This window comes from Eretmochelys imbricata, chromosome 10 (assembly GCF_965152235.1).
Source record: "Eretmochelys imbricata isolate rEreImb1 chromosome 10, rEreImb1.hap1, whole genome shotgun sequence".
Classification (NCBI taxonomy): domain Eukaryota; kingdom Metazoa; phylum Chordata; order Testudines; family Cheloniidae; genus Eretmochelys; species Eretmochelys imbricata.
The window spans coordinates 54,728,892-54,800,980 of record NC_135581.1 but is presented as its reverse complement, the minus strand read 5'-3'; the positions used below and the strand labels follow the sequence as shown (position 1 = coordinate 54,800,980).

At 42.6% G+C, this 72,089-nt stretch overlaps 1 protein-coding gene across 2 annotated transcripts; it reads left to right on the top strand.

The window, feature by feature from the left end:
• Positions 1 to 29,182: 29,182 nt before the first annotated feature.
• On the top strand, positions 29,183 to 71,118 carry KLF13 (KLF transcription factor 13). Of its 2 annotated transcripts, XM_077828626.1 has the most exons (3): positions 29,183 to 30,239; positions 37,104 to 37,146; positions 37,920 to 39,424. In XM_077828626.1, exons 1-3 carry the CDS (start codon positions 29,699 to 29,701, stop codon positions 38,035 to 38,037), a joined length of 702 nt encoding a protein of 233 aa, XP_077684752.1. In that variant the 5' UTR covers positions 29,183 to 29,698; the 3' UTR covers positions 38,038 to 39,424. The 2 variants fall into 2 exon arrangements, with proteins under 2 accessions (XP_077684752.1, XP_077684750.1); XM_077828624.1 differs by lacking the exons at positions 37,104 to 37,146; positions 37,920 to 39,424 and adding an exon at positions 67,040 to 71,118.
• Positions 71,119 to 72,089: the final 971 nt, after the last annotated feature.

Here is a 72,089-nt window from a genome sequence, read left to right as displayed (position 1 = left end):
TCCCATGTCCAGGAGGCGCATGTGGTCCCAAAGTAAGAGTCTGAGGCAGCCATCAGCCATATTTTAATGCTTCAGCATCTGGCCTTGACCAGAATGTGAGAAAGGGGAAGAAGCCTGTGCCATGGTGCCACTTGGCACCATCCCACAGTCTCAACATCTTTTAGAGGTTTGGGGTTTGACCAATAGCAGCCTTCCTAACCATGCAGGGCTGCCATAGGTTGACAGGCATTGCAGTACCACTTCGAAGGTTTGACTCACTCTTCTGGCCCCAGTGATTGCGTGCCAGCTGGGATGACTGGCGCATCTCCCACTGAGTATTAGCTAAACCAGTGACCTTAAAATAAGATCCAAATAATTATGTGTTAAGGGAGTGTACTCAAGATGCTCTTGCTTTGGTCTTTCTGGGGAACATTACACAATAGGATTTCACACAGAATTTCACAATGTCTTAATTTAAGTGGAGAGGGGGAAGAATGCAAATATTTGATGTGATGAACTCAGTGTGGCCCAGATTCACAGAGCCATGCCCCAGTGCATCTGATTCAATTAGGAAATGCAAACATTCCCAGTTAGAGAGGCTTTAATTTGTCACACACTTGTTCTTTTGCAGGAAGGAAGAACAACATACCGTGCTAATACCAAAGGCACGCCTCCCCCCTCAGAGCTCTCTCTTTCTTCCTAAACGGATTTGCCTGTCACCTCTGAATTAACTCCGCCTCCTCCTGACACACACACACACTCTCTATTTCTTTTTTCACAATTCCTCTCTTATTTTTCCCTATATTATGCCTTCCCCCCCAAAAAAATCCTGCACAGTAGCAGCCTGCCCTTGGATGCAGCTCTATAGCAAAGTCCATCACTGCCACTGGATATGTTTGCCCGAGGCTGCATTACAGAATTAAGTAAATTGTCTTCAAGGGCTAAGCACATTGTGGGTGAGGTTCATCCAAGTGCAGAACTGCCTTTGAAGCCCTCTGGACCATTTAAGCACAGCTCTAAGAGCTTTGATGACACTTAATGAGGTGAAGAGCCTTACACATACCCTCTAGACTGGGATAACTTCCAGTCCTCACCAGCTTAGACTCTCATTTTCCTTTCCGCTCTCACCTATCCAGTCTGCTTACCTATTGAGCTTAATTAAGTATTATTTTCCCTTGCTTTCAACAAGCAAATAAATACATCCATTTTGCAATGTACTCATGAACCTAGGGGATAATAATTGTATTCTGATGTTGCTGTTTCTCTAAACTTTACAAATCCTAGAGAGCACAGTTTCCCCTCACTTTAAAAATCCCTAGATGCAAAGGTTGAACACATTTTTTTTATTAGAAACGAGTTGCTTATGTTTACTAGTATAAATTGGTGGAGTAGCCCCCACAGCCCATAGGATACTGACCAAACCATCAACTCATTGCTGAGAATTTCCTTTAGTATGAAACACAAAAAGCTGAGCCTGAACTCCTTCCTCATCACAGAGCTTCTCATCACCCCCCACCCATCCCCCAAGCCAGGCTTCCTGTTCCTTCTGTAGATAGCCACTCAGCTTTTTATATCCCTGAACTGGGGTCTGGCTGCCAAGGTGAGTCAGCAAAATAGCTCTGCAGCATCCTATAGGGTTATAAAGTCTGATATGCCAGTCACAGTTTATAAAATTGTTAATTTACCACAAAACACAGACCCATCCTTCTTATTAGAGTTAGTGAGGTGGAGGGGAGGGAATGAAATCAGAAAAAGTTTTGTGGAAACATTCCCATCTGCCTCAAGCTTTATTTTGATGGAAATTGTCTGGACAGCTCTACTTATTATACAAATGCTTATTTGTCTCTATAGTATTGGAAAGAGATCCTTGTACATTCTTTTATAATTGCAGCACAAAAAATAAATGCACATATCTATATACAACCATTTAAAGCCAAGACATGGACAGAAGAAATTCTGAAAAATTCAAGTGTCTTTTGGAAACACTGTTTCAAAGCCCACAGGAGAGCAGATACAGTATGTTGCTATCCACTATCCCTGTTCCAAGTACCATCAGCAATGCCAGATATAAAGCTCATTTTCTGGACATTACTCCTTAAATAAGGCAGTACGTCCTGCAGTTACACTGTGGCATCATAAGTACAAGCTACTGGTTGCTCGGTCTATGATGGCACACAGTATTTAATCAACCTGCCAGAAAAGAGAGGGAAAAAAAAGGGGGTTAGATTGTGTGTCTCAGGCACAGACTCCAATAATGGGCACCACAAAGAATTCTGCCTTTGACAGATAGACTAGGTTCCTCAAGGAGGCTTTCTATGTAGGGAGCATTGCTGCGCTTGCTACAACATTCCTTTTGGACAAGTGCAATGGAAGGAGTAGAGTAAGAAGGGGTCGTAGCCTTGCTTCCTCCTGGCCACTTATGGGTGCTGTGCATGCTTGGAGCAATTCTTGTTTTCAAGTGCAGGACTTCTGTTGGACCCTTACATGGACTGCATCAGACTGACTGTGTCCTGCCCATACCAGGCAAAGATGAGGTGGAACCTGGCCTGGTACTCTTTCTGTTTACCGCATGAGTCTCTGCATACAGAGAGATGACTCATTTTCAAAACATTATCTTAGGAGAACCCCTGTCTTGGTGTAGAGCCCAATTGTCTTCACCAGGATCCTCTCACTTGCATCACATTGCAGGATCAAGGCCTTAACTTGTATATCAAATGTGTCAAAGTACAATATGTACAGTACTAAGTAAAGATTAAAAGGAATGACCATTATGCTGGTATAGTAATAACGGATTTTTAAAATAGAAGGTAGAAAAATGAGGTTTGAGGGGATACTTGTGCCTGTTTAGCATGTGTGCAATTCTAAATATGTTCATGGGGAGGGGAAGTGCCCCTTTAGTAGGATCTCCAGTGTCATATAAAGTAAATATTTATCCTGAAATAATGCTGGGATTGGTGATATTGAAATGAACCTCCTTCGCTGTTCAGCCTCTCTATATCCACCTCACACTCTCCTAATTGACGCAGCTCCCTATAACATTTTAATCTCACCCCTGTTGTCATGTGCCTCTCTGTATCTGGAGTCAAAGCCTGCATTCCTTGTTCACTGGGAGGTTTGGGTGCACAAGGCATGCAGAATTGGGTACTAGTTCATTTCGTTTAACTAGGGTAAAATTTTCTAAAGCACCCAAGTGACTTGAGTGCCTGGTCCCATTGTCAAAAGTGATGTAGACATTTAGGATCTTAAGTCTCATTGAAAGTTAATAAAATAACTAATAAAAGTTTCACTTTTGAAAAATTTTACCATTCTCCTAGCTGTGTTTTAACAATGGTTATGGAGGAATTACACATTGTTATTGCACTTCTCTTCCCTGTTAGTACGGAGAAGACATTCTTTTACAGAAAAAAAAAACACTCCTCATAGTACAGTATCCTTTGCCATGAAATTATTTTACTCTGATTTATACAGATCTCTTTTTCTGCTACAGAAATCACACAACTAAATCAGGGCTTAATTAAGCCTCCTCAAAACCAGAGCTCTACTAGTATGCAGAAACTCATATGGTAAACAGAAAGGGAAGCTGGCCAGGTTCCACCTCATCCTTACCTGGTGTGGGCGGGACATGTGTCCCATGCAGCCCATGTAAGGATCCACCAGAAGTCCAGTTCCCACACTTGAAGACAAGAACTGCTCCTTTCCTATTGCTTCAAGCATGCACAGCACCCATAAGTGACAGGAAGGAAGGAAGCAATGTGGTGTCTACTCTCACATCCATCTTGTGACAGAAGTAGCAAGTGTATAGGGCTTGGAAACCAGCATAAAGTATGAACCCAGAGAAGGCAGACTTCTTGTCCCAACCCCCGTGGACTGGATTTTTTTCTATGTTTTAACAGTTATTTTCCAAAAGCTTTACGGTAGATGTGCCAAGCAGCCTAGTTTTCCATCATTCAGTGGGATGACTGCCTTAGCTTCTGCTCAGTGATTGGCTAGCCAGCTGTATTAGGAAGAGTCTGATCCTTCCACGACAATGAAAAGTTCAGCAAAACAAGGACAGCCCTTCACCTTCCCTGAGCCACAGTCCTCTACCCATGGCCAGTCATCTTCCTCCTTAGATGGGGAAGTGAAGGACTGGGTGGATTTCCTCCCACCCTTTCTGGAAGCCCCAGCCCTAGACAATGAGAAGGGGCCCAAGTCCAGGTCTCAAGCCCATAATACTTCTTTTGTCTCAAGCCATTTCTTTCTCTTACCTTTACTGCAAGTCCAAATACTTCACCCTTCCATAAAATTCCTTATTTCAGATTTATAGTCCTTTACCAACTTACCAAGCTTACCCCTCCTCAGGGTTCTTCAGTCTCCTGCCTGCCTTGGGGCCTCCTCTCTGGCCCTCCACAGGCTTCTTCCTTGGATGGTACTTAGCGGGTGACCCACTGTATATCCTGCTCATTTCAGAGAGCAGCCCCTATACCAGGTGTTGCCTCTTCCCCACTTTCTCTCTTACTTAGCAAAAATGGAGCTCTTTTAGAGCTCAACCCCTTTCCCAGCATGCATTGTGACCCAACCGACAGTTCCCATTGTTTCTCTGGGAACTACGTCACACAGATCTGGTCGAGCTGTCACTGCTGAATGCTCACCAGACTGGTCTCAAGGGATCCAAACACCCTTAGCTTGCTGGGCAGAGTTTAGACACCGTCCCTGGCTTTGGGCCTTTAGGCATGCACTCTGGGTATGGACCTTGTGTCCAGCACCCCTCTTGGCATGGTGGACCTCACGGTCCAATTGCCTATGCCCTGAAACTAGTGCGGTCTCTCCTAAGCCTCCCCAGCTGCTCTTGCGTATTCCCCAGAATCCTACTGAAGGTATGAGCCTGTTGGTTTATACTTTAACACTTCAGGGGCATGTGACAGTGAAAGCCAACAGAGAGATTTTACTCGTTACTTAGCATGGGAAGTACCCAGATGTAGACACACCTATATGCCTTTTGCTACCTCAATTCTCTCACCACTGTGGGGAGTTCTCTGGGTATAGGCCAGAGTCCTCTAAAGAGTCCAGGATCCTTCCTCTCCTTTCTGTGCACAGCTTTGCATCCAGAACGTGGAACGTCTGGGCCAGCTGGCTGCTGAGGGCCTCTCTATATGCTCCAGCTCCCTTTGTCAGAGGACTTCCTGATTAGCCTCATCAGGTGATCAAAATCCCCTACCAGTTGCATAGTTACCAGCCCGCCTGGGAAGACTGGTTCATCTGCATTGGAGCCAGTCTGTTGTCTAGGGTGGTTCCATTTCAGTGGGAGAACACTTACATTCGTGACTATTTTTTAGCCCTGTGATGCTACCCCTTGGCATTCCAGTCCAATACAGAGGTAAAAGGACACAGAGAAGGCAAACCAACCCCACATTCAAAATGGAGTCTGCGATCTTACAGATAAATATGAGCCCCTGAAATCAAACAGAATTAATAAGCGGTACATTGACAGAATCCCAAGACTGTCATGCTACAAATGTGCTAACTGATTGCAGCAAGAGGAAAAAAAGAAGAGTAAATACTAGAAATCTCCTTGAAAGCAATAAAACACCTGAAGGCATCTAACAGCATTATTTAAATGAGCTCAGAAAAGCTTAAATAGCGGTGAAGCATTAACTCCCCAAAAATGCTGTCAAGTGTCATCAACGTTGCCAAGATTTAGAGAGACCAAAAATACTTGCCATAGCAGAAGAAACAAGACAAACTCTTTACGAGAATTACACAGCCCCTCACCCCCCTTTAGTAATCTCAGGATTATGTTATTATTATAGACTAGGGTCTCCCCATCTTGGTCAGAATAACAAACAGTCTGAGCCATATTTTGCTAATGATCTGCTTGTGGAACACCTATTGATACAATAGAAGATTAAGGCCATATTCTGCTAAGTGGTGAGTTCCTTTCACACCCACTGACCCAAAGGTACTCAGCACAGGCTGTTGTTTTATTGCATCTACCCTACCAGCGCTATCCCAAAATACCTGACAGGATTAAGAAAAAAAAAAAAATCGGAGACATAAGGAGAGGTACGGAGCTGAACTATGAAATAAGATGAAAAACCAAAGAAGCAGAGATATATAGAAAGTCTGTTCCAGATCTGATAAAGCGTGGAGATTGTGGGGAAGGACAGAGAGATAGCTACTGATATCAGCGGGGGTTCTGTGTATGGACTAGTGGGAGGATATTTAATGAGCCTTTCATACGAGAGACACTTCCGTTTACTTATTCAATGCAAAATTATAACATCTCCCCATTCCAAGCACTATATATTGTATGTACAGGAAATGTCAGTCCATCATAAATTGCAATATTTGCTAATGTAAATTTTACAGTCAAGCCTTCATGGTTTTTCCTTCCTCCCCCATCAAAGTATTTCATTTACAACATGGAAAATGCTAATTAACATTGAAATATTTTATTGCTTGGAAAGATTTTATTAAACAGAATACAGTTTTCCCCAGACTTGTGTAAGAAACCCAATGCTCCCCTTTCATATGTTTTCTGTGGGCATCACCTGTAATTGCATCATTTACTTACTACAGTGCATTACATCCGTCGAACTACACAGGAATATTGTGCATTTGTGCATGGAACAATGGAGGTATTGCTAATAGTTGGGATATGCAGTGTGTTCTGGGATCAGGGATCATCAGAACCCTATGTCCTGCCCCATGGTTCACACCAGCCACTGAAAAATGTTGAGAATGGCTTTTTTTTTTTTTTTTAATTGTTTCATTCACTGCTTGTGACAGACATTCCAGTCATCTCTGTGGATGGAATGAGACCAGTTCAGTCAGAGGTGGGCTGTTTCAATAGCCCTCCATGGGGCAAATGATGGAAAATTTTGGGAAACTCAAACCTCAGAGCCTAAATAGAAGGATTCTCCGAAATCAAAATAGGGCTTGACTGAACAGTTCAAGGTGAATAAATTTTCCTTGACAACTTTAGCCTGTTTTTTTGCAATATCCTCATATTTGTTATCTGAACTTACTTTGTTAAAATTTGTTTTCTTGAACATTTTTATTCTATGGATTGCTCACTATCAGTTCATTGTGAATTCCGACACACTGTATTTGAGATCAATTCCTCAGTTGTGACTGGTCGCCTGACTCTCATGCTATTGTTTCTGTTCCCTGATTGGCTGAGTCACTCTTACAGGTCCTGATTCAGAAAAATAACTTAAGTCTAATTTAAGTTAAGTGCTCTTAAGCATGTGCAAAACTTAAGCTTGTTGAATATGGATGCTTTCCTGAATTGGGACAATAATAAGGAGGGCTTGAAGAAACCACTGGGTTCTTGTTAAACCCTGGATTTGTGCTGGAAATGGCCCAACTTGATTATCATACACATTGTAAGGAGAAAGAAAAGGAGTACTTGTGGCACCTTAGAGACTAACCAATTCATTTGAGCATAAGCTTTCGTGAGCTTCACGAAAGCTTATGCTCAAATGAATTGGTTAGTCTTTAAGTGCCACAAGTACTCCTTTTCTTTTTGCGAATACAGACTAACACGGCTGTTACTCTGAACACATGCGGGAGAGGGAGCAGGAGAAGAAGATTTGGGGAAATAGTACATTTCATACCTAACACCTAGTAAAAGACATAGTAGGGAATGAGGACAGAGAAGAAGTGCACATTTGTGTGTTTTGCTGAAGTGTAGCTCCTTTGCCAAGTGGTAGCAGATGTGGGGGCCTTGTAAAGCTGTATACTGCTGGAAGAAAAATCGGTGACAGTCAGGGTATTTTGTTAGAGTAATTTATTTATAGAACGAATAAACTGTTTTTTTTAGTCAGAGGCAGTCACAGTGACCCAGATCCTCAAATGTATTTAGGCGCCTACCTCCCATTGAGAGACAGACTTGATATCTTTGTGGATTTGGGCCAGACTGCATACAAGGAACAGCTCTCTTTCGCAGAAACACAAAGCCAAAGCACACCTGCCCTTTCACCATTAGGCAGCTGTATGCTTTCTGGAATATCTCTGTTTAAACACACTGTTCCCTATCCCTTCCTAATCCCCAGGGCTTTTTATGTAGGAAGTCCCCTAGCCCAAACCTGCCCACCTAGGAACACAAGCCCTTGAAAGGTGAGTTTGAGACTAGGACTCAGCCCTCCTTTTTGTGCAGTTGCTTTGCAATACAAAGGAACCTTCCAGGAGGTTTGACTGCCCAAACAAAGGCTACTTTACCTCACACAATCCCCTTCATGACAATGTGGGTGCAGTGAGAGTTTCATCCTGAGTGTCTATATATTGACTCATAACATTAGCTCCTTTCCCTAAAACTGCCTTCATGTCATATTTGATTTTTTGCCCATGTAATCAATAAAACATTTCCATATATCATTAAACGTTACTGGGTTCTCATGTGAACTGCCCATATATGCTTACCTCAGAGAGTTACTGCAGGTTACAACGTATAATATAAAATCTATCAAATTTCAGCCTACTTATAAAAGGAGGGTTCAAAAAGCACAAACTGACAGACTTCTGCTGTAACTACAGTATGCTAATGAGTGCCACAAGAAGCAATGAAACTTGCCTTCTCATTTCTCCAACACAAGATTCTTATTATAAAACATTCAGCCCTCAGATCTGATCCATGCAGTTCACAGACTAGACAAATTTATGGGAGGGGACTGTCAACACTAGGAATTACTGAATCTCTTTTATGTTATTTTTTTTTTAATTGAAAACCACTGTGATTTTTCTTATTTTGAAACATCGGAGCAAATACTGTACCTCGGCATAACTGTGTTGAAATCAGGAAGGTTGTATACTTGTAATTGGGGGTTGTAGATTATGGCCCATATATTTTCTCAAAAAGCATCCCACTCCCCGAAAAGATTTATGATCATTTTCTTTATGCAAGATTCTTTGGAAAATGCATTACATCACGTCACTCATTTACTGTGCTTTGTTCAGCATTTGTGCAGCACAAAATTGTGAAAAATGGCTAAACAGCCAGCAATGCCTTGTGGCATTTTACTGTCACTATGTAAGAACAAATACACCATTGTCTTAGATTGTTGTTGACCAGTCACGGTTCAGATGAACTTTCATGATCTGCCTCTGCTGGATAGTAAGACCACATAGCAGCTGTGAAATGAACACATGCAATTAGCCAGCACCTGCCACACAGAGCACCATCAGCTACTTATTCATGGTCAATGAGCATTTCACATTAAGCTATACTCTGAAAAATGAAAAGGGTTCCAGGAGACAGATTAACCATGCCAAATATAAGAGCATTCACAAAGTGTTAGAAAACCAGACAGGTAAATGTTTAACTGTCTAAGGATTAGCCAGTGTAATGAAAAGCAGAATTGGAATATAAATATTACAGAGAGACAAATCCTACCTATTCTTCCTCACTGTCACAGAGGGACATGACCATGGAGACACTGTGGAGTTCCTCTCTGCAGGGTATTTGTGGCTGGGAGGAGAGCCGGACAAACCGCAGCACTTTGCCTTAGCACAGAGGTGACTGTCATTACGTCGAAAGACAAGCTGGGTGAGGTAATGTCTTTTATTGGACCAACTTCTGGTGACAGAGACAAGCTTGGTCCAATAAAAGATATTACCTCACCCACCTCATCTCTCTAATATCCTGGGACCAACATGGCTACAACTATACTGTATGTCACTATGTAGCGCCATTAAGCCACCTCCAGCAGTGATCCTGAGCTCCTTGTCTGGTTGTGCTTTGCAAACAGGATTTGGATCTAAAGGCAGATGAATACCAAAGTGTTATACGTTCTCTGCTGAATGGCATTGAAGTTTTCCAATTACTGATGCAAACATTTTTAAAAAAAAACACCACCAAAGGAAAACCAGGCTCATCAGACAATGCATATTCCCTTAATAGAGCATATTCAGCCATTCAAATCCAACTGCAAAAGTACACAAATCCACTGTCTAAACTGAATTAACCAGATCCTGTCAATATATTTTATCCTTGAACTATCCATGTCACGTTTTATTTATGGGCACAAAAGTCAAAGGCCAGTTTCTTCACTCAAACTGACAATCTGATCAGATGATAGATCAGCTGATGCATTTTGAAAACTAGAGTTATTTGTTCAAATTTTAAATAAATCCATGTAGATTGTATTTAATCTCTTTTATGTTGGCTTTCCATGAATAGTCTATTGAACAAGCCTTACTATCATGATTAGCAAATGCTGTGAAAAGAAAATTTTAAAAACCTCAAAGGTTAGAACGTGCACTGAAAGCAAATTTTAAACTGCCTAATCTGCAACAGTGAACTGCAAAATTTAAAATCCATATTGCTGCTGGTGAATTACATCAGTTTTTCATCAGGAAACAGAAATTCTTCCATGCAAATTAGGTAATTAATAGCCTGAGTTACAGATTTTGAATATTCACAGTCAAGTGCTCATGAATGATCTACAGACCAAGAATTAATTGGTAAGAGCATTTGTAAATAGTTCAAAATAATGAGTAAAAATAAGAAGTTTGCAATTTATTCATGGGGAGTTCGTGAATGAAGAAAGAGCTGGAGCAGCGCAAAAGGGACTTAGGAGAGACAGGGATGAGTCTCTGAATATTTAAAAAAAAGTTTTGTTTTGTTTTGTTTTTTTTAAAGTGTGTTAATGGGTCAATTCCTCTTCCTTCTGCCCAGGCTCCATACTTATTTTTTGCACATGCACACACGTGTCTTTTTGTATTCAGCGTGATTCCTAAAGTCAGTACTAAGCACCAGGCAAGAGAATATTGACTTTTGAATGAGAGACTCATGTAGCACAACTTTTGGTCAAACTATAGAAAAATTCAACACACTTTGAGGGCCCAGTGCTGCTCCCATTGAAATCAGTGGCGAAGACCCATTTTCAGCAAAGCTCTTTAGCACATGCCTAACTGTAAGTATGTGAAGAAGTCCATCCCTACTCAGTAGCGCTCTTAAATACATGCTTAAATATAAATACATTAATAGTCCCATTGACTTCAAGGTGCTTAAAGTTATGTGTTTTGCCCATGGGCAGCGGGTAAACCGCTGGCTTGGGGAGGCTAGTCCCCAAATCCCACCCCTTCTGCCCGAGGCCCCGCCCCATCTGTGCCCACAAGAGACCAGAGGCCCCCCACTGTGGCCCCTAGCCCATGCCCCAGGCTAGCACCCCCAGCCCCTGCCTGCCATCCCTGGAGTGCTGGGAGGCTGGGCAGCACGGCCCCAGCTGTGGCCATGATGGCACAGGGGAAGAACTGCCTGCAGAGCAGGAAGCAGGAAAGGACTGGGGGTGGAGCCACACCTGGCTGTTTGGGGAGGCTCAGCCTCCCCCAGCCTATGATACCTGCCGCCCATGGTGTTGCCGAATTGGGACCAAATTGCCATGGATATCAATGGGATGAGGGACATGATTGTGCTCAGAGAGGAAAAGTAAAGGGCAAAAGAATCTGAATATCACCCCCAGTAACCATTTCAGGGAAGAAGGCAGGGGCCTGAGCATCTCATTCATGCTGCTCACTTTCACTTGCAATATCACTTTTAAAAGCCAGAATTTAGTCTACACCAGTAGTTCTCAAGCTTATTTGATTGCACCGCCTTCTTTATGGCTGTAGTCATTTATGCCCCATCGCCCCACAAGTACACGTACCACCGCCCAGCTCTGAAGGCAGAGCAGAGGCTGCTGGCCGGGCACCCAGCTCTGAAGGCAATGCCACACCAGCAGCAGTGCAGAAGTAAGGGTGGCAACGTGAAAAGTGATATTCGTCAATATCACTTTTCACAGCAGACTTAGCACCCCATTGCCACCCTTACCTCTGTGCTGCTGCTGCCTCTCTGGGGCTGACAACCAGAGCCCCACCCCCACCTGAGATTTGGAGGCGGTTGAAGGAAATCGCGAGCCAGGGCTGCCTCCTGGTGAGGCATTTGGGGGGTGGGAGGAGAGGCCAAGACTGGGCAGCAGCCAGGGCTCCGCCTGTTCCTTTTATCCTCTCCCCCTGCCTCCCATGTGGGCATAGCCCTTTTGCAAGAGCCCCAGCTCCCTGGGGCTGACAGCCGGAGCTTTTATTTATTTATTTTAAGGAAAAAGCACACAGTTCACACCTCCCTTAACACATTCCTGCACCTCATATTTGTGAACCGCTGGTCTATACTTCATCCATAGAGATGGGTCATACTCCTCAAAGGTGAGATGATCAGAATCAAATGACAAGTGTCAGACATATCAGAGGTAACCTAGGACAACCCTGGCCCCACCCCTGTGTTTGGAAAGCCCTCTCCCCTGTTCTATTATTGTTCCCCGTTTCTGGGAAAACCTAATTAAGTGTGAGCTGTTGAGATAAGAGCTGCTCTGATAATAGCTTTCTCAAGGGTATTTTGTGTTGCAATATATGGACTAGCAGGTGAACTGCAATAATTTAGAGGGAAATAACTCTACCAAGAAATGTATTCCAGCAAGAGAGAAATTAGAATGATTTATGAAGGTCACCAGAGCCCTGAGATGGAATTCATTCCATTTAAATTACAGTGTCCCATGTGCCTTTTTCATAATAAGTGAATCCAACATTGTTTTGAGGAAATAACTGACCACTGTCAGGTTACACGAAGCATGGGTAAGATTTTCAAAAATGTGTGCCTAAGGTCAGCCTCCTCCGAAGGTCCTAAATAAGTGATTGGTTTTTCAAAAGCGCTGAGAACACAACTGCTCCTACAGATTCACAGAGCTGATAAAGCTGAAAGTTACTGGAAATAAAAAGGCTCCCAGAACCTCATTTTAAGGGTCAGGAAACAACTTGGGGAGCAAGGTGGAAACTTCTGTTGCTTTTGATTATGTTATGTCAACCATTCTGCCATGAGAAAAGGAGGAGAGCTCTTCTTTTTTGGTTTGTCTGTATGTAAATTACACTAATTCATAAAATACAAGTTACATGTGTAACATCTGCTCCATTTAACACTATATGTAAATGCACAACACGTAATTTATGAAGTGATTGGAATTTATATATTTTCAATGCATGTTGCTCCTATCTTTGACATATGAAATGATGGCAGCTAATTAATATAATAATTTCTGGCCTCCCAGAAGTTGGCTGGGCATGCTACAAGAACAAGTAAAGACACAGCCCAGCTCCTAGCTTAGCATGCTTGGTACATCTCAGTGCAGGGGTGTTGTAGCCCTGATCCTGAAGCTATAGTGGTGGTTGGTTGGGCCCCAGGGTAAATGAGGGCAATTTCTCTGATTTATACCAGCTATCCAAGGGACTCTTTGGGCAACTGGGGACAGCCAGGGTGTAAGTAGTCCTATTTAAGTCAAATTAATCTTATTTTTAAACATTTGCAGGATTGGTCTCTAAATTCAGTCATGACACCTCAAGTGAGAGCAATAAACTGCAAAGAAAAAGAGGAAAGATAGGATAGGTGGGTTCTATGTGGCTTTTCTTGAGCAAGAGTAAATGCTTGCATGGAAAATATGATACATAGCATTTACAAGCAATATGAATTAGAATGCAAAGCAGTGATGATCTAGACATGTATACAAGAGTGAGAAAGTAGCTTTAGTTTTCCGCTCACTGTTTCAGGGAGTTGGCTCGTATGTTGGTAAATCTCCTCTGGGGAAGTTACAATAAAAGTTCTTGGTTGCAGAAGTGGAGGGCAATGTCAGGGAAAAACCACATGCAAGTCAGGCAAATCTCCTGTGGCGGCTGAAAAAGCCGTGGGAGTCCAAGGGACAGGGAAGCCAGAGGCTGCAGCAGCTAAAATGAGTTACAAGGAGAGTGCCCAGGTGGAGGAAGATGATGATCAGAAGAAGAGTCAGAATGGGGTCTCAAGGGTCCAGGAGCTGCATGGATCAGATACCCACCCATTTACTCAATCACAGAGGGTTTTGTAATTTACTGAGCCCTATCTGCCACCCACCACTTTGTGTGCTGCCTCCTTGCTGCAGCTAGTAACCCAACTCAAGTGAGAGGAGTCTCAGAGGCTTAGATGCTTTGTTTTGCTTCTCACTGGATATTTTGCAAATGTGCCCAGAGGCTGAACAACTACATATGCAGCTGCTTTTATCCTTTTAGTTAATATTTACATAGCAAACAAGGAGTTTTTACAAATTGGTTTATACACAAGTATATATGGGACAGGGGGTATGATGTAAAACCTAACGAAGGATAGGAATGGAAGAAGGAAAGAAGATTAATTTTTCAGAGCTATCTGAGACAGGCATCAAGATCTGCCTCTGTAAAACACTACATTTATGGCACCAATGTAAATATTTGGAGTAATAAATATTAAATAATTTCATGTACTCAGTGTGAACACTCTTCTCTTTTGAATTGATTCACAAAGGGGCCTGATTTTCAGAACTGACCTGTTTTAGTAAGATATATTAGCAGTTAGACATCTGACTCTGAGTGTGCACTCCGAACTCAGTTGGATATGTGGCTACTAGTATATGCACCTGCAATTCATCGCAGATTCAGATGACACAATTATATGTGGGCATAACCCTAATATTATTTAATAAAAAAGCTACTTGAGCAGTTTGCTCATCTAAGAACTGGCTAGTTATTCTTGTCTGTATTTTTTCCCCATAGTTTTGAATGACATGAAGTTTAGCAAAGGTGGTGACATGTAATATTTATGCCCTGGGAAAAAAATCCCATGTGTAGAAGATTATAGGTTATAAATGGATAAATAACTGTGGGCCACAAACATCATCAAAATGAAGTAAGCAAAACCCAAAAGAATGATTATGTAGATCAAATCCAGTACAAGTGAATATTCTTAATGCATTGTCTCTACTTTAATCACTTGCACTAATGAACAAGAGGATTCAGGTTTGATAGTTAGCAAATTCTGCCCCAAGTCCCAGTCTCCTCATGCAGAGACTGAAAATAGACAAATCCATCATATTTATGGTTTTTTCTTCCCATATTTGTGCCTAACCTAATCACTCTCCTCCTCTCTGGCTTTAAACGTTACTCAGATTGCAATGATGCTTAAAAGAAGTTGTTTTCAGTTTTTGACCGGATTCCATGCAAATCTGCACCAGATGGAGAACTGCCTTTCATCATTCCAAGTTTTTTGAATATTTTATGGCAGGAAAGTTACATTTCCCTAATATTCTTGAGTTTTTATATCAACAATTAAAAAGCGCTTCCCTGCAACTACTGCCTATTTGTTAGGATTAGACATCTCAGCACTACCGGTCACAACATACGATGAATAAACTTCCAAGTGAGCTAATAGTATGTTATGGTTACCTTCTGGACCATTGACCTGTAGCTTTGCTCACATTGAATTGTTCTGTTGTAATGTGTGCTGGAGAGTAACCTACTGAAAATTACAAGTTGGGAGAGAGAAGGGTGAAAGAGGTAATTAAAAGCAAAAGGTGTTTACTTGTGGGTTGCCAGCCCAGAGGTTTGACCATAGCAAAAAGGAGGCCTGTACTTGGCATGCAATCAAGGCACTCTCATTCCTGGGCTTGTGGAGCTTATACACTATGAGGATGACCTGTTTTCGGTGTTTGACAAGGTTGTTAGCTACGTTCTCTTTCAGGACTCCCAGTTGATCACTATTCCAGGAAGCAGCACTAACATCTCAGGACCTGCCTCCGGAGGAAAGAAACCATAGAAATAGCCCATGGCAGCCTTAGGTCCATGTCACATCTGAGGCCACAACTTTTCCGGGGGCTCTGCTTAAATAGCCAGCCCACATGTGCACCATCCTCAACTCTGCCTTGTTGTCTTATTTGACTCTCTGGTGCCAGCAGACTGTGGCAGAAACTGAATTTCTTACTTGTTCTCTCCCACTTCCTGCTTGGAAAGATATGCAGGAGCTCTGTCTTTTGCCTTCCCAGTCCATAGAAGGGAGTCACCAGATACCACAGAATCTCACAAATGTGTTAGCACATGCCGAGAGAGTTGCAGGCAGCCGCTAGGCAGCTAGCTGGGTGTTGGTGGGATCAGTGGCATCATGGGGATGCAGAGGTGGGGAGTAAGCAGGATGGGCCCACACACACACGCTGCTTTGCATAGGGCTGATCTTATATTACATACACCAGTCCTGTACTGTGTACAAAGGAGGGCTAACAAAAGGAAAATTAATGAAACATTGCCACTTGAATATGAAAGCCCTGCATTTCAGAGTATCTTGCTGCTGTGTAAACATTGCTGTGAACTAGTGGCTGACAGGCAACCCCACTCACTTGCAAACGACTCCCGCCAAGAAAATGACGAACATAAATCAATTAAAAAAAGGATTGTAATTAATAATTTCCCTACACAAGATGTAGTGGCTTCCCCTCCCCACCCCAAATACCCATAAACCCAGATGTTTAGACTTGTCTAGGCATATCCACAGTCACTATGTGTGCAAATTATGCCGGCAGCCTCAGTAACGGCACACACAAGTGATCAATTAGACACAGAACCGACCATTTGTGAATATTAAGTACACATAGATCTAAAAATCTAGGCCATTATTTCAAGCTGTTATACAGGAAATGAATGAGTACTGAGCAACAAAGCTGATTGCCTTTGCTTTTCCAGCCTTTCTTACTTTCCAGAAAAAAAAAAAACCCACCCAAACCAAAAATCATACATAGTAATGCTTTTACCATGCATATCAATGGGGATGCAGATTCAGGGCCTGATTCTCCACTGCCTTGCACTATATGCAGTGCAATATGGGGGTAGAACACTACCATTCTGATAGGCCATATTTTACTCCGACTTTCCACTATCACTTTGCCTTTCACTGGTGTAAATGACAGCACAAGGTGCAGAACAACAGCGAACGAGGTGTGTCCATTTTCAAAATCTAAATGTTCTATAATTAATATTTGCATTCATTCTTTTGTTCCTGCCAATAACCACTCAAGCTATCTTGTCTCCAATCTAAAGTTAGAAGAATCACCTCTCTCCCATGAGCACTGCTGAAAGCAAAACTCAAAAAGTTTGGAAACTGTTCCCAGAAGCATCCAAACTCGTGTAACCCCTTGGGGTTTAAAGAGCATGGCCCCTTTAAATCTTTTTCCTACTGGGGAGGGGGAGCAGTGGGAGAAAGGAGGGAAACTTGGGGGTGTGGCTCTGGAGCAGGGGGAGAGAAGGGCTGCAGCAGGGAGGCCCTGGACAAAGTGAAGGAGAGAGAACCTGCCTGAAGCCTGGGAAGGACAGGGCGGCGGACCAGGGAAACCCCAGTACAGGAGCCAGGAGGAGCATTGTGCCAGGGAGGAATTGCCCAAGAAGGACAGGCCGGAGCTGGACCCAGCATCACTGCTGCCCAGAGCTGCATAGCGCTGTGAGTACTGGGGCTTGTGACTCTGAATTGGGAATAAGGAGGGAGGCTGCTAGTTAGTTAAGTGGGGAGGTTGTTGCCCTGTGTGGCTTTGCAGAGAGCGGCAGAAGAGGGCACCGGAGCGGTTGTTGGGGAAAGTTCACTGGTGCCGAAGATGACCAAGAGCACCCAAGATTCACCACTGGACTGGAACTTTGCTCAGGACTCCTGAACTCTGTGTGCAGACACGTTGCTCAGTGGCTGCCCTTTCAGACTGTGCTACCACTGGGCCTTTGGGGCCTTGGTTTGAATGCAACCCTGTTCTATGGCTCCCCCTACATTTCCCCTGTTGTTTTTTTCTCCTCTCATCCCTTTGTAAATACATATCTCCCTTTGTTATATCCACTGTACTTTTCCTGTGGGTGTGTGTGTTCACTCTGGGGGGTTTGGAACAGGTGCCCCTGGGGTGGAAGGAATTTTTCCTGCTGCATTCCTGCGTGCCATGCACTGTCTCTTGGCCAGAGCTGCCTGCAGAGCAGACTCCATCGTGGCCACGAGGGCGCTAAAGTTACACTTGACTGAAAATGAGGTGGGAAATCTTCCCGAAACAGAGTCTCATGAAATTTCCAGTGCTGCTTGGATTCAGCTGGGCTAGAAATGCTGCAGAAATAGTCTAATGTGAACTATTTTGGCATTTTTATGTTCCGTCCTAGCCAATACTAGGAAGCGTGGATATACACAGCATTTTTTTTAATTACTGTACTTACTTGGATTCAGCTCAAGGGATTAATGAAGGGACACGCTTATTACTTTATCAGAACCTGTTAACCAATCCCAAATCAACACCAATCCCCGTTCACAAGTCAGCCAGCAGACCAAATATCAAAAAAATATAGACCACAGCCCCTGCCCCTAAAGCTGAAAGTGACACTGAAGCAGTACATACAGCTTTGGCTTCTCTAATGGACTGAGAATTTTCTTTTCTTAAAAGTTAATACTGTCCCACTCAAAGGGCTGCCTGACCTTTGCTCTATTTGTTTAATGAAAAGAGGAATTCAGTCTAGACCTGTGCTGAACATCCGCTTTTTAAGAGAGATGTCTTGGAACTCTTTTGAACTAGTCACTTAAGTTCTGATTTACAAAAGGTTGGAAATTGTGCACAGATACTTTTGTACATTCCTGACGTGTGCATACAACTACTAGTTTCTTGCACAAAAATCCTGATTTACACAGTACAGGTTGTATGTACACTCAACTTTCTCTCTGAAGGAGCTTTGAGCCTGGTTCTCTCTTGCCATCACTATGCTGCTTTACTAGTATGAGCTGCTGCAAATGTTTCCTAACACTGAAAAAAAAAAAAATCTGCCATGAAGTGAGTTGTAGCTCATGAAAGCTTATGCTCAAATAAATTGGTTAGTCTCTAAGGTGCCACAAGTACTCCTTTTCTTTTTGCGAATACAGACTAACACGGCTGCTACTCTGAAACCTGCTCCAGCTTAGTGTCCTTGTATGACTGAAGAATTGTAGGACCTGTTTTAGATTATGTCATCATATATATACACACCCCAGCACAGGGCAGGGGTTTAGATGCTATCCCTATGCTTTAAGAAGAAAACTACTTCCACCAAACAGCCATTAATTTGCCATGCATGAAAGCCAGTGTCTCAAAAGCCTAGGCAGACCAGAGCTGGATGCTGCAGGGAGCAATAAGAGACTATCTATAAAAAGAAGGATGGTTTCCTCATTTTTCGTTGTTAGAGTTTTTGCCTCTGCCCTGTGAAAAAGGAACCAAGGAAAGGGACACTTGTCCAATTTAAGCCTTTCTTAAAAGGTTTCACAACAACACATTCCTTTAAACTCTTCAAGGGTTGGCATTACATTGTTTGTTGTGTTGACATGAATCTAGGCAAGTATCTGACATCTCCAGCTGACTTGTCCCAAGAGTGCCAGGAGCTAGGATATTAAAAGGAATGGAGGAGTTTCTGAAACTGGCTCTTCATCATGTCATCAGGAGAGTCAGAGGTAGCTAGAACATCAAACAAACATTTCATGGAGAGTGTGACTGTGTCTCCCACTGTATTATGAGGAACGTGATATCAGCAAAAGAGAATTATGAAAGAATGATTGTCTTTGTGTGTATTGTCTTTGTTTCATCTGCCATGTGTGAGGTCAGTAGTGGAGTTTCACAGCAAACTAGTATGCTTGAGTGGTATGGACATGGAGTTGTAGCTGGATTCTTGTGCAGCAAAAACAGCAACAAAGTAAAATAACTGACTTCTTTTGTGTCTTCTGATCACAAAGGGGAAGTCATCAGTGCAGAAATGGCCTACTGCTGCAAACCTTACTCACGTGAGTAGCTCTGCTAGCAGCAATAGGACAGCTTCCCTGAGAAAGAGCTACAGGATCGGGCCCTATGCTCACACTCTCCTTTCCATGGGTGTCCAGTGTCTGAAAACAGCAGCACTGGTGTGGTGCTGCAGCAGGTGGCATGGACCACAGAGAGCCCATGGCACTCAGTGTCCCCTTGCAGGGCATGGAGCTGTGCTTTGCAGCTCAGAAATAGCCAGAGGGAAGCACGGGAAAAGACAAGTATTGCATAGAAATAGAGGCCTGTGAATTCAGTTATCGCAGGAATCCAAACACACACAGATGTTTGCATTTGCTTTTTTCATTTATTTGTCAGGAAACCATTTAGGGGGCCAAAATACAATGAGATCTGCTCTTTTCATGTGATAGCCATCTCCAGGCACTAAAACAAGAAGAGACCACATCAGCCATTTTCTTTCAAGCCCATGAAAATCTTCCTGAGGCACTGGAAAAAAGCACATGGAAAACAAATGCAAATAGTACCCCTAGAACCCAGACACAGCCCTCCAAAAATCAAAACAGAAATATTTGCTCCAACGTACACCCACGACAAACGCCTCTGCTGGTGTAAATCTGCGTAACTCCACCGAAGTCCATGGAGCTATGTGACTGACACCAGTTGAGGATCTGGCCTACTGAGTCTTTGGCTATATCTACCTTTGGAGCTAGGGGTGCGATTCACAGCTTGCGTAGACATATGAGTTCTTATGGAGCTAACACTAAAAACAGTAGTGTAGCGGTGGTAGCAAGGGCAGCAGCAGCATGGGCTAGCTGTCCCAAGGACAAACTCACCTAGAGCCCGTGGGTATGTACTTGGGATGGCTAATCTGGGCTGCTGCTCGCCACTGCCCATCCCATACTATTTTTTAGGGCTTGTCTACATGACTGGTTAGTATGCAGCAAGGTGGGGTGGCAATGTACGGTGCACTAGTGTGCTGCCATTAAAAGTTCCATAGTGCACAGTACATCAAAGCACACTATAGAACTTATAGTGTGCAGTTGCAGAGTCCACACAGTCAGTCAGTGTGCAGCAGGCTAGTTTACTGTGCATTCACACCCTGGCTTGCAGCCCACGACCTAGTCCTTTATTTTAAAATCACCATCACGTATTGTAGATAAAGAAGTAAACTGGCCTAATATTTTTAGTTTATTTATATGTATGGGTTCTTCTATTCATAATGCATAGCTTAGGCTTCTCTTTGAGTAGATAGAAGAACATCAACAGAACATAGAAAGGAGCTCTCACTTCAGTATGTGGCCTAAATTCCTCTAATCTAAGAGCATTGCAAAAACATAGCCCAATAGCATGAGAAAATTAAAAAAGGGAAGTAGGATTAATTTCAGTAAAACACTTTTGGGATCTCAATTTCATGATTCAGCCTGTCTGTTGAAAATACAAGTAAACACTTGCAATATGCTTAATACAGGCCAATTTTGGATCTAGTGCAGCCCTGCAAAAATTCTACTTGTCCACTTGTGCAGGGTGAATAATTTTTTGATAAGAACAAAAAAACATCATCTGTCATCACAACAAAGGGTAGTTGAGTAGATATTGTGTCTAGTCTGGTAAATTTTCGTGATGGTTTTGAGTCTGATTTAATGAGCGAAAGATGAGTGGTATGAAGACAGCCCAACACCACTAAGATAACATTTTGCATAGAGTCTGAATGTTACTGCTATTTCTTACAGAAGTAAATAGTTAAGGTTTGCTATTTCAGACTGATTGCTATAGAATCTTCCATTAAACAGTTGGAAGTTTGTGTCTGGATGATAAATATGCTGTATTATAGTCTGCTGTGCTACACATTAAAAAAAGAAGACAGTGCTCCTTTCATGAACACAATGTAACAAAAATGTCTTGAAATCTCGGATTCCTAAGCAGATGTTGGCAAAGCCCCCAATGTCTTCATTTTTACAGTCAGGTGGTAACGACAGAGTAAAGCACCACTGTCACGCCAACTTTCTTCTATGACAAAGGACATAACTCTCCCCCTCCCTACCCCTGCAAGCATACACCTGCCTCAGCCATGTGATAAAAGCACATAGCAGAGCATAGCATAGAATTTTCTGGTATCTTCTTAGGCAAACCTGCTAAATGGCCCTTCTCACATCTTCCAGGGACATCCCTTTGTTCCTCTTCTGGGAGGCCTACCTTAGGAGAGTGAAGTCTCCTTCATTTCCTCTTTGGGATGGGTGAACTGAATAAATTCCTAAACAGCAGCAGGCTGTATTCAGCATTCTCTTTGGAAAGGCCTTTCCACCTGAAGGTAACACTCACAACATTGTTACTCCACCCTTTTATTACCCAAACCCCCAAGGACAACCCCCCAGTTCTCTGAAACAAATCAGCCTTTAGAAACCTTCAAAACAAAGTTAATGATATTAAAAACAAAAAACCACCCCCTAAACCAACACGCCCCAGCCAATCCCTACTCCAAGCAGGGAGAAATTCCAGACTTGCTAGGGACTTCACTATTGATTTTACATGGAAGGCACTCAGATATCATGGTGATAGGTGGCAGTACAGAACCCTAAAATAGATTATCAGTTGATATATAGCCATTAAAGTTTCTGGTGATGGTCATCCATCCTCTCGTTCTGCTATGATCAGGCAGGCCAACCAAGCATTCCTAGCTGGACATTCTTCCTTTCCTCAAGCCTCCAAGAGGATGGGGAGAGGAAAGTCCCACCTTTCCACCTCACAGCTCCCTTCCCCAGGCAATGGCCTTAGCTTTTTAGGGTGGACCTGAAAAACAATACCCCTGTTGCGTAATGTACCCACAAGTCCACATGACTGCACCATGATCCACAGAGCCAACCTGAGGACTTTGGGGAGGGTCAGTGAAATGATTCCTTGGAGTTTGCGCCAAAGTTAATGGACTCATTTTATATCCAGTGTGCTTGCTGGGAGGAGAGGGGCAAGTGCGAGGAAGTGACATCACGTTTCTTGCTGCAGGAGAAATGGAACACGGCTACTTGTGCTGGGTGGTGCTGCCAGATTTTAAAGTGTTGCAAAGGACAATTGTTCCAATAAACCGGTGTTGTGTGGGCTGCTAAACTCCCCCCCCCCCCGTCCATATGGGTTGTTGTGTTCATTCTTGTGATATTTCTGTCACACTTTACAATCATTAGGGATAATACCCTATGTGGGAGGTGAGTGGTGGTTATTAGCCTCATTTTTTGATGAGGAAACAAAGACAGAAGGGTTAAGTGACTTGACTAACGTCACAGAGGTTAGTTTCAGAGCTTGGATTAGAAAGTATTAGTCCTTGTTAATCAATCCAGTGTCTAGTCCACGCTGCTTTGCACATCACTGGGCTACCCTCCTTGTAGCTACGGGTCCTGTAAGGGAACACTAGGGGCAGCCAGCCTCAGGGACAATAAGAATTGTGTTATTGCTTTTGAGTTACCAACCAGGAAGGAAGGATGGATGGATGCTAAACTCAGAAGACCTGCTAAGCCTATGAGGTTCCCTCCCATGTCAATATAAAAATTGTCCAAGCCTTCTAGGGTTGGCAGGCAAGCCACTCAGTCTACATGGAAACCCCTGTTCGATTGGCTACCTTTCCCTATTCCCCCTACTTCCTGGGCCAAAGGAGCCAGTCAGTATGTTGACGAGCAGCTTGTACCCCCAAAAAGAAGGATTCTGGGTGGACTCCTCCTGAAGGTCGAAACAACAGACTGGACTTCTACATAGAGTGCTTCCGCCGATGTGCACTGGCTGAAATTGTGGAAAAGTAGCATCACTTGCCCCATAACCTCAGCCATGCAGAACACAATGCCATCCACAGCCTCAGAAACAACTCTGACATCATAATCAAAAAGGCTGACAAAGGAGGTGCTGTCGTCATGAATAGGTCGGAATATGAACAAGAGGCTGCTAGGCAGCTCTCCAACACCACTTTCTACAAGCCATTACCCTCTGATGCCACTGAGGGTTACCAAAAGAAACTACACCATCTGCTCAAGAAACTCCCTGAAAAAGCAGAAGAACAAATCCGCACAGACACACCCCTGGAACCGCGACCTGGGGTATTCTATCTGCTACCCAAGATCCATAAACCTGGAAATCCTGGATGCCCCATCATCTCAGGCATTGGCACCCTGACAGCAGGATTGTCTGGCTATGTAGACTCCCTCCTCAGGCCCTACACTACCAGCACTCCCAGCTATCTTCGAGACACCACTGACTTCCTGAGGAAACTACAATCCATCGGTGATCTTCCTGAAAACACCATCCTGGCCACTATGGATGAAGAAGCCCTCTGCACCAACATTCCACACAAAGATGGACTACAAGCTGTCAGGAACAGTATCCCCAATAACGTCACAGCAAACCTGGTGGCTGAACTTTGTGACTTTGCCCCAAATGTGAAATAGTTATGGGGGAGGACAATGTATACCTTCAAATCAGCGGCACTGCTATGGGTACCTGCATGGCCCCACAGTATGCCAACATTTTTATGGCTGACTTAGAACAATGCTTCCTCAGCTCTCTAATGCCCCTACTCTACTTGCGCTACACTGATGACATCTTCATCATCTGGACCCATGGAAAAGAAGCCCTTGAGGAATTCCACCATGATTTCAAGAATTTCCATCCCACCATTAACCTCAGCCTCTCCACACAAGAGATCCACTTCCTGGACACTACGGTGCTAATAAGCGATGGTCACATAACCACCACCCTATATCGGAAACCTACTGACCGCTATTCCTACCTACATGCCTCCAGCTTTCATCCAGACCACACCACACGATCTATTGTCTACAGCCAAGCTCTACGATACAACCGCATTTGCTCCAGCCCCTCAGACAGAGACAAACCCCTACAAGATCTCTATCAAGCATTCTTACAACTACAGTACCCACCTGCTGACATGAAGAAACAGATTGACAGAGCCCGAAGAGTACCCAGAAGTCACCTACTACAGGACAGGCCCAACAAAGAAAATAACAGAACACCACTAGCCATCACCTTCAGCCTCCAACTAAAATCTCTCCAACGCATCATCAAGGATCTACAACCTATCCTGAAGGACGACCCATCACTCTCACAGATCTTGGGACACAGGCCAGTCCTTGCTTACAGACAGCCCCCTCAACCTGAAGCAAATACTCACCAGCAACCACACACCACATAATAGAACCACTAACCCAGGAACCTATCCTTGCAAAAAGCCCATTGCCAACTGTGTCCACATATCTATTCAAGGGACACCATCATAGGGGCCTAATCACATCAGCCACACTATCAGAGGCTCGTTCACCTGCACATCTACCAATGTGATAGATGCCATCATGTGCCAGCAATGCCCCTCTGCCATGTACATTGGCCAAACTGGACAGTCTCTATGTAAAAGAATAAATGGACACAAATCAGACATCAAGAATTATAACATTCAAAAACCAGTCGGAGAACACTTCAATGTCTTTGGTCACTCGATTACAGACCTAAAAGTGGCAATTCTTCAACAAAAAAACTTCAAAAACAGACTCCAAGGAGAGACTGCTGAATTGGAATTAATTTGCAAACTGGATACAATTAACTTAGGCCTTGAATAAAGACTGGGACTGGATGGGCCATTACACAAAGTAAAACTATTCCCCCCCCCCTCCGGTTCCTCAGACGTTCTTGTCAACTGCTGGAAATGGCCCACCTTGATTATCACTACAAAAGGTCATCCCCCCCCCCCCGCTGGTAATAGCTCACCTTAAGTGGTCACTCTCCTTACAGTGTGTATGGTAACACCCATTGTTTCATGTTCTCTAATGTATATAAATCTCCCCACTGTATTTTCCACTGAATGCATCCGATGAAGTGAGCTGTAGCTCACGAAAACTTGTGCTCAAATAAACGTGTTAGTCTCTAAAGATGCCACAAGTACTCCTTTTCTTTTTGCGGATATGGACTAACATGGCTGCTACTCTGAAACATGAAAACATAGGGTCTCCAGCACTAAAGCTGAGCTGGATGGGAAATAGAAATTCCATGCCAGCTGAGCTCTGCAGCTCCTACTGCTGACCCCACCCCCATAATGCCGTGAAGCTGAAGGGTGAGAGGATGAAGAACCTGGGTGGTGGGGCCCTTTACACTCCTGCAGCTGCTCTTTTTGTGGAAGGAGTGGGAGAGCAAGGAGCAGAGGCCAGCAGGAGAGGCAGAACTGTGACTTGGCACAGGACAAAGGCAACAGAGGCAGAATTAACAAAAGGGTAGGGGAATCATGTGTGTGGGGCACTTGTTTTATCTCTGGGGTGGTGGCAGAATCAAGTAGGGAGGGGGTGTTGGTTGTATGTGTGAGGGTAGAATCCAAAGTCTGTGTGTGGGGTGGGGCAGAATTAAATGTGTTGGGTGTTTTTAATAAGTGCAGAATCGATTAGTGTTGGAAGGCATTGTTACCCTGGCTGTGCTTGGAGTGGGCAGTGGAACAAATTGGGCTGTGCTGGGGTGGGCTTGTTGTGGAGTTTACAGTTAAGTAGACAGATTCCAATTTTATGCACATTTACACAAATGAAAGTTCTATTTGTTGTTGGACAATGTTAGAAGGTGTGACTGTGTGCTCTGAGAGAATTAGTGCCCAAACTCACCCCCTACTTGGGGTTTGTTGGTAACTGAAAGCAACAACAGAACATGAATCTGAGCCTCAGCTTTCTCCATGAGTTTGGCTGCCCCTTGATATTCCCTGTAGTAGGACAGTGTTAGGAGAAAAGGTGCTAATGTCATGTACATTAGGGGCCATTAAAGTATAAGCACCCAGGGTGAAACTCTCCAGAAAAAGAATGAAAGATGCCACGCATTAACCACACCCAGAGAGTCATTAAGGGCTATTTGTGAGAGTCTGTCAGGGCCATTACACCCTTCTATGCTTCATTTGTGTTACAAAGCAGCTGCACACAAGGAGGATTAACAGCCAGGACAATGACGAAGAGAGACAAAGACCACGCAGTCTGGAATGTCTTGGACAAGGGGCTTTCCAGGTATAAAGAGGGGAGAAAGGGAGCATAATGTTGTTAAACAGTTGGATCTGTCTACATGGGGAAATTTATCGGCACAACGATATTGGTATATGTTAGCTTCCAGAGTGACAAATTCAATTGGAAAAAAGCACTCCAATTCTGGAATAGGAGTGCCCACAGGGGGAGTTACACTGGTATACACAGAGTGATATAATTATACTAGGGGTGGCCAACCTGTGGCTCCAGAGTCACATGTGGCTCTTCAGAAGTTAATATGCGGCTCCTTCTATAGGCACCGACTCCAGGGCTGGAGCTACAGGTGCCAACTTTCCAATGTGCCGGTGGGGGGGTGCTCACTGCTCAACCCCTGGCTCTGCCACAGGCCCTGCCCCCACTCCACCTCTTCCTGCCCCCTCCCCTGAGCCTGCCATGCCCTCACTCCTTCTTCTCCCCCGAGAGCCTCCTGCACGCCATGAAACAGCTGATCGGTAGGTGCGGGGAGGGAGGAGGAAGTGCTGATCAGCGGGGCTTCAGGTGAACGGGAGGCGTTGGGAGCAGGGGGGTGGGAGATGATGGGGGGCTGCTGACCTATTACTGTGGCTCTTTGGCAATGAACATCAGTAAATTCTGGGTCCTTCTCAGGCTCAGGTTGGCCACCCCTGAATTATAGTAATATATTTACGCCAGTAAATTTCCTTGTGTAGACAAGCCAAGCCCTGAGTTTTACGTGAGGCCCTGGAGAGCGAGAGGGCCAAGGCATCTACTTCTTGGGATAGCACTGTGTGACGTTACCTGCAGCTTCTCCAAAACGAAGCTTAGTGCTATTTGTTACCACCACATTCCTGGAGACAGGACTTGTGTACATTTTGTAAATATGACTGTCTCATTGGATTTCTGCCAAAAAAGGGATACTGGTCTTCGAGTCGGACTGGTCAGAAACTTTCCATCAGAACTGTTTTTCGCTGGAAAAGTGAGTTTTTGAAGAAACAAAATTTATGAAAAAAGTGTCTGCTTTCTGCAGAAAAATTTCAACGTACCCGCAAAACCCCAAGCTTTCAATCTGGAAATGGTGAAACACTTTGTTTAGACACGTTCGATCAAAACAAAACATTGATATTCCTGAATCAAAATGTTTTGGCCCAACTTGACATTTAACCACATCTTGCTGAGCCAGTAAGCTGTCTCATGCCCCCGCATTCTGGTCTGTGGACTGAGCTCTCTAGCTCGATTACATCTGCCACAAGATTCCCTGGGGGGCAGTGAGAGGGGAGACCACGGTTGATTATGGGAGATCTAGTCCAACCAGAGAGCCCACCCCTTAGGGGAGAATAGAGCACAAGGCACCCGAATTGCAGCTCCCACGAGATGCTATGGCTATGTTTAAGATTGAACTTCTCAAACAAACGTTTTCGTTTGACAAGCCAAAATATTTCAGTTCAGGTTAAACCAACCTAAAATAACATCTTATTTCTGTTTTCCCTCATAGAAACTTTGATTTTCTTTTTGGCCAAAAGTTTTTGATGAAAAGTCAAAATTTTCCACAGAAATGTCCCACCCCAATCTAACTTTTCTGACAAGGTTAATCAGCAAGACCTTGAAATCTGCTTCCTCACAGAAAAGGGGTGACAAAAGGCTCATAAGTGTGAGAGATGGGTCTTTCACAGGCACTGGACTACTAGCCCATGAACACACACTAACAAGAAATAAGAATGACCACAAAACCATTTCAGAATTAAATTCAAACTGACTTCTTTGTGCTTTCCCTCAAATAACTTGTTCACATAAACACATCATACCCACTTATTCATTCACTCACACACTAACATAAGAAAAACAAATAGCCTGAGTAGTTGATAGGGTATTTCTCCTACAGGTTGGGAACCAAAAAAAAAAAAAAGTTATTGCCATTTTTATTTTTAAATGGCCAGAAAAGGTGCTCGTCTGTAGGGCCTACGTAGGTGATGTTTTAAACAGTGTTTTTTGTACTTAGTTAAAGCTGGTTTTTGACAGCATAAAAACGTCTAGTCTCAAAGAGGAACTCCAGTTTTTTAGCTACATCTTGAGACTCTGTAAACCTTTCCCTTTTCCTATGCTAGTGGTCTCATTCACATTTAGAAAGTTGTTTAATTCCTGCCTTTTAGAAATCAATGCCTATTAAATTGCCTCAACTAATAAAAGGTTAAATATACCATGCCCTGAAGTTGTTAAGGAACTACAGAAGGAACAACATTAGAAAACAATGACGTGGTTAATCATTGCACAATCCGGAAAACTAAAGTTCACGGAGCGTGAGAGAGAGAGAGAGCAAGCAAGCGCACGCGCATTCAGTTCACCAGCCTATTACTTTTCTGTATCATCTAAAACACCCCAGAATCAATGAGCTTGTTTCTGCAAGGAAGATTTCACAGAAATGAGCCAAAGATAATCTTCAGTTTCTGCCTCCTGCTGAGTCATAAAGTAAGAAGAATTTAATTGGCTCCTTGAAATTTGCAAATGTGGAGGTTTCTACATAGACACGTCGATTGGCTTATACAACACCTTCCCCGAACCAATCACATTCTTTGTTTCATTTGCCTGCTTTTATTCCATTGCCGACTCCAAGCTCACAGCCACATCTCTGTGTCTGCACGTTGCTGTTTTTTCTCTCTCTCTCTCTCTCTCTCAGTGCAGCAGCAGCAGCTGAAGTCTATGTTCATTGCTAACCTGATCAACCCAGGATGTGGCTTCTCTGTGACATCACACCCAGATGTTTTTCCATGCCACGCCCCCATGGGGCTCTGAAACACTCAGAGGAGCAATAACGGGGAAAGCTTATTCTACTGTCACAATGCAATGGACGGGTTAGAGAAACTGCATTTTTGTCATTTCATTGCACTCTAGAAGATCAGCGTTAATTCCCACTTAAAGCAACAAGCTGCCAGAGTTAGGATTTGCTCTTTTTTATTTCACTGGACTTTAAATGCCTTTTCTCTTTAGTGACAAGCTGGGTGCAATCTTCACAAACAGAGTGCATTTAGGATAGCTGCTCAGTCAGCCCTCGCTTCTACAAAGGGATCCTAAGAAATAGGAGGGGAAAAGTCTGCTTTTATTTTATTTTTTTTTAAAAAGGGAAAACGTGCAATTTTTTTTTAAACACACCTATGAAAAATGGCAACAGCAGCATACGTGGATCATTTTGCAGCCGAGTGCCTTGTTTCTATGTCCAATCGTGCTATTATCCACAGTCCCCAAGGGGACGCAGATCCCCGACCTGATGCAGCAGTACCTCCTCCTCTATCAAATGGCGAAAATAAGCGGGAAGTAAGAGAGACTGGGAAAGACAATGGATCGTCGCTGTTTGTGGTGGCCAGGATTTTAGCAGATCTCAATCAGCACGTCCCAAACTCTGCCACTGTTCGGATGGAAAAAACAGAGAGCATCGATCACAGGGAAAAACTAAGTCCTTCTTTTCATCCTCAGTTTGGGGAGGAAAGTGTCTCCCCAACCAGCAAGCGTGGCGAAGGAAAAGCAGCCACACCTACTAGCCTGGCTGCAGTAAGCGAGCCAAGCCCCAAACAAAGGAGCAGACGGGGAAGGAACCGGGCTGACCCTGAGTCACCCCAGAAAAAGCACAAATGCCACTACGTGGGGTGCGAAAAAGTTTATGGCAAATCTTCCCATCTCAAAGCTCATCTAAGGACCCATACAGGTTAGTTACTGGCTGGCCAAAGATTTATTCATTACAATTTGTCATAAATGAATAAATAAATAGACCTCCCTTCCCCCATCTTGCATTTGGCCAACATTATGATTTCATCTTTCAGAACTCAAGCCCACAATAAAAGTTTGGGGAATAATAATTCTAGTAGTCATCCATTTGAAGCTAACTTTATTATTTTTATTGCTTTAGTCGTACTATGAAGTGTTAGAGGTGTAAGTAGATGGATCCACAGAGCTGTAATTCTCAGCTGCTAGCCCCCTCTCACGTAATTCCTCTTATCCCACCCACTGCTTCTTATGCCTGCATCCCCTCTTACCTACAGCTCCCTACCCTCCGCTTCTGGCAGTACCCTGAATTCAGCAGCCCATCACCTCCTATTCAAGCTTCAACACCCACAAATTTAAAATTAAACATTTTAGTGACACCTGAGTCAGTGTGTTTCTTTCTATGCAGTAGGCACTTGAGTGGCCCAGAAGAGAATGGGGAGAGGTTGAGAGAGACACCTAGGGAGGTATTTCCTGTGTTTCCCGCTCACCCATACACGTGTAAAAGCAATCTCCAAGGGGCTGTGGTAGCAGCTGGCCACATCCTCAGGTACAAACATCCATTTGAATGCAAACCACCAGCTGAGTTTGACCAGTGTTTGAGACTTTCTTAATTTGCTTTCTGTGAACTTTCATACAAGCACTTCTTTTGGCTTGCAAGAATGTACAGAGAAAAAGTAAAAGTGTTGTGAGTACTCACATGAAAGCGGACATACAGAATTGTGTGCTGGAAGTGTTAACATGGCCATCTTGAAACTTAGCCAAGCCCCACTCCTGGAGAGAAAAAGGTTAGGCCAGCCATTAGGGAGCACCACGTTAGGTGGCCAATGCTTGCTCGCAACCTCAGTCGTAGCGAGCACCTTGAGAACAACGCATAGACTAGAGCATGCTTGAATGGCCACTCTCTGAATAACTTCAAACAACGAACACATTTGTAACAATTCAAGTCTGGCCACAGATACAAGGAAAAATAAAAACTAAATACTTGGAACAAATTACCAGCCATAATTAGTGCTAGCTTTGATGTAGATGACACGATGTAGATGACGCCCCCCCCCTTTCCCCTCTAGTGTTGCACATGGGATGAGAGCCCTTCTGGTTTTAGGGTTTGAGTTCGGTGTGGGGAAGCGGCGAGAGTAATATGGAATTTTAAGTTGTGTGTGGGCAGTGACATATCCCCTGTGCCACATGGCCAGAGGCAGGCCGAATCCTTGGTACCGTAACTTGCCTTGCACTGTGTCTTGTCCAGCTTTTGTTTCCTCTGACTGATGCAAAGGGTTTTGCTGCTTGATTTTTGAGGAAAGTCTGTTAACATTGCCCCCTTATGCTTCATCTTTGCTTTCCTTTTAAATGCAAGATAAAGTTGCAAGGTTCCTGAGCTCTCAAACTAACTAGAAACCCAGAGAGGGAGAAGGGGAACGCCTCTCTCTTATGAGGAGAACAAGGGATAGCCATGGCTGCCCTCTGGGGAGAAGGGGGTGGAGCACGTCATTCAGGGGCGGGCTGGTGAGCTGGAGTCATTCGGGGACGCTGGCTTTGCTCCAGCTCTCTCTCTTTTTTTCAAATCTCCCTTTCCTGTAAGTTTACCAGCATTGTAGGTTTTAATTTGTTGTTGTTGTAGCTAGTGGTACTGAGAGCGCAAGAGTGCATGCGTGTGAGAGAGTAAGAGGAAAAAGGGGAAGGGACTGGTTTTGCCCTGGGAGTGGCAGGACCCTAGGGGACTAGAGCTTCTTTGTTCAAAGCTTCCCACACAGACAGACACTGGCGACGCAAAAAAACAGTCCTGCCAAGTTTCCCTCATTGGCAACAAGACTGTCTCTGTTTGGATTCAGTTTCAGACAGGTATAAATGTCTCTTGCTCTTGTTATGAAGCATTTTACAACGTGTTTCAATGAGACATTGAAAATCTTTATTCCCTTCCCTCTCCACCCTCCCCTGCAAATATCATACAAATTGTGAAAAGCCTGAGAATAGCTCACACCAGGCCAGGAGTTCAGCACATAAAACTGGTAGCCATGGCTAGGGGAAGGGTGAACATTCCTTTTACAATAGGTGTGGTGGGATCTAATGGTTGGAACAGGGACCTTAGGAGGTCTGAATTCTCCTTTCTGGCTCTAACATGGTCTTAAAGCAACCATGGCCAAGTCATACGTGTGCCTCCATTTATCCATCTGTAGAATGGGGGTGGTAGTGCTTACCCACCTCACCAGGATCGGGTGAGGTTTCATTAATTAAAGTTTGTAATATATTTTGAGAACCTCCGATGGAAGGTGCTAGAAACAGTTCTCTCAATAGTCACCCCACAATGTGATTACGAAGAATCGTGACCACAGCATGTACAAAGTTCTTGTAAGGAATAGAACTGCTCGCACATTTTGTAGCACTGAAATAACTTGTATTCACGTGCAAGCTGAAGGTTAAGAACAGCACTTCAGGCTAGAAGTGGGATATCTGTGATTGCGATGAGACATACATGTATAGCACAGCTTGTGACTTGCTTGAGACACGTACTCAGCAGTCTGCTACTGTATTCCTAAATTAAGGTTTTTACACTACATTTGACTCAGCCAGGAAAGAAGGGGCTAGATGGCTGAGGATCAGCTCAGATGCTGTTGGTCCAAATCCAGGCCAGATTGGTAGAGCCTGAAAGCTGGTACTATCTAATGGGTGTTTAAAGCCTTACAGGAGATCCCTTTTGTGGGCTCTGTCCAGTCTCTAGTGGACTGGTATTCAAAGCAAAAAAAACAAAACAAAATTAAAAAAAACTCCACCCAGTTGGCACTAGTTAGCAATTGTAGTCTAGGTGGAGGGAACAAGGATTGAATGACCAAGGAGACCAACATGGCCTTCTTTCTTTAGGCCTTGATTGCAGTAGAGAATTGTATCAAAAATAATTCTCCACTAGTGCTTCTAACAGTCCAGCTGTACAGGTGAGCCTGCCAGTCTGAGCCCAGTATTGAAAAAGCTCCTTGGGCTTCTCACTTTTTACCACCATGTCAATTAACCACTCCCATGCCTGTGAATGCCATATGATTTATAAACCTGCAAGCTCTAGAGCTAGATAGAAAACCTTTTCTATCCTCCCTCCCACAAATACACGCCTTCTTTTCATGCCCCCCACCCCACCTCTAGCCTGGAGTTCAATATAATCACAGGCCACGGAGTTCTTAAAGTCCTAATGTGTACCAGCAAGCTAGATGCACTGTAAGTGTGTAGATTTGAAGTCCAAACTCAATCCTACAGGGACTCCTGTGGGCCTCATAAGCTGTGTAATGAATGATCCACACAGATCTCATGCGATGCTCAAGTTTCTATGTCCAAAGTTATATTGATCCTTTTGACCTAAAGGTCCCATGCAGTCCTGTTTGTTTAAACAGTTACCTCTAAAACTATGGAAATTCCTAAACAAAAACTTTAACGAAACATAGAGAAGAGTATACTTGGCAGGGTTATCTTCCCATTCTCCTCTGAAGAAGGACCAACTCCCGCTCTTGTGCTTTGGGGAAGGGAGTGCAATTTGAAAAACCTCTGTGGTTTGAATCCCCATGGGATCATGATTCAGGAGTGCATAAAGGGAGCCAATCAGGATCCTTCATTGCTCTCTGGACTCTCACTCTCCCCCATTACTTCCTCTCAGGCAGTACTGCTTTTATTTTTCCATTGCACCTGCATCCTTCTATTGCTGCAAGAAGGGGAGAAGGTGCAGAAAAGGAGTTAATTTAATTAGACAGGCAATTCCCTTCTGCATCACTACCCAATTCCTTACTGCTTTTGCTCTCCTCTGCAGCGTAAGTGGAGAGCAGCATTTAGTAAAAGATGTACATGTTTGCCTGAACATGTTGATATGGGAGGAGATGTGGCTGCCCATATTAATATAATAAAGCTAAGCTCAAAGATTGTGGTCAGCCTTAGTCATTTTATAGTAGAAAGCCACACAATTTAAGCATAAAGAGTAACCAGTATAATACAGATGAAAAATAGACACTGTAGGCTAAATGCCCATTTTCCCAGTTACTGGGAAGCACAAAACATGGGGTCAGATCTTTGGACCTCAGCAGCTGCTCTGCACTGTTTCAAGCAGTACAAGGCAATCCTATAGTTTTCTTAACTTGCCTCTTGAGGACTGTCTGTGCTCAGGACAATCTTTGGATGGGATACAGTCACCTCGGCAAATCATACACCACTCTTTCCATGCACCAGAGTAAGGGCACGTCCACAAGGAAGTGGGTGTGGCCAGAGAGTCCCTGAGCCAAGTTGAGCTCTGGCTGCTGGAATGGCCTCCTGAGGCTGTGGGCAGCTAGGTGTAAGTTAGAGCAGCCTTGGGGCTCAGTTTCTTCTCAGTCCCAGGCTCAGGGAAGTGTAAAGGGAGCTTAAAAGCCAGCTTTTCCTCCCCTCCCCCAGTCCTGCACTGAGCACAGCTCGGCTGGAGAAGAGACTTTAGCTCACATAGTATAACACAGCCTTTTTCTATCCAATTAGGTGCCCTCATTCTTTATAGGCTAAACATCTGTTGAATTTACATAGGAAGAAAAAGTTATTTTACTTTCAGTTACATTCACTAATATCATGAAAATTTAGCAGTGTGCAAAATCTGTTCACTTGCTCTTTGCCACATGGTTAACTATAATGAAAAAAAGGATGCTATTTCACTCAACCTTTTCCTCAAAATCATTGCTCATTCTGTGTGAGCAGAGTTTTGCAATGTTTCTTTGTAGGGCTGTCAACTGATTAATTGCACTGTTAAATAATAGAATACCATGTATATAAATATTTTTGGATGTTTCTACATTTTCAAATATATTGATTTCAATTACAACATAGAACACAAAGTGTACAGTGCTCACTTTTTTTGATTTACAAATATTTGTGCTATAGCAAACAAAAGAAATAGTTTTATTTTTGAACATAATTCTACATTTGTAAGTTCAACTTTCATGATAGAGAGACTGTATTACAGTACTTGTATGAGGTGAATTGAAAAATACTATGTAAAACTTTAGCGCCTACAAGTCCACTCAGTACAACTACTTGTTCAGCCAATCACTAAGACAAACAAAAAGAAAAGGAGTACTTGTGGCACCTTAGAGAGCATATGCATCCGATGAAGTGAGCTGTAGCTCACGAAAGCTTATGCTCAAATAAATTGGTTAGTCTCTAAAGTGCCACAAGTACTCCTTTTCTTTTTGTGAATACAGACTAACACAGCTGTCACTCTGAAATAAGACAAACAAGTTTGTTTACATTGGCAGGAGATAATGCTGCCTGTTTCTCGTTTACAATGTCACCTGAAAGTGAGAACAGATGTTCCCATGGCACTGTTGTAGCCGGCGTCATAAGATATTTACGTGCCAGATATGTTAAAGATTCCTATGTCCCTTCACGTTTCAACCACCATTCCAAAGGACATGCGTCCATGCTAATGAGGGTTTCTGCTTGATAATGATCCAAAGCAGTGTAGACTGACACATGTTCAATTTCATCATTTGAGTCAGATGCCATCAGCAGAGGGTTGATTTTCTTTTTTGGTGGTTCGGGTTCTGTAGTTTCCACATCAGAGTGTTACTCTTTTAAGACTTCTGAAAGCATGCTCCACACTTTGTCCCTCTCAGATTTTGGATGGCACTTCAGATTCTTAAACCTTGGGTCAAGTGCTATAGCTATCTTTAGAAATCTCACATTGGTACCTTCTTTGTGTTTTGTCAAATCTGCAGTGAAAGTGTTCTTAAAATGAACAACATGTGCTGGGTCATCATTGAAGACTGCTTTAACATGAAATATATAGCAGTATGTGGGTAAAACAGAGCAGGAGACATACTATTCTCCCCCAAGGAGTTCAGTCACAAATTTAATTAACACATTTTTTTTTTTTAAAAATAAGCATCATCAGCATGGAAGCCTGTCCTCTGGAATGGTGGCCGAAGCATGAAGGGGCATACGAAGTTTAGCATATCTGGCACATAAATACCTTGCAGTGTCGGCTACAAAAGTGCAATGGGAATGCCTGTTCTCACTTTCAGGTGACATTGTAAACAAGAAGCCGGCAGCATTATCTCCCGTAAATGTAAACAAACTGGTTTGTCTTAGTGATTGGCTGAACAAGAAGTAGTACTGACTGGACTTGTAGGCACTGAAGTTTTACACTGTTTTGTTTTTGAGTGCAGTTACGTAACCAAAAAAATAAATAAATTACATTTGTAAATTGCAGTTGCACAATAAAGAGATTGCATTGCAGTCTTATATGAGGTGAATTGAAAAATCCTATTTATTTTGGTTATCATTTTTACAGTGCAAATATTTAATAAAAATTATAAACTGAGCACTCTACATTTTGTATTCTGTTGTAATTGAGATCAATATATTTGAAAATGTAGAAAAACATCCAAAATGTTCAATAAATTTCAGTTGGTATTGTATTGTTTAACAGTGTAATTAATCAGATTTTTAATAGATTAATTTTTTGAGTTAATCACGTGAGTTAACTGCGATTAATCAACAGCCCTACTTCTTCATAAAAGGGACTAGGAGCATCTATGCACTTTAATTAGGACAATGTTGTCTATAATTTGAAAGTCATCTTCTAAAAAACAAGTTGTCAGACTGGTTACTGTGGAGCTTAATGAGCACATACATGGCAGAAGGGTTAGACTGGGAAATTTGAATGAAAGGCTACTGGGGTCCCGTAGAGGTTGAAAAGCAGAGCATTTACATAGAGCATAGATTCTGAGGCTCAGCAGGATGATTTTTTTGGTTGGTTTCAGGTGAGTTTGCTTTATATCCTCATAAATTGGTTTTGTTTTGCATATATCAGTGCAGACCAGTATTGGAGAAATCCTGGCTCCATTGACCCCCATGTGAGTATGAACAAACTGCTTCACAAGATTAAAGAGAAGTGTGAGCATACGTAAATGAAGAAAGGCAGATCAAACTTTGTAGAGCCCGACAGACACCAGAAACTAGTGTTGCTACATCTCTAAAAACCATGGACTTTGTTCAGCCCAGGTTTCCTCTAGTCTCTGCCACTAGAAACCCAGGCAATGACTCCTGAAGGGGGAAAAAAGTCCATTGCGGGGGGGAACTACAATGGCCGAAAGTTTTTCCTAACTCTCCCTTTACCTGTGAGCAGAGTGGTGGTGGGAGGAAAAGGAGGAGGAAAGGACCAGTTCTTAGTCAAAAGAGGGTGAGCTGAATGAGGTGCAGCAAGTGCTGGGTGCAGGGGACACACTATTGTCCTCTGAGCTGCTTTTGGGCTCCTCTGGACTCCCCAGCAGAAGATGCAATGTCATGTCCCTCAGACCCTGAGGACAAGGAAGTTAATGCCACTGCCTGCTCTTTGTCTGGGCTGACTCCCCTTTAAGGCACAGGAAGGAATAAGTTGCAGTTTGGGTGAATCTGGGTGTGTGCGCATGCCAAGTACAGATCACCCTCCACACACCTGTATTTGTATTCCTCCTTCCCACAGATTAAAGGCAAAACCTACTTCCTGCCATAGACCCCAGGATAAACAAGTGAGAGCAACATTTGTTGTGGTTACAGTAGGAATCAATCACTTTTCTATGGAAAAGCGTTTTGAATGACCTGCAGAGGATTTTGATGCCATGATGTAAGCATTTCTCTCTCTCTGTAGGGCTCCGGGAAATATTTGCGTGCGACATGGTTCCTGGATAAACAAAAACTTTGCCAAATCAGAGTTCATTATGAAACAAGTGCATGGAGTTCATTTTTTTTTCCCAAGGCATTTTTAAACTTTTAAAGCACAAGAGTTGCACTGTGTTATTGTCTGGCTGAACATGATTATGGCATGTCCAAGAGCAGAAACCTGGAACTTGTTTATATAGGACATGTGGTTTCTAGTTCTGTTTTATAGCTTAAGCATGTTCCAACTCCCACCGTCCAAATAATCTTGGATCAGCTGTTTGGAAGTCAGATATTGCTGACAAAGCTGAAAACTAGGCCACAGTCCAAATTAACAACCCTTAAAGGGTACTTTTTATAGTATTTCACTTTCTAGATTTTTTTTCCTTACCCAGTTGGCTTTTGTTAGCTAGATTCACATGGGCCGTGTAAGATAATTATCTTACTGTATATTGTTAGACAATATGGGTTATTTAAGTGCAGCCACTGAAGTCAGACACACACATCCTGTATTTTTCAGGTTGTGCAGACTCAGCTGTTTTCATAGAGCCTCTACTCAGGATAACAGTAAAGTTTAAAAAAGTTCAGCTTGCCATCTTGCAGCTACCATTGGAAAAATGACCTCATGAGTTTGGCTGTGCATCCCCCCCCCCCCAATATAAAAACACTTGTTAACCAGGAACATTGGCTAAGTCAAATAATATTGAAGTGAGCAGATCCTTAAATGACCTCTTGTCCAATGCAATGATTTTCTGTCATCGGTTAATGTTTCTGTGACACTCTCAGAAACTATAATTTTTTTTGACTGTGATTACTATTCAGAGCTGTAACAGATAGATCAATAAGCTGCCTTAGCTTTATCATAGGCAATACTTCTACCAAGTTACACCACAAAACTCGCAAGGCAACATTCAGTCATGAATTATGCCAGCTTCTGCAAGTGGTTCCCTTGAAATGAAAGATCTGCACAAAGGAGAGAAGCATTGCTGTAACCTCCCAGGCTGCCATGGGCCTGTAGGCAGCCAGAGTCTGAGGTGGGAGGGGTGTACTGATTAGGCACATAGCTGGACAGCCTACACCAGCTCCAACTTTGAAGATGCTTTCTACTGAGGAAAGGTAGTGGTGCAAACGCTAGTTGCCCCGTTCCAGGGTTGAATCTAGATGATGTGCAGCAGCCGACTGGGGTGAATTGAGCCTCCCTAGCTAAACATCTGTCAGTGTTTGCATTAGAGGGATTTAGAATAGAGTCAGTTGACTAGGATTGGAACTTGGCCTGCAAGCTATTAGTCCCTATTCAAATGTTTCTTGCAACAGTTCATTTGGAGTATCAAGCTCTTTATTAATTTGAGGGCACAAAAGTTTATTTGGTACTTTTTGTGCATATGCAGAGCCACTCTATAAATCAGGGCTTGAAGCTACCAGTTTACACTTGTAAAAAGAATGCAGTACAAACACCTATGTACTGTGTTGTTTTGCATGGATTATAAGGCATTGCTGTAATAAATAAATATGGAAATACTACTAAACTTACATGGATGTATTCATTCAGTACATAATCATGGGATTTTTTTTTTTAAATGCATACATATGTAACTTTAACACTAGCAGATAAGCTACCAGTGTGCAGGTAAGACAAGACAGTGTGGGTAGTATTTGAACAGGTTTTCCTTGGCTTTTTTGTTTTGTTCTGGTCATTGATGCACTTTCCCAGGCCAACAACATTATTACCTATTGCAAGGAATTGCACACAGCTTTCTTCTGAACACACTTCTAATGGAGGACTGAGAGACAGTCTAGTCGATGGAAATTTCCACTCAGTTGATCTACATCTGCATGAACAGCGCCAAAGTTCGCACTTTGCATATACACCCTGGATTTTGTTATACAATAAAATTAGCAAAGTGCGGGTTTTAAACGCTTATAAACCAGCCAGAACAAAAAATTATTGTCACTAGTTCACATGACAGCACATGTACTAACCAGGATGGCTATCCCTGCCAAGGTTCATTTTCCTATCTACTCTTGAAGTTTTCAGTAACAAAAGTATGAAGATCCTTTTCCCCCCATCAGAAAAAATTGCCCCCAGACCCCACACTTTCATCATTCACAGCAACACCACAAAAGCTTCCACTCATTCTCAGTCTGACAACCAACATTGCAAATTTCAGCCCAAAAGGAAAAATTCAAACAAAGTTTTAAGCAACTGAAAATAGGATTGGTTGGCAATCAGAACTATCGCAGTCTCTAAATGAGATATCTAGAGTAATGATAAAAGCCAAGGGATAGATAACTAATAACTAAGAAAATGTAGTGAGTTGATTAAAATAATGGACTCAGTTTCACTTTTACACACCAAGGTATGATTATCTCTGGCTAATCATGCCCCTGCCTTCAATGAAGTTCTGTCCGTTACTATGTCTGATAAGGAAACATGCAGCTTTATTTTTAAAAACACAGAATTGTGTGTTTCATTTGGAGAGAAACCACTTCCCCTCCTCACCACCTGTGTGTTTAACAAGCATGGCATCAACAACATGTACCAAAAAAACCCACGCCCTTTTGTACAGCTTGTTTAAACATTTATAGCGCTCTTCCCCCCACCGCACCCCCATTTTATGCTGAACAGGGGGTGCTGTGGGTGGGTTGAGCTTATTGATGCTTGATAGTTTAAGTCAGTGTTTCTCAAAGTGTGGGACATGCCCCATGTGGGGAGAGGGCACTGAGGATTAGCTGGAAGTGGTGTGGACAAAATTCTTAGTAGTTCCGCAGAGCACATGTTATGGCTGGAAAAAAAAAAACCAAACAAACTTCAGAATGTGAACGCAGTGTGACTGATGAAGCATCTGCCTGAACTTGCCAAGAACCTGAAACAGTAGCTTTAAGGTGTGATCCTAATCCATTTATTACAGTGGGTGCTCTCAGAGATCAGTGGCGATACTTTAAACAAAAAAATTGCTAACTATTCTATTTCACTGCTCATCAAAGTACACAAGCAAAGAAGAAGTATATACCCAGTGAGGTGTTTGGGAAGAAATGTCTGAAGATGTATATATTAAGGTGGGAAAAGCTTTAACTACACATCAAGGAGCGATGGTGTGTGAGAGAATGCAAATGGTCTCACTTTCCTGGGGGGAAGCTCAGATTTCAAAAATTTGGGAAACTGATTTAAATTGATCCCTGAAGAGTCATGCAGAATGTAACAGCTTTTCAAAGTAACTTCTAATCCCCTATGTTATAAGTCATGATCAGATAAAGTGGTGTTTTAAGTAGTATAACCTCAACTTCTACCTCCAAATACATGTCTTATAGCTACAATCCATCCTCTGTTTCATGGCCTGGATGGTCTCTAGCTCTAAAGTTCCATTCCTAACAGTCCTCATTGTTTCTCCAAACTTTGTAGATGTTCAGACACCTGCTTTTCATTCTGATCCATCTCTAGGATAGATCAGAGTTCTGTAACTCTCAAATGCAGAGACACAGAAGCTACCAGAGTTTAAATCTAAACCAATCAGGTTTGAAACAATATTTTATTACTAGAAAATGCCAGGCAAGCAAGCACCAGGACAGTTTCTTATACTTCCTCTTACAGCCAGCCATGGAAGGCCTATAGAAATACAGATTTCCCCTAACAGGATCTGTAGCTAGACAGTATTGGAACTCAACATTCGTTAACTCCAATAAGGATTATATTTCACACATTTGCTAATATCTCTTTTGCACAAGCTTCCAGAGAGCACAGTAGGTCAGAAGTTAAGCAGTTTCTAATTTAGTGCAATAATTAACCTCTCCCTGCCCCTCCTTACCAACCTGCTCTACTTTTTTCCTTTTCTTCCTACTTGGAATGAATTTTGTAAAATAGTAGTGACTGTTGCATGCTGAAATATGGAACACGGCGCCAATTCTGCTCCCAATTATACCAATGTAAATGCAGAGTAATTCTTTTAGCTTCAGGGGAATTATTTTGGATTTATGCCTGCGTAAGTGTAGAATTTATAATCAGTATCTGTGTTGTTTTTATTCTGTTTCCCCATCTTTAACAGGGATAGCATCATTTCCGGTCATTGTATTACCAGTTCTAGTGGGATGGGGTTTACGCGCACGCGTAGGAGGTGACCATGGCATTCTTGGAACCCAAGAATGATACATGAGGACTATTGTCACTACATTTCGCCTAGGGACTGCCACAGTGTTTACCAGCCTTTGGATCAGGGGAACACACTTCAGGTTCAGGTCAGGGGCTTTTCTTTGTTTTAAAACCCCTTTTGCTGATCTTCGAGGCAATAATAACAGCTTTAAAAGGCATGCCTATGCCCCATCTTAGGCTTATCTCGGCAGCTGCTGATGACTGGAATTCAGGAGAAGAAATCTAATATTCAGGGACCAATTTTAATAGATAGGCATCATCAGAGGCTTTCAAGAAAAAGTTGATAAAACAGGCTACACTGGCCTCTCTGCTGCATGCACCATTAATAGGCAAGCTTACAAAGGAAATTGCCACAAATGGTTTGGCATGAACCTCTTGGCAGCCTTGGAAACTGCCTCATACATTTGGACTATGTACAGGTGAAGAACATTTGGGAGTGAGATTGCCAGACGCTGTATTGTCTCGTACTAATTTGCACAGCTCCCATTGCAGAGCATACAGATACAGCCCTATTGAGAAATTGGTTTTAAGTACTGCTTATCAAAATACAGATGTTCAGAAGCAGTCTCTTCAAAGCAAAATGTCAAGCTTTCAAAAGCAGGACAAACATGTTGGTCCAGATTCTCAAAATAAATTTAGAGCCCCCCCCCCCTTCCCTCTGAGGATCTGGGCTGCTGTTTTGCTGCTTAAAGTTAGTTTAGAGTATGAGGTTGACTGAACCCTTTATTACAGCAACTAGACCTAGCAAATGTGTAGTTTCAGGTTGAGTGTAAGCTCTCACCTGATGCATACAACAAGGTCTAGTCAGGGAAGGGCAAATCAAATTTAGACTTTAACATAATTGTTTGTCAGTTAAAAGCCATATAAAAAACTGGCCTATTATCTCTGCGTACAGAATTTTTAAAGCTGCACTGCCTCCAGGGAAAACAACTTCACTGACCTTATCAAAGGACAATCATTTAACAATGTACTAATTTTAAACCTGTGTCTAGTCCCTCAGTATTTCCTTCCCTCTCTTCCCTCCCCCCCCCATTTAAAACAAGATTGTTTACCCTACTTGGCTACTGTTAATTAAGTTCTTAAGGGTTTCATAAGGTGACTAATAAGTCCAGCTTATCATTTCAAAGAAATAAATACTTCTTTGTATTGTTGATAGGGTAGAGGAATAACTGATTTCCCCACCTCTCAGACTCATAAGCTTTGACCAAAAGTTTAGGTGGAGGACCAAATCCTGCTCACCTCACCTCCAGCGATTTTCTGTCCTTATCCTTTTTACTCACCGAACACAAGTCAAGGATATAGGGCCATCTGAGCCTTGTCCCATGTGAAAGCTGCACAATTGCACGTGGCCATTTGATCACTTAATAGCTGGTTTGTTGATTGGGTTTAACAAGTCTATGCAAGACTTTAGGTTATGGCTCATTTGTAGTAGAATATTCTGCATACCTATAGGCCAAAGAAAATTCCTAATAGCGTGTTGTGAGCTACCTTTATTTGGAGTCATAGTATAAATTGCTTGGTTGGATGTCTGGATAAGCGTTTCAGCTAATCCATTTGTGGCAGCATGGTAAGGAGCAGATATGACATGTTTGTCAAAAGCAATAGTATCAAACAATTGACATTTTTTGGATGCGAGTTCTGTTCTGTTGTCACTTGTAATGAAAGCTGGGCAACAAATCATGTTGTTGTCTTCTTAGTTGTATAGCTGCTGTAACAATCTCAGTGGAATCCATGTTCTCATCTGCAAGCCAATAAATCTGAAATGCTATGGTATTCGCCTCATGAGGTGTTGGTTGTGATTAATGCATTTACTTGCTTGCTGCTCATTTTCTGGGCCTGCTCTAACCTATACCAGAGGATGAATTATATCCTTTCTGCAAGTCATTTGAGCTATCCTATAGAATTCCATAACAGGGATGTAACTATCTATTGAAAAATAGTATATAAAAATAGGATATTAAAAAAGTTAATAGAAAAGCATGCTTTATTACATTTTACTGGACTTTTCCATAAGAGAAGATTTCCTGGAAGACGAAGTTTTTCTGCAATAAAAGCGTACATTTTGCAGAGTATTCCACCAAAACCCTTTCCCTCTGTACGTGCAAATTATGGTAAATCTATTTCAGTGTAGCCAGACAGCAGGTGCACAATATCAAAAGGAGAGAAATGAATCACAATTCTCCTCTCCCCCACTTAAAAGGGCAGGCTTAACACAGGTTTGTTCATTTCTTAAGTTGAGATACTATACTAGTGCACAAGGCAAGTTTGTCCCAGGCCCTAGTAATTTAAGCTTTGGCAAGTAATAAGGCCCTTCCTACTGTTGTTTGCCTACCTGTTACAGCAGCACTCATCATGGCAGCTATAGCATCACATGACATGCATGCTACCTATGGAACACAGAACCTCTGTTAAGGAATCATCCATATATAAAAATTCACAAACACTAGCAGCTTTTACAGGGTTTTTAGAGAAAGGTCCACTGCAGCTTTTTAGTCTGATTTCCCTTTAATTTATTAGCCACATTTTGCCATCAAGCTGGTATGGTATTTTGTTTTTGATATGTGTTTTAAAACCCCCATACATTTCTAACTTTTAAAAATAGACTTATTAAAAAAACAGTAAGGAGCTGTAACGGGGAATGCAAGGGAGAGCAGGGATTGATAAGGAAGCTACCCATTGCTATCTTTGTACATTGCTTTGTTAGAGCATCAAGATGGCACAGATTCTGTTTTTAATAATAAAACTAAAATAAGCTAAATATTAAATACTTATAAAACAGTTTTAATAGTTGAAAAAAGCAGCACAACGCAACTGTAAGAATGTGGTCAGTCCATTCACAGGTAAGTTGGGCTGTTTTCTGACTTACTGAAATCAGATTTGGATTTAGCTATCTCTAATATGGCTGTATTGTATCCAAGATCTAAAGGAATTTCATAGCAAAAATGTTTCATATGCATGTTTTATAACAGTGAGTGTAATTAACCATTGGACCAAATAAAAGTTTACCAAGGGTCATGGCAGTTTCTCCATCACTGAGAATTTTTAAATCAAGAGACTATGTTCTAGTAAATGACATGCTCTAGGAATTATTTTGGGGAAGTTCTATGACCTGTGTTATACAGGATGACAGCCTAGATGATCTCAATGGTTCCTTCTGGCCTTAGAATATGATCAAGGTTTAAAACAAAAGCAGGGGGTACCCCAAATCATTAGCCTATCTTGAGACATTGGAAAGGGTCCAGATTTTCAGAAAAGGAAATCAGGCCCAGTTTAAGGTGTCACAAGTGGCAAAAAACTGAGACACCCAAAATCAATTTTAAGTAACAAATTTATCTGTCTGTATGTGAAGATGTACAATTTCAGTGAGGCCATGCCTACGAAAGACTATCGAGGTGAGTAAACAGTAGTACATAGCTTCTTTACTCTTTCTTTGCCTGTAGTGAAAAGGTGGGAAGTCTTGCACGCATGAACTGACTTAAGTTAGACAGTTGTCCCACTAATGTGGAAAAAGCTTGCCCTAATTAAGTGACCACATGTAGGTTTATGACAGGGACTGGTAGGGGTTGAATGCTGAGCTGCAAATATTGCTTTTCTAAAAGTTTACTCATTTTAAAAAGGAGGATCATGGAATAGAACTCAAAGTATTTCACAGACTCTTTACTAGAAAAATGCATATCCTGGATTATAATGGTGAGTGAGGCTTGAAAATCTGGGCAGAAGCTTTTATAGAGTGAATATGACAGGTTTATATACACATTAAGAGGCAACTGCACTCTGTCAGGCAGTCAGAACATAGATCTACTGTTTGGTTATCAGTCCATAAAACTACTTCTCAGAGCTTACCATTCACAGTAGCTGGAGCCTGTGTTTTCATTGGCTGAGGCTGCTCATAAACTGCTTAAGTACCCCCAATGGCTCATGCACAGCCATCCATCATCAGAATAAAAATAAATCCCCACCTCTCTCACCCTTACGTAAGGGTTAAACTCATAGTACCAGATTGTGTCACTCTGCTATAACACATCTTCTGTGATCCTAAATCCTAAAGTCACAAGCCTTGGCCATCCCGTGCCACTGTGGGCTTACTGATTAAACACTAAAGTTCACACAGAAATTTGCAGTTTCCCAACCAGGGACCATTTTATTGGCTTGGCTCATTGAAAACTAGGGTTACCAGATGTGCCAATTTTATAGGGACCGTCCTGATTTTTGGGTCTTTTTCTTATATAGGCTCCTATTACCCCCCCACCCGCTGTCCCGATTTTTCACACTTGCTGTCTGGTCACCCTACTGTAAACAGACCCCGCAGCCAATCTTGTGAGGTGTTCCTGTAATGTAATGTGTATCCTCAACACCCACTAAAGCCATAGAATGTGAATTTCAGTGGAGGCAATGGGTGCTCAGGATCTTGCAGGGTTGGGCACCAAAGCCTAAAAATCACAGGTCCAAGTCCTAGATGAAGCACCTGTTACTCTGTCAGCCTGTATAATGGAGCATTCATCTCTTTAAAGCCTTAATAAATGTAAAGTCTTGTTCTCAATGAGCATGTTATATTAAAAATTAGCAGGATGAATGATAAAAATGGATTCATTAATATGCCCATAGAGAAGAGACTGATTTATGGAGGTCAGATGATTTATTCTTTGCAATAATTCAGGCAGTTGCCAGACATCAGTGACAGTGTTCATAGAGAGGTGGAGTACCAACAGTTGCTGTAGTTCTGAGGACTTCAGCTAGGGGCTCTGATCAGCCCTCCGAGCACTTCTCTAGGATCTCATGTCTTGTTATTTTTAACTTATTACCTCAGCACACCTTTCAAGTTCCCTTTATTTCAGGCAACCTATGATGTATTCCACACTGGACTAGAAACATGCAAAATTTATACTTTGCAAAGAAATCTTTGGAGACACTTTCTCTAGGATATTTCCAAAGAAGAATTAAGTCACCACTACACATGAATTAAACAAAGTCAGTCACAAATATTTAGCAATCTACACCCTAGAGCAACAATGGACTGGGGGTGGGGGGAAGAGGCCTAGAGGGATAAGTCTTCAGTGCCCAGGTGGAGCTACTGACAAATGCCTAATGTAGTCTCTGCTGGGACTGTTTGAGTTCACAGAACAGGCTGGCTCCTACCAAGTAACTCTGAGGTGGTGGAAGAATGATCTGGACAACAGTTCATAATGGAAACCTTGTGCTTCTACCACAGGTTTCCCCTCTAGACTCATTTTATTCAGTTGCAGGGAGGATTTTCTCCTCCTGGTGCACGAAGCAGCAAGGCTACTGTGAGTAGGGGGAGTTGCCTTTCTTGGCTTCAGTTTCTGTTGACAGAAGGTTTTCATTAAATCACCATATTTACTCTGCTGCTGGGTGAGCCTCATCATCATCCCACGGCTGACTCACATGTTGACATTAGTTAGGTGCTTGTGGCAAGAGTAACATGAAGCAACAAGTTACAAAATAAGGCCCCAATCCTATAATTTATCCCTGCATCCACAAGGCTCCCCTTTGACATCAGTGGGCTCCAGGGTCTGCCTGAGTAGAACCAACTGCAGGATCAGGACCTATATTATTTTCTATATTGAATGTTTAAATGAGGTCAGTTTGTGGAATAACTGGGGAAAATAAGTCCAGCATTTGTAAGGCACCCATCACCATGGCCCCCTTGTCACTTTACAAGGCTTGAATTGAAGAGGAAGAAAATCCAATACATCCTCCTTCATGCTAGCCACAGGGCGGAACCCGGTCAGGCAGTTCTGGGGATTAGCTCCACGCAGTTCAGTGCCCCTTCACTTTTCCCATTACACCCTCTTCCCACTCTCAGAGTCACAGTCTGACAGCTTTGTGACTCAGCCCTTCAGCCAGGGAATGGGTGATGCCCCCCTTCCCGGGCAGTCTTTCCAAGTCTTCCTGAACAAGCAGCATCGGGCAGTCCTCCCACCCGCTGCCCTATGTCATGCCCATAGGGACTGAGACAGTCTTCCTACTCACTGCCTGAAGCAATACCACTGGAGTATGGTAGTATTTGCAGTGGATGGTAGGGAAACCCAGACCTGCCCTTGATAGCTTACAGCCTGCAGTTACATCCCACTTACTACTCTCTCTCGCTTGGTCCTAGATTAACTCCTCCTATGCCTCTCCAAGATTTTTATTCTCCAGCCTTCCTAACCAGACCCCACTTTCTTAGGTAAACCCTTCCTCACAAGCTCTTGTCTCCCTTACCTTACCTCAGAAAGAAGCTACAAACTTTTTTCTTACTGCCTATGGTTTCCACCCTCCTGGCTTTATAGAAGCCCTACCTGTTCTCTCACAGGTGAGCTTCCTTCTAATTAACTGCTTCCCCACAGCCTAAATCTCCCCCATTTGCAGCTTAATTGGCTGATTGGGCCCATCTGGCCTAATTCCACTCCTTCAGGGCTAGTGCAGGGATACTGCCATAGGCCAGGCTTCTCAGACTTGGGTTCTCACACTGTGGGTTCTCAAATTGGGGATTGTGGCCCCTCAGGCAGTTGTAAGGTGGTTACATGGGAGTCATAAGCTGACAGTTTCATGGGGCTGACAGCCCTGAGCTCCCATTAAATTACCCCCTCTTTTTAATGTGGGGGGGGGGGTCACACACAAAGGCTTGCTATATGAAAGGGGTCACTCATACAAAAAAGTTTGAAACCCACTGTGCTAAAGGCAAGGTGCTTTGTATAACAGGTGTGGGGCAGAATGTTCTAGTTCAACAAACTATTGGCTTGATGAAGGAATTACTGGGTCAAATTCTATGACAGGGTTAGGCAAGAAGTCACATCTGACTATTTCCATTTCCTAACTCTTGACTTTCCAACCTTAACGTTCTCTTAAGGTAGGATTTTGGGTAGGGGAAAAAAATCTTTTTGCTTTGTCATTCAGGAAACCCCAACTCATATTCACAGGGTATTTTTTTAAAAAGGATTCTTCCCTCTGTGCCATTCACACTGGTTGTTTAAAAAAAAAATATCTGTCCTCTTTCTTTCACCTTGACATTGCTATTAAACTGTTAATTGAAATAAAATAATTGATGGGGACCTCTCCAAAACCCAAGAGTTTGATATTTCAAAGTGGTTTGGAAGATGATAGAAAGCTGCATGACACCCCCTCCTCCAAACACACAGTCTGGATTTAGCACTTCCCCAGCTTAGCATAAAGCAATTTAATTATCTTGACTATAAATGCAAAAGTCAAAGTGTTAGATATTGATTCCCCTCCCTGGAATAAGCTATAAGAGAGAAGTCAAGTCACAAAATTCTCTTGTTTTAAGGTACTGGAGTTTCCACTGCTCTATTTTCTCCTTGGGGGTGGGGGAGAGGGCTTTGTGGCCCGTGGAATAGGGAAGGGAATTGGTGCTCCAAATAGATCAAGATCTGGTGGGAATTCCCATCATTACTAAGTAGAAATTACATGCTTGGTAATCATGAGAACATAACGCTGAGATGAAACCCATCATATAGCATGATACAGGATTTGCTGTTAGATTGTATTGTTTTAGAATAAGAGCTCCTGGGGACTGGGACCACGTCGTCTTCTGTTGTGTAAGGTGCTGAGCACATTGTTGGTGCCCAGTCAAACAGCAGCATAATTCACTGACCAATTCCAGAAGCAAAGGGGCTAAAGACTGCCATTATAATAAAGATATATTCCTGGGGTCAAAGGCTCATTGGCTCAACAAGGAAGCACAATATATTCATGGCCTATGCAAAAGTGCAGACCAGAACAGACCTATATACTTCATTAGAGAAGGTGAAGAGTATGCTCTCACTATCATCATTCATACTTGCATTCACTTAGGTTCCAAAACAGCCACACCTCTATTTGCATGAGCTGGGGCTCTTTGATAGCATTTGTTCTACCTAGAAAACTCCAGTTTTGCTAGAGAATGAGAACGTCAAGCAGGAGTGGAAATGGCTGTTAAATCCTTTCATACAGCGTATTATGTTGTCATCCTGCTGGTTTTTCTACTCCAATAGGTTTTACTGGTGCATCAAATTGAGCTGCCAGCTGTACTCTCCCTCCTTAGCTAAATGGTGGACATATGGCAGGGGGATGATTTTTCTGAATAATTACCACAAGAGCAGCTTTGGTTCAATCCTTTAACCCTACTGCATTCAGGGTATCCTAGCTAAGGAGCATTCAGCTGCCTCTTCCCTTTTTAGTTAGGCTAGTGCTTTTCAAAAAACTTATGTTGTTGCCCAAATATTTATTACACTGCTTCAGACCTTACTTCTTGCCCCAAACACACCCATATTGTTCCTCATTTACTTTTCCCGGATGCTAAAGCCTTGTGCATATTCACCCTGAAGATTTTGGATCTGATTGTGTGTATCCAGATTTTTATGGCAAATACACACACAGGCTCACTAAATAAAAACAGGCACTACCTATGTGCTGCTCTTGTCACTGCTTTACAGTATCCTGCCTCGCCCTGATGAACTTGCTTTTTGTAGTGACAGGTTCAAAAGAGGAAGGAAGAGGCAAGACAGAGGGTGGGGTGTGAGGAAGGAAGACAAAGCAAATTCTTCTTTAGGATGATTTTTAGAAGCCAGGAACTGACTAGCATTGATTGTAAAAGCTTTAGTTTTGCGATACAAGGCGGGTGTGGTAATATCTTTTATTGGACCAACTGTTGTTGGTGCAAGAGACAGAGCTCTTCAGGTCTGGGAAAGATACTCCAAGTATCACATCTAAATTCAAGATTGTTCAGAATATGTGGTAACTCCTTATGCTAAGGAACCATTCAAGATAGAGTACCCCCTTAACACCTCTGCAGTCAGAGGACAAAAAGAGTAGGTTAGTGGGTTACAGATTGTTGTAATAAGCCATAAATCTAGTGTCTCTGTTTAGTCCATAATTTACAGTGTCTAGCAGAATTATGAAGTAAAGCTCCCAGGCTCATCTTTTGAAAGCATTGTGCAGGTTTCCTTGAAGATGAGGACTGATAGGCCAGAAACGGAGTGATCACTTTGTGAAAAGTGTTCATCCACAGGTGATAGGAAAATAAGACAAAAAACACCATGTGTGTACACACTCTCCTTACCTGATTAAAGTTTTGAGATGGCAGGCATGATGCTTCATGGTACAAGTGGACAACAACAACAAAACAAAAACCTGTAGCTACAGCAGCACCAGCCTTTCAATATCTAGCTCCGGTAAGCATCTGAAACCAATTAATCCCCATAAAGACTCTGGATCATCTTTTTAATTAATTTTAATTATTGAAAAGGAGTCAAGTTTCACAACCACCAAGCAGGATATATCAATGTTTGGATTGCCTCTAGTGAAGCTCAATGGAGAGATTGTAAAGTACATGTGGCTAGAGAGAGGAGACAATTACAGAGCAGTAATTGTGTGTCTGTGTGAAATAGTGTTTAAATCATATTAATCCATATGAGTCAGGTGAAGATATTTAGAATAGGTTTGGTTTGGAGATTTTACTTAATGCTGTTCGCATAGCAGTTGGATTACTGTGATTGCCACATAGGCTTTGCCATACCAGATCAGAGGAATAGCATGTTTGGTGTTTTGCCTCTGGAAGAGGTCTATGCTTATTCTGGAGAAAGGGGAACCTCTCAGTGATGCACATGTCCAGTGTGAAGTGCTGGGGAGTGTTAGGAAGTTTCTTTCTTGTCCCCTGTCCAAATTGGCTGATGCCCTGAAGTTTAAGGTTTTATAGCTTCTTTGCAGGATGAGGCCCCAAGAACGTATGATCATTTATTTGCATGCTAATAAGGACTAGCGGCTCTAACAGGGATTTAGGCAAGTTTTATACATTTATATATATATTTATTATACATTTAACAAAAATACTCAGCTTTAATTTTACTTGTTGGCCAAAATGTCTATGGGAAAAGCACTAGTTTATAGAGTACTAAGGACTAATGGCCTGAAGAATTTCTCTCTAATATACAAAAAGAAAAGGAGTACTTGTGGCACCTTAGAGACTAACCAATTTATTTGAGCATGAGCTTTCGTGAGCTACAGCTCACTTCATCGGATGCATACCGTGGAAACTGCAGCAGACTTTATATATACACAGAGAATATGAAACAATACCTCCTCCCACCCCACTGTCCTGCTGGTAATAGCTTATCTAAAGTGATCATCAACCTGATGATCACTTTAGATAAGCTATTACCAGCAGGACAGTGGGGTGGGAGGAGGTATTGTTTCATATTCTCTGTGTATATATAAAGTCTGCTGCAGTTTCCACGGTATGCATCCGATGAAGTGAGCTGTAGCTCACGAAAGCTCATGCTCAAATAAATTGGTTAGTCTCTAAGGTGCCACAAGTACTCCTTTTCTTTTTGCGAATACAGACTAACATGGCTGTTACTCTGAAACCTCTCTAATATACAAATCACATATGTATTTACTAAGGACAAAAATGCAGCTGGAAGTAGTGAATGCATTTGGGTAATGTATGGAAGCCTAAAAGACAATTTCTTAACAGCCCTCAGAAATGAAGTTCTGTTTTATTTTGCCCCCATTTACTCTCCTGCCCCTCCCCCCACAATAGCTTTTTTACAGGCAGGTCTGTCCAGAAGTTTAGCTTGCTTAGGAGCTCTTGTGTCTTGATATTTTTGTCCCCTGCAGCCTCTGTGCTTCAGAACTGTTAGCGTTTTGTGCAGGAACAGCTGAAAGGGGCATGTGGTTGATGTAAGCCTTCTCTGTACCATCATCATCCTGCCACCTGCCCTGCTGATAGGAGTCTAGACATAAATCATGGCAGGTAACAACGTCATATTCAGTAAACACACAGCCTGACACAGACTTCCCATGCACACTGATTCTTTGTCATGTGAGGGAGCGAGAGACACACACCAATAAAGCAGGCATTTGTTGTTGGACAGGGAGAAAGTTTGTCTAGCAGGTAAGGCAGTGAGTGGGAGTCAAGTCTGTTGGGTCTAATTTCTAGCTATGCTACTGACCTATGTGACTTTCCCAAAGACAGAATAAGGCCTGCTTTTAGAGATGCTGCAGATAATGGGAGGAGAGAGTACTTGACACCTCTGAAAAGTTTCAGAGTAACAGCCGTGTTAGTCTGTATTCGCAAAAAGAAAAGGAGTACTTGTGGCACCTTAGAGACTAACCAATTTATTTGAGCATAAGCTTTCGTGAGCTACAGCTCACTTCATCGGATGCACCCTAACCCTAAGCTGTAGCTCACGAAAGCTTATGCTCAAATAAATTGGTTAGTCTCTAAGGTGCCACAAGTACCTCTGAAAAGGTGTCTCCTAACAACCATGCTGAAGAATGGGATACAGTCCTGGACCTTTAACATTTCACCTATTCTTCAGAAAGTTTTATTTACAGGATCCTGGTGTTTTTCCCCATGGAATTCACTTTGAAGAGCACAGTGGAATTCACAGGCTCTGGGATTGTAAAGAACTTCACAGAAATGCTTTGTGAAGGTTTATTGACCTTTGTAAAGTACACAAATCCTAGGGGTAAGAAAAAAAAAAATCTCTTTAGATGTGTAAAGTTACTTACTATTGTCAAGGCGAGGACAGGACATGCATCTCATATCCCCTGCTACATGAACATTGATGGAGTTATGCAGCTCAAAGACTGTTTTGCACATAACAAATGTGCAACCACACCACTTACACTTGCATTTTTGCACCTGCTGAAGTAAACTGTGTGTGCAAATCTGAGTACTTGCAAACCTATGTGGTTTGCACCTGCAATCAAATAATTGGAGGCACAAATACTCAGCTTTGTACCTGCAATGGTACAGTGTAGGCAAAAATTCCACAAGAGTACATACAAGAAAGTTAAGGTCTGAATAGACTAAGTTTGCAGAAAGTCCCCATTTCAAAGGGGCAAGAGAAAACCATTGTTATGTGTAGGATTCTCGTTCAGTTGCTAGTTTATTCAGTTTGAATATCACTTTGAGCAGCTGACTAGCAGATTTGTACTACGTGGTCCTGTATGATTTCTAATTAACTTCATTCTTTTGAAAGCAGAACTGTTGTAAACTGCTGCATCACTCTCTCACTATTTCTCATAATGGCTCAGGAAGACTGAAGGTACATAGGAACACAAGTAGCTTTGCATCACACTACACAATTTACATCTCATAGCTGAACACTGAAAGGAAATCATGTAAGGCTCTTTAAGGCCTACTGCAAGGATGGAGGGCAGTCCCTCACTCGCTTTCTCATCATGTACCTAATAACGCAGCAAGTAATGTTCTGTGATTTCTATATACCAGCTCTTATGAAGGCTGCTAAGAGGAGTTTGCAGACCTAACGTTATGCAATAATGTTTTGTTAACCCTGCCCCTGCTAGTTGGTTTTTGGAATCCTTCATTGTTATAAACTAAAAAGTCTAAAAGGAAGTAAAAATGGTAATAATTTGTCTAACTTTCTACAGTATTGTCACAATTTGATGAAAAACAGCAAATTGAACCAGCCATTTAGGTGAGCAGTAGGAACAGAGGAGAAGCATTTGTTGAAATCACAGATGAAGTTGTGCTTTTTTGTTAACCATTTGACATCTAGAACGATAATTGCCAATGTAATAAACCTCAAATGTCAAGCTTCCAGCTTTAATCAGGAAAGGCTGCCAAGAAATTTTAATAAAGACCATTAGTAAGTTACCACAATTAAGAAATGCTAGGAAAACAAATACGCACCATGGTCTATGAAAATAGAACATTTTACTGTCACTGTTTGAAGTGACAGTACTGGCAATATAAATGGGTTTTTATTTCACGTTTTTATCCAAAATGATAGTGGGGAGAGGACAAAATTGAAATTTTAACAAAGAAATCTCATCCTTCAACCCTTAAATTTTCCAGGCAGCTTTGTCTTGGGATAGTTTTTTCAGTTGCACTACCTTACCTTTCAGCCACTTACTGTTTCCTAGTATGAAATGGCTTGGAATTAGGTTACTGAATTTGAAGGTGGAACATGAAATAGGATGTATTTAAGTGCAAAGAGATGCACCTAGGCGGAAGTAATATCTAGGCTAAGGAGAGCTCAAATGCTTGTTAATATGGTGGAAGGAAAAGGATTTGGGTGTGGTGATAAATCCGGTGTTCGGATTCTTGGGTTAGTATGCAGGGAAACAGGGTAATAAGACACTGGCTTGTATTAAAAGTGGTATATTATTTAAATCCAAGGAAATTAATCCACCACTTTATAGGGCTCTTGTTAGACATATTTTGAATAGCATGTCCAGTTTTGGCCTCCTCACTTAAAGAATGATACACTCTCCAACTTAGCTTTATAGTATAGGCAACAAAGATGATCGTTATAATGGAGAGTAACTCTGAAGGGAATGCTTAATGAAGCTGGGATTATTTAGCCTTAAGATAACAAAGAGGTGTCTTGATTAAAGTACAGTATTCTAAAGTAGCTAAGGGCTATTTGTGACAGGGGCCACTCCCCTCTTGTGAGTGCCTCCTGTCAGTCAGGTGTGAACCTACACATACTCTCTCTGCTCCCAGCACCCCCTGTTGACTGTTAACCTCATCAGTCAGGGCTTCAGGGGCTCAGCCCTCCAGCCAAGTCACACAATCTCATCACATGATGGAACCTCTTCCAGGGTAACAGAAGTCCAACAGGACCTATCACTGTGCCCTTCTTGGTATTTTTAGCCCTGTCTTTGGGCTCAGTTCTCAGCCCTTTCTGGGCTAGCTTTAAGTCCATGTCTGCCCCAATATACGGCAATGTCCCCAAGGCTTCCTGCCTGGAGACTAAGTCCTGCCCTTCACTTGGGCCTCTAAACCAGCCTTATCCCCTTCTCAAGGCTTAGGCCACCCTGTCAGCAGCCAGTGGGACCCAGGACCACCCACTACTCTGGGTCCAACACAGGGACCCTATAAATAGCAACCACCTGCTGTTTCCTGTAATAGTTACTGCTACTATTCCTTGGGCCATTTCCCACAGAACCCCTTCCTCTTTACCCTTACCTCAGGGCTGAAATTCTTCCTCACAGAATGCCAGTGTCACCAGAACCCATCTTCTGAGTCTCCCTTGAACTCCAGCAAAGCACACCTTCCTTGTTCCTCTGGTTCCCACCAGAAATTGCCCTGTTCAGCTCCTTTTATATGAGCCCGCTGCACTCTGATTCGATGCTTCCCTGCAGCCTCTCTAGGAAGGCCTGGAGGACCCACCTTCACTGCTTGTTTTCTGGGACAGGGTGTAGTAAAACTGTGAGGCCTGTAGCAGGGGTCCTCAAAGGGCTGGTACATCCCATCACACTATTACAGAGATAAGATTCAGGATCTGCATGAGATCATTGGACAGACTTGTATTAGAAGGGTTGGATTTCAATGAAGAGAGAATATATGTGGCAATGTGAGGAGGTATTTCACTAAGAGGATGTATTGTATTAAAAATGTGGAAATTCACAATTTAGTGTTTGAGGGGAATGGGCTTCCACTCTGGTTATGTCATGTCTTAACATTTTAAAGCAGCATTGTACTGTACCAAATTGAAAGGTCATTACTTACTTTTGCACTTGGGGGGAGCTGACTGCAAATTTAGGGATAAAGTAGGAATTTTGCACTAATTATAATGTTTTGTTGCTTTTCATGGCTATCATCATCATAGTAACTGAGTGGGTGTTCATCATTCACTACTTGAGCAGTGGTGGTTGCGCATATAATTTCTGCTCCCACATTGAATAAGTACACAAACACTTTCAGCACTCACCCTCACACACTGTAAAATAAAGCTGAAGTTTTGCAGTTTTGAAAAATCTCTTTTAGAGAAACATTCATCCCAGTGTAAGCTGATGGCATGAACATTCATACACAGCAAACAGAATGGTTGTAAGCACAGCAAAAGCATAGTTATTTAAAAGGTCAAGAAACTAATTGAAGATTTTTGGTGGTTGTTGCAGTTCTTGCTCAGTTCCAATTCTAGTAGTTGCGCTTGCATAGGGAAAGCTGAAGATCAAAGTAACTCTGTCAGCATCTTGGTAGGCCTGGTATTTGGTGGGTATATCTCAGTTGGGTTGGTGTGTGCTTAGAATCTACAACCCATACATCTTGGGTTTTGACAAAATTATTGCGAAAGCCAAAGAAATGAAAATGCTAGGGGAAAAATAAATTTTGGAACTTAGAAAGGCATGAGTTTCCACTTACAGGAATATGGAAATTTGGGAGTTGATTTTTTTCCCCTTTAGATTCTCTGCAAAGAAAGCACCATTATATAGCATCAAAGGTACATTTTAAAACCTCTGTTGCTTTGAGGAGGTTACAGGTTTCATTTTTCAACCAGCTTGAAGTGCCTTTATGCAAACAGACATGAAGTGGAAATGGAAATATTCCCAAGTGCCTGCCAGTGTTATTTGAAGACTAGTTTTTAAAAATAGTCTATTAGTTTGTTCACTTAGAGACCAGAGTGCAAACCCTATAAACTAGACTGCAGTGGTCTAATGTTCTTTCCTAGAATAGCATTTCCTCTTTTGGAGGAGGGACACTTTGGCTGCTCCTCTACTGATCCTCTGCCTCCTGTCCTCAGCACCCACTCAGCCAGTTGCAAAACAAAACAAAAAACCCAAACACTAAATTATGAATTTCTACATTTTTAATACAAGGATGGTGCTAGTTGGCATGTTCAGGTTTCTAGCTCTGTTTTGATGACAACATGCAATTCCCTTCCATGAACTAAATGACCAGATTACAGTTCACTTTGGAACCAAAATTTCTGGCTTTGTGGTCACCAAGCCTCCAGCTGAGATGTCTTGGGGAATCCAGGATAAATAGAACTTCTTTGGAGAGCACCTACTTGCTGTGTGTGTTCTGAGCAGCAAACATGACCAGTAGAAGCTGTCATAAACTAAGTCAAGATATTAAGTTATAAGCATGTGAACCTCCATGTAATTAGGTTTAGATTTAATAATGCTCTAAGCCTTAGTGTTGACAGCTGTTCCATTTTTAATGGGGCAGTTCTGATTGCCAAATCTTTGATCATGTGTCCTATAAAACTGAAGATGTCCCAAATATCAAAGTCTGTCCAGGCAGCTCAGTTAGTTGTGGATTTTTCTCCTTTTTAAGTATGCACAAACCCACTGGTCTCTTTTCTAGCCTCTGTGCAGATTCTGGGCACTTGAAGAAGCAACTGTCCAGCTAAGCTGGTGAAACTTAAAGCAGCTTCTCTGAGCACACATGCACCTTAAAGACCATCCTCCACTATGCCTATCATGTGGCACATTGCCACATAAGATATCCGTCCACTGCATACAGCTAACAATCCACATGGAATCAGGCTGCAAGCAGCTTAGTTGTGCTGTGACCATCTGCAGATGGCTAATGACATGACGCACGTTGGCCCTTCTCAACCCCTCAGCTTGTGGCAGGTTGCAGGGGAACAAAACAAGAGTCTCTTTCTGAGGAGCAGGGATAAGGCAGAAAGAGCGAGGCTGTTAGCTACTGAGGGAGAGGGATGTGGCAGTGAATATCAGGGGCATTAGAAAGTTGATCAGAGGATGCATTATTCACACAACCTTCTTTCTTCATTAATCATCTCTTTTAAAAGGATTTTTGACTATTTTAGCAACAAAAATTAAACAGATGAAAGTTACTGAGAACAAAATAGTTTTGCCATTTCCTCTTGGCCTTCTCAGGAAAGGGTTAAGGTGTCAGCTGCACACTCAAAGCCATAACCGTGAGTGTACAAACAGTGGCTTTAAACCGAACCTTAAACACTTGCACACACTAGGGCTAGATCCTTGGGCCTGCCTGAGCAGTGCTCCATGCAGGACTTGAGAAGTGGAGGCAGAGGTGGTTTTGTACCCCCTTGTCCCCTGAAACTGGGGCCAGGTGGGCCCTGGCACAACTTAGTACAGCCTCCAAGTTGCTTTGAGTTATGCTAACTGTAATGACCTCCTAAGTCCTATTCCAGCAATTTAGGATCATTGGAGCACAGCCTGAATCTGTTCATAGCCCCTGCACTAAGGACTACAAAGGATAGTGGCATGCAAGGGAGAATCCTCAGCTGGCCATAGACCAGGTTTAAAGTCAGCTATGTACTACAGAGTGGCAGAAATCAGACTTAATAGAGGCCAACATCTGGCCCACTTCTTCTGTATTACTCGTCTCCGATGATGATGTGTAGCATGTGTAACTACAGATAACACAGATTTATCAAATGAAATCATCATACTAGGAAAAGAAGTACTTGTGGCACCTTAGAGACTAACCAATTTATTTGAGCATAAGCTTTCATGAACTACAGCTCACTTCATCGGATGCATGAAAGCTCACAAAAGCTTATGCTCAAATAAATTGGTTAGTCTCTAAGGTGCCACAAGTACTCCTTTTCTTTTTGCGAATACAGACTAACACGGCTGCTACTCTGAAACCCATCATACAAGGGTGGTTTCAGACACAATTTACATGAACCCCTGTTAAAACTGACCCTACTTGCTTCTAAATCCTTTTCAGAAGCAGAGACAAGTTTCTCACACTGTTTCTATAGCAAGATAACGCTCAGCACCGCACCTCACATTTACACAGTGAGTGTTTCAGATTTCCAGAACACAACAGGGCACACAAGGGCTTAGCACGGTTTTTCTCTTTGGGCTGTTTGGAGTTCAGGAAGAAGCCAGAATGTGCCTGCTTGTGTAATTTTGAATTAAGATCAGTTGAATTTAGCTCTCCAATGTGTTATTTTTCCGTCTGTCTTATACTTTAATGCTGTAACTCCAGACACAAGCTGGATGATGTTATATGCTGTCACAGGAACAAGAGAGGTTGCAGTTCAGATTTCTTAGGATTTCTGGGATCCAACTTATTTAAATTGTTGTTGAATATTCTGTACCTTGTAAGATAGCCATGCACCTATTTCCTCTCCGAGGAGCCTAAATACAAGTTTGGGTTTTTGTTTTTTTTAAACCCTTGCAGTTCACCTTTCGGGATTGACTTCTTTTTGTGTGTGTGGCAAGATCTGCTACCAATGTCCATAATGTTCCTTGTCAGCAAAAGGATTCTCAGGTAGCCATGGTACAGTTTGAAGAATATCTACACAGTCTTCATTTGTTACACTAGTTTTCAGTCACCATGCAATATTTCTACACTAACCTTTGGGGCCAAATGCTGCAGTTTTGTTACTAAGGCAAAACTCTTATTAGCTTCAGCATTGCATGAGCTAGAGCTGCAGGATTTTGCTTCACAGAACACAAAGGAGAGCTACTTTAATACTGAAAGCTGTTTGGAGAGAACACTGTGTCCATGGGGTAATGCTTATGCAAGAAAAATGTACTGTGGCTGCATGTTCCCTGATACAATTAAGCAATCAAGTCATATAATCTCCAGTTCTGTTGATTGCTTTACTGCCAGTAAAAGGCCACTTATATAACCTGCCTGTACAGAAAACCACTTCTCTTTTGTGTGAGAGAGGAGGAGATTGATGGCAGCCTGAGAATTTCCATATGTGGTTTTGGAGGAAGCACTGCAGCTAGGACTCACCTTACTTAATACCCAAAGGCAGCTTTGCTCCTGCCCTCATGCTGATGTTTATAACTCCTCGCTTAAAGTTGTAGTTATGTTCCTGAAAAATGCAACTTTAAGCGAAACAATGTTAAGTGAATCCAGTTTCCCCATAAGAATTAATGTAAATGTTTCACTGGACAAAAGACTGTATTATAGTCTTATAATACACACACACACACACACACACACACAGAGTATAAGTTTCACACACACACACAGTATAAGTTTTAAACAAGCAATTTAATACTGGTACACAGCGATGATGATTGTGAAGCTTGGTTGAGGGGGTGAAGTCAGAGGGTGGGATATTTCCCAAAGGATGTCTTACTGCTAAATGATGAACTAGCAGTTGGCTGAGCCCTCAAGGGTTAACTCGCTGTTGTTAATGTAGCCTCACACTCTACAAGGCATCACGAATGGAGGGAGGGGAGACAGCTTGGCAGACAGAGACAGAGACACACACCCTGTGTGTGAGAGAGAGGTGTGCATTGCTCCTTTAGGTATGCTGACCCCACTCTTAAGTACTCTGCCTTTTTAAGTTAATCAGCAAGCTGAGAGGGCAGCTGCTGACAGGAAGCTCCCTCCATCCTGTCATGTGTCCCCCCTGCTCTATGGAAGATGGGGTAAGCAGAGTGCAGGAGAAGGGGGGAGAGGGACACCCTGACATTAGTCCCCCGCCCCGCACAGCAAGCAGGAGGCTCCCTGGAGCAGCTCCAAGGCAGAGGGCAGGAGCAGCACATGGCAGTGGGGGGAGAGACAGCTGAACTGCCAGCAATTGATAGCCTGCTGGGCGGCTGCTGCTCAGGGAACTTAGGGGAGCGGGGAGCTGATGGGGAGCTGCTGGTTCACCCTGGTTCCAAGCCCCTACCAGCCAGCTGCAACAGGCTGCTCTTCCTGCAAGCAGTGGACAAAGCAGGCGGCTGCCAAAGACATTATAAGGGAGCATTGCACAACTTAAAACGAGCATGTTCCCTAATTGATCAGCAACATAACAACGAAACAACGTTAACCGGGATGACTTTAAGTGAGGAGTTACTGGAACGAGTTTGGTTTCTTTACGTTAGGCATCCAGGGCTCCTTCACTGTGACGTTTTTCTTTAAGGAGGACTTACCCCAGAGTTGGGAAACATTTTAGAAAACTAACCACCCCTAGAAGCAACCCTGCCTGCCAGTCATGGTTGGGAAAGGCAACTTCACCAGGCCAAGAAACTTTGGGGCAACTACAGAAAGGAAAATAGTCAAACTTTGACATGACTAGGGAGGACTGAAATGAGAGTGAGGAAAGTTGAACTGGAAGGAGGGGAAAAAGAGGGCATGGAAAGGAAGAGTACAGGGGCTGGTAGAGGAAGATCCTTTCCACCTATACCTTTGGGAATATTCAAGCTTCACTGTTTTTATTGCTTTAATGCCCATCATCCTCACTTTAATTGTTGACATGCCCCTCTATTAGCTCAGGCTGGTCATGTGGACAGATGTCACATTCTGGCCCATAATGACTGGCTCTCTATGAGTGCACAATGGGCCAATGAGAGGGTTGTGCAGTTCCATCCCCATCCATCTTTTGTTCTGGGGTGCAGGGACCAGGTACTATTCCACTTCTGAGCTCCAGGACCTGGGGTCTCTTCTACCCTGAGGGGTGGAACCATAGTCTCACCTCCACTCTGGGCCGTCAACACAGCTGGCTGAAGGAAGGTGGGGAGGAAGGGAACGAAGAGTAAACACAGCATCCTTTCCAAATGTGAAGGAGCAGCTATGCTAGCATTCCAGGGCTGCTACAGGCATTGTGCCTGCTGCATGGTACTAAGCGCTGGACATAGAATATAGCAGCTGATCATGTGCTAATTGATCAATAGGTGAGATACCATTTTGTTTTTCCTTCATGGTCAGGCTAACAAAAGAAGAGAAGTATTCCAAATTAACATTTCCCTTTACTATCTAAAAGCAGCCATTGAACAGAGAAAGTCTTCCCTGCCAACAGCATTTGCTGATTGTGGTTGCTATGAAAACACACACTAAGAAAATTAGTCTGGGTGATAAAGAGATCAGAAGCTTCCTCCAGGCCCAGCAAGAGCAATACTGAAACAGAAAACACACCCTTCCCCTTACACACACACGAAAAGCAGGGCTAATGGAAATGTTAAAGCATATCTATCATAGTAAAACATGTGCAGTACTCAGAGGGAAAGCAAAAAGAAAAATTAGATAGGAGACAACTTAGAATATTTCACAGGGTCATGCAAGAATTAAACAGAAAATGAATGTGTCCCTTGCTCCCCAATGTGGTAGTGGCGAGGAAAACATGCTTCTAGGACAGTGGTTCCCAAACTTGCTCCACCGCTTGTGCAGGGAAAGATCCTGGCGGGCCGGGCCGGTTTGTTTACCTGCCGCGTCTGCAGGTTTGGCCAATCACGGCTCCCAGTGGCCGCGGTTCGCTGCTCCAGGCCAATGGGAGCTGCGGGAAGCAGCGTGGGCCGAGGGACGTACTGGCTGCTGCTTCCCGCAGCTCCCATTGGCTTGGAGCAGCGAACCGCGGCCACTGGGAGCCGCGATTGGCCGAACCTGCGGACACAGCAGGTAAACAAAGCGGCGCGGCCCGGCAGGGGCTTTCCCTGCACAAGTGGTGGAACAAGTTTGGGAACCATTGTTCTCGGAGCATGGTGGTGGGGAGAGGGGGTAAGGAATAATACATATCTTGCATCACTGAAATGTACGACTTTTGCCCAATCCAAGGAGTGGGGTTTTTATGGCCTCTGCATCTAGCACTCATCAGCTAATGTGGGTCAATCTCACACAGGGCCCTTGAGTTGTGGAATGAAGAGAAAAATGAGGGGTCCCTAGAAGATTCCTTCCCCACTCCCAAAATGGAAAATAAAGTGATGCTCAGATGTCATAATATTGCCTGTGGATTTGCTGAAACTGGGTCATACAGCAGAGCTGGCTACTCTTGTGATATATGGAGAGGAGGATTAGAAAGAGGCTGTGTGTTTGGGGGTTGAATATCTTCTGAGCTTTGTTAGCCATCAAAGCTACATGAATGTGCTGGCTGGGTGCTCCTTTTAACATAACCACTTGTGTTATGGGTGGAGTTTCACACTTTTCTGCTCTTGTACGGCTTGCTTTATTAGCATTTCACAGTGTCTGTACCAGTGGCGCCCGCAGCCTTTATGCACGCTACACATGGTGTGTATCATTGCCAGCAGGGTTGCCAGAGTGTGACAGTGTTGGTGGAAAAAGGGGCAGTTCCCCCCAAGTCCCTTGTTGGAGAGGGTCCCCAGAATAGTGTTGGGTCCTGGCACCTGGGGATCACAGCGCCACTCAGGTGCGGCCTGTCCAGAGGTGGGCCAGCCAAACGTGAGTGGTACTATGATCCCCGTGTGCTAGGTCGCAACACCACTCACTCAGATTTGGCCCATCTGCTCCTCTGTCTCCATCAACGGAGGGGTAGATGAGCCAAACCTCAGTGGAACTGCGATCCTGTGTGCCAGGTCAGAGTGCCTGAAGAAAGGAGCTGGCCTCAGCTCTGCAACCCAGTGGGGGCTGAGCATGTCTCTGATTCAGCAGGTGAGCTGCTGGGACCAGAAGCTGCAGTAGGCACGATCCCACAGGGATTGGTGGTGATACTAAATCTCCCCGTGTCGGTACTATGTGAAAATTTTGGGGAGGCGCCCCTAGTGTGTAGGTCCTTTTTTTGTAGTCTGCGTTTATTAACAATCCAGAGATACTGTCACAGGAACAAATGTGAGCTTGATGTAATTGACAAGGTGAATAATTTATATGCCTACCAGACAACATAGAACCGGTGGTCTTGAAAACATGGAGTATGTGCTTCGTTTATTATTTAAATGCTGAAGCATTTGGTATCTCCTACTGCATGGAGGCACTCCCATGATTTCAGCTCATCTTTGCTCTCACCCATTATGGTAACAAGTTTTCATCTCGGTCTGCAGAAGATGAAGCATGCATCCTGATTAGCAAGAACAAGATCGTCGCTCCCTGTGCATGGGAGACATAATCCAATTCTTGCTAATCAAAGATGCCTCTTAAAATCCCATGAGGGGGCATTTAGCAGTACTTTTATCTGGCCTGTTATCAGTGCTGCTTGTCCCAGCAATATCAAAGATGCAGTACATCAAGACTGCATGTCTTTTTAAGGGTATGTCTACACTGGGAGCTAGGGGTATAATTAACAGCTCGCATTAGACATACTCACGCTAGGCATCCCGAGTACAACACCCACCGAACCTCATGTACATGATACTTGCTGCTGCCCATGCTATCCTGTCTACAATACTATTTTTAGCGCGCTAGCTTGAGCAGAGCTAGGGCAAGTATGTTTAATGCAAGCTGGGATTCACACCTGTAGCTGCTTCCATAGAGGTAGCCTAAAGTGATGCTCTAGCTCAGGGGTAGGCAACCTTTCAGAAGTGGTGTGCCGAGTCTTCATTTATTCACTCTAATTTAAGGTTTCACGTGCCAGTAATACATTTTCACATGTTTAGAAGGTCTCTTTCGATAAGTCTATAATATATAACTAAACAATTGTGGTATGTAAAGTAAATAAGGTTTTTAAAATGTTTAAGAAGCTTCATTTAAAATTAAATTAAAATGCAGAGCCCCCCCGGACCGGTGGCCAGAACCCAGGCAGTCTGAGTGCCTCTGAAAATCAGCCCACATGCCGCCTTTGGCACGCTTGCCATAGGTTGCCTACCCCTGCTCTAGCTCAACCAGGAGTTATGGGCTTGATGCAAAAATCACTTGGTGAAATTCTATTGCCTATCTGTGCAGGAGGTCAGACTAGATCATTATAATGGTCCCTTATGGCCTTAGAATCTTGGAACAGAAAATTCATCTTTTGGAATATCCCTTCACTGGCTGCCTCTTTTCCATCACATCAAATATAAACTACCTGTCTTAAATCTCAAGGCTCTTCACGACCTATCACCACCCTCCCTATCATCTCTCGGTCACTCTCAAAGTCAACTCCTGCCTCTGACCAGCCTCCATTGCCCAATTCTTAAATTTTCAAACAAGACCCTTTGCGCTCTCTCCCATTTTGCATCTCATGCCTGGAAGAGGCCCCAGATACCCCTCCACAAAATGAACTAACTATCATCCTTAAAACTCTCCTTGGCTATGAGGCCTACAGAACTGCTTTTTTGTCTGCTCAGAGAGAAGCTACTTGAGACTCAGCCCTGGTAAAGTCTTGTAGGCCTCACATGCAGAGAACTAAAGAAAGAGGAAAGCACCTTCTTGTAGTGGTGCTGGAGCAATGTGTATAGTGGGGGTGCTGAGAGCCATTGAACCAAACTCTAAACCCTGTATATGATGGAAACCACTTCAAGCCAAGGGGTGCGGCAGCACACCCAGCACCTCTAGTTACAGCACCTTTGCATCCTGAAGAATTCCAATACGTTTAACACACATTGACAGTAAAGGAGCCTCAGCCAGCCAACAGCTTGTACATTAGGCCCAGAAATTTGGCTGAACCAAAGATACCTACAGGGTCTAGTTGGGAGGCCCATATTCAGAACAAATGATGTTTTTTATTTGGTTTATTCTATGCAATATTTTTACTTCTGTTGTTGGCACAGAATAGTTGCAGTCCTTATACTTATAGGAAGTATGAGTACAACTAGGAAGTCTTTAAAAAGTAGGTTATCACAAGAAAATTAGAAGATTCAGATTAATAAAATATACCTTTATATTTTTAATGAATTTTATGAGCCACTCAGCTACTACAGAAGTGGGGGTTATAGAAATGTGTTACATATAACAGATAGAACTTTTATGCATAGCTATCAAAGCACTTTAAAGAGGAGGGCATGTACCATTATCCCCATTTTACAAATGGGGAAATTGAGGCCCAGAGAGACAATGTAACTTGCCCAAGGCCATGCAGCAGGCCAGAGGTAGATCTGGGACTGTATCCGAGGTCTTCTGATTCCCAGCCCAGTGCCCTATCTACTGGACCACACTGCTTCTTTGTATAACCTACGTATGGTCCCGGTGGTATCAAGTCCAGTTACTTCATCATCACCTTTGTGAACCGCCACAGAAACTGACCTTGTGAAATGCTTCCCAGGTTTTACAGTGAGCCAAGCGGATGCTGAGATATCACTTTGGGGGTTCAGAGAGTGCTCTGCAGATGGACAGGCAGTGCAGATATGATCAATAAAGTCCATAGTTACATAGGGTGGGCCAGATTTTCAGGGCACTGAGCTCCCATGGCTGTCCTTGCCTTCACTGAGATTAGCAGGTACTCCGCACCTCTGAAGATCAAACCATACACTAGAGTCACTCATTATATGGAGCTCCCAGTAACTTGGAATACAACAACAGCCTCCGCTTAGACCTTTCACCTGCCTCCCTCTGGGAGGAATGATATCCACTCCACCCCTTACCTCCCACATTTTTCCTCTTTCATACATAAAACACGAGAAACATTGTGCTTGCATTGCTAGCCCTTGTAATTCCAAAGACCGTGTCATTCTTTTTGCAGGAGAGAGGCCTTTTGAATGCAGCTGGCAAGAATGCAACAAGAAGTTTGCTCGCTCCGATGAGCTGGCCCGGCACTACCGCACTCACACTGGAGAGAAGAAGTTCGGCTGCCCTCTCTGCGAGAAGCGGTTCATGCGCAGCGACCACCTGACGAAGCATGCCCGTCGCCATGCCAACTTCCATCCCAGCATGCTCAAGAGGCGGAGCGGCAGCAGCTCCAGAACGGGGTCTGTCAGTGACTATAGCCGTTCGGATGCATCAAGCCCCACCATCAGCCCTGCCAGCTCCCCGTAAACCTACCTGCACTGGATGTCAGCACTTTGCCTCTGATACTTATTGTGGAGTTGAATTTGTGTTGCACACAGTTTTAAAACTGTCGCTTATTTTGTTTTGTTTTTCAAATCAGTAAGTAGCTGCCTCTCACTGCAACTTCAAAACAAGAACTCTTCACCTCGCCAAACAGGTGGCTGGTCTAACCTCACGGACAGACGGATCTTAATGTCCCACTTAGTGGCTCCTGTTGCCTCAATATTTCATATGTTTTACAGCCAAAAACAGATGCTCTTGATTGTTGTTTATATATAAAAAACCCAGAAAACCTTAAAAAAAACCTATGTATAATTCACCTCAGGTGTCCGAGCAGTTTTGAGAGATCGGACTGCACAACACAAGCATACATACAGTTACAATTCAGTTGTGCTGGGCTTTTCCCCCCGCCCCCTTCTCCTTTCTCAGGGATGGCTATTTATATTACACAATAAGTACAATGAAGACATACCTTTGCCACAACCTTACTTGGTAAATATATTTGCACTCAGAAGCATTTTGTTGGGTTTTTTTCCACACACGTGGGGAAAAAACAAACAAACTAGTACTGGAAGTTAGTGCCAGGCTCTTTTATTGTTTGATTTCAGTTACATCCTACCTTTGGGGGGCCAACTTTTTCATTTAGTGCTCTTTGCTTTTGAGAGCAAGCAATCCTTTCATTTCTCACCGCAGATGCTCCAAAAAACAACTTCCCGTTGCGAAAATCTTCCTGTCCGAGTTGGATAAACTTTTCTTTTTAAAGCTAGATTAACTTCTGAGAAAGATTTCTAAATGAGATGCCTTAATCAAATAATCTAAACACAAGGAAACACATTTACACTGGTTAACAGCTTTTCCAGCAAGGTGGTATGGAATTTTGGAGGCATTTTGTCTTCTAGCTCTCTGAGTTATAAGATCTCTCTGCACTGCCTATCGAATATGGGACCAACGAAATATTAAAGCAAACCACATTGACTTGAACAACGTTCTTTTCCTTTTTTTTTTTTAAAATAAAAAGAACTGAGAAAAGGTAGCTGAACCAATGCCCATCAAAACCTTTATCAAGGTACTTACTTACTGTACAGCTGGATGCTAACACAAAGAAATTGCTTAAGACAAAGTTTCTGTACACTGTTGCATCATAACTGTGGTCACTGATAAGAAGGAAACAAAAAACGTGCATTTTTAAAAATGTGTTACAAAAATGGTGTTTTAGCTCAAAAAATACTTCAGGCTTCTCTGTCACCTGTAGAGCAGCATTCTATAAAGCAATGTCCCCTTCACCTATGAGACATTGTATGTTAAAAAGGGGAGTTTAGATTTTTCTATTAATTTTTAATACTAGACCACTTTATCAGGTATATATCTGTGCTTTACAAATGGTATATAATATAGCAAAGGACCAGAATATTGTGATGTCACAGAGACCTCATTGTCAGAAAATACACTTTGTTTGGATTGACTGGTTCAGATGGTGCATATTAAAAATTCAGGTGCTTTTGGTTTTGGATTTTTTTCACATTACTGTAAAGAATAAATGCAGTCAAGTGTAGCACAATGAAAAGAAACTCAATACACCAAACCTGCTGTTTGATATAAAGTTAATGCCTCCACATTCCAAAGGAGTCTTGATCCATATCTTACTTGCTGCTTTGCATTGATCCAATTTTGCTAGATTTTTAAAAAAATTTGTACTGTATATTAACTGTGAGAGGCTAGTATATTATAGATTTGTAAGTAGTTTCATAGGTACTTGCATACCATTTACATTGTTGATAATACCAAGCGCTCTTTCAGTTGTAAGATTGGTAACTGCTTAAACACAGGTTAAAGTGCAGATATTTCAGTATTTTTGTGTATATTTGTTTCAGACTTCACCTTTACAAAAACAATTTTTTTCTATTGAATTGTAAAATCACATAAGGCTGGACATTCTGGCTTCATATGATGGATGGAAAAAGCCTTTTGACAGAAGTCCGATTATTGTTTAACTTGTGTGATGAGTTGCCTAAATACTGTCGGTTTAGGAAAAGCCATGTTCATTTACCTCCCTAGTTACAACTGTTGTAATCTCTTCTGATAAAATACACAACGTTGATATTTTAATACAATTCAGGTAGCAGGAATTCACTTTCCAATAGCTTTTGCAGCTCATAAAAGTGCTTTTGTGCTGTAGTTAGTAAAGGGATAATAAAGACAACTAGCTTAGAGAATTGTACCGGTCAGTTGGGCCTAGTGCGCACACTCTTAAAACAATTCATTAAGTGTAAAAAATATTTCTCTCATCATGAATAAATCTTACTGTAGGGATAATGATAAAGGAAACAAAACTGAAAACAAAGGATGATTACGAAGTACTCATCAAAAAAGTGATGGCCTTTGTATGTTATGGCTTCAATCGGGTATGCTTTATCATCTCCAAAGAAAGCATTATTTTCTTCTTAGTTCTGTTGCAAAAGCAGAATACAATTCCATTCCACCCATTATACTACATGGTGACATAGATTTAAAACAGGTTCTTGACCTATCACTGAAGGCAAAATTCAAGTTTATAGGGTATACTATGAATTAATGTAACTCAGGTAAAGATATGGATTAGTTTATAAGCAAAATGCTTTGACAGTCTCAGTCTAGCTATAGCAAAAGTTTGTCTCTACTGCTCTAGCAGCACTGGAAGAGGATAGTAAATCCATTCTGAATAAATCTTTTACCCAAACAACAAACTGTAACTTTTATCTGCCTGCTCCCAAAAATATTTGGAATCATTCTGTAAAGTTAGATGGGAGCAAAAATATTGAATGCAAGCTGTTCTCAGTGGAATTCCCAACTCAACCAAATAATCTCATGAGAAAAGCCATGCGACCAATTTTATTCTTAAATTGGGGCAGTATCTGCGTCAAACCTTCAAACCTTTTTAATTTCCTCAGAGATAAAATTTTGTAGTTAATATTCTGATCTGTGATGTGTTAAGACCCTGGCTAGAGTTTCAAAACTTACATTAAATGCTTTCTACATTAGTGGTCATAAAGATTATGAACATTTAGGTTCTTGTTAATGCCAGTTTAATAGTGACCCACACTAATGCTTCTGTAAATGGATCAGCAAATTGATTCAGAAACACAATGATTGGATTTGAACAGCACCTCTCTCAAGATTCTCTTAGCTAAAGAGACAGTTTTGGTTTCTCCAGCGTTTGTCCAGAAGCAGAAGTGGCAACAATATCATAAGATTCTGTTCTCATTCCTCAGTTTTGGCAGACTCAAGTAGCCTAGACTGTTCAGATAAAGCATTTGAAATCTGGATGCTTATCCAAACAGACCCCAAACTCCAAACCTTTTGTTGTTTTATCCAACATTCTGACTTAAAAACTAGTCTCCCATTACTACACCCAAACTGCACATTCAGGATACACTGCTTTGGCTAAGTACAAATTCTTCCCACTCCTCTATGTCATGTGCTTATCTCCTTCCTTCCAAGCACTCAAGCTGATATGGCTGGTCCTGAACAATGAAATTGCCTTGAGATTATAAATTTTTGATTTTATTCAACAATAAATTCATTAATAGCAGCAGACAATAAAACCATTAGGATTTGTTTACAGTTGTCCCCAGCCCTGGTCCTAGCTCCTTTTGCTGTAGTTAAACTGAAGTGCCACGATGTATGAAGAGCCTGCAACAATGAAAATGATCGTTTTAGTTTTCTTGGAAATTGTAAAAAGAAAAGGAGTACTTGTGGCACCTTAGAGACTAACCAATTTATTTGAGCATGAGCTTTCGTGAGCTACAGCTCACTTCATCGGATGCAACAGTGAGCTGTGAGCTGTAGCTCACGAAAGCTCATGCTCAAATAAATTGGTTAGTCTCTAAGGTGCCACAAGTACTCCTTTTCTTTTTGCGAATACAGACTAACACGGCTGTTACTCGGAAACTTGGAAATTGTAAAGATTGCTGTTCTCCATTAAACGTCCATTAAAATAAACTGAAGTCTGATTGACTGTAAACTACACACAGTTTGATATAAACTCTGCTTTATGTTTTATCAGCATTAAGGAGTTAATTTTGTTGTGGAGCTGGAACCAGCACGATTTGAGGACAGTAGTTTGTTCCCTCCATGGACTTCTACTTAGATACTTCTACATATACAAATTTATTCCAGTTACCAGAAAATTGCAATATGATCCATTGGACATGGTTTAACTTCCCTCTGTGCAAAACCCAAAGTGCATTAATGGTCATAAAACTTCAGTTTCCTGACCTGCTTCCTAGAAAGGAATCCAGCATGGTAAGCTCTAGGCAGCTGGGCTGTGTCATATGAGGTGCCCCCACATCCTTAAAGTCTGCAAACTAGTTGGCTTCTTGCTTTTATAGCATTTATTTGTTTACATTGGGTAATGGTAAAGGTATATATTTAGAACAAAACAACAAAAGCCTGTGTTTGATAGGAACACCTAATTTCTGTATAAGATGACATGTTTTCTCTATGTACCGTACCTTCTTCACCACATTATTACTTGCAATAAATTCTAGCCCTGCAAGCTTCTGTATAGCTTTAAACCCTCATTACCTTGTATCAAGAAGTTCAATGCTTTTTTATGTTTTATATAGCCAGTATAGAATCAGGTATAGGAAATGGCCATGTGAGAGCTCATGAAGACCCCATTCGATTTCACACCTGGCTTTGTTCAGTCAGAGTATCTGATGTGAGTTCTAAGTTTTGTACTGCGTGAATTGTGTTATGTTTTGAGA

Excerpts from the sequence above, each read along its gene's own strand:
- KLF13 (XM_077828624.1), top strand. The coding sequence starts at position 29,699 with ATGGCAACAGCAGCATACGTGGATCATTTTGCAGCCGAGTGCCTTGTT. Across the intron at positions 30,240-67,039 it reads TCATCTAAGGACCCATACAG|GAGAGAGGCCTTTTGAATGC; the intron begins GTTAGTTACTGG and ends TTCTTTTTGCAG.